The 72,089-nt window shown below is 35.3% G+C and overlaps 4 protein-coding genes and 1 pseudogene across 5 annotated transcripts in view; 1 reads left to right on the forward strand and 4 right to left on the reverse strand.

Annotated features, from left to right (window-relative positions):
- Positions 1-18,951: 18,951 nt before the first annotated feature.
- LOC112015720 (antimicrobial ginkbilobin-2-like protein) lies at positions 18,952-22,028 on the reverse strand (annotated as a pseudogene).
- Positions 22,029-22,813: 785 nt separating this feature from the next.
- Positions 22,814-23,846, reverse strand: LOC112015742 (antimicrobial ginkbilobin-2-like protein). The gene has a single exon (XM_024048178.2). It carries the CDS (start codon positions 23,764-23,766, stop codon positions 22,909-22,911), a length of 858 nt encoding a protein of 285 aa, XP_023903946.2. The 5' UTR covers positions 23,767-23,846; the 3' UTR covers positions 22,814-22,908.
- Positions 23,847-29,465: 5,619 nt separating this feature from the next.
- On the reverse strand, positions 29,466-37,202 carry LOC111991884 (anthranilate synthase alpha subunit 2, chloroplastic). Of its 2 annotated transcripts, XM_065774936.1 has the most exons (11): positions 36,956-37,201; positions 36,288-36,472; positions 35,993-36,182; positions 35,370-35,521; positions 34,659-34,774; positions 34,311-34,557; positions 34,165-34,221; positions 33,813-33,965; positions 32,319-32,399; positions 31,377-31,463; positions 29,466-30,531 (listed from the first exon to the last, which is right to left on the reverse strand). In XM_065774936.1, the coding sequence occupies exons 1-11, from the start codon at positions 37,119-37,121 to the stop codon at positions 30,208-30,210; spliced, it is 1,758 nt and encodes a 585-aa protein (XP_065631008.1). In that variant the 5' UTR covers positions 37,122-37,201; the 3' UTR covers positions 29,466-30,207. The 2 variants fall into 2 exon arrangements, with proteins under 2 accessions (XP_065631008.1, XP_065631009.1); XM_065774937.1 differs by lacking the exon at positions 34,165-34,221 and having other exon boundaries at positions 36,956-37,202.
- A 23,239-nt stretch (positions 37,203-60,441) lies between these two features.
- LOC111991901 (large ribosomal subunit protein uL10) lies at positions 60,442-64,380 on the forward strand. The gene is made up of 5 exons (XM_024023716.2): positions 60,442-60,805; positions 61,916-61,984; positions 63,398-63,496; positions 63,562-63,954; positions 64,031-64,380. The coding sequence occupies exons 1-5, from the start codon at positions 60,548-60,550 to the stop codon at positions 64,172-64,174; spliced, it is 963 nt and encodes a 320-aa protein (XP_023879484.1). The 5' UTR covers positions 60,442-60,547; the 3' UTR covers positions 64,175-64,380.
- A 3,706-nt stretch (positions 64,381-68,086) lies between these two features.
- Positions 68,087-72,089, reverse strand: part of LOC111991906 (cell division control protein 6 homolog B) — a 5,593-nt gene continuing 1,590 nt past the window's right edge. The window contains exons 8-17 of the mRNA XM_024023720.2: positions 71,490-71,563; positions 71,303-71,353; positions 71,025-71,074; positions 70,240-70,375; positions 70,046-70,135; positions 69,105-69,167; positions 68,913-69,008; positions 68,688-68,777; positions 68,461-68,581; positions 68,087-68,361 (exon numbers count right to left, since the gene is read on the reverse strand). Of these exons, the coding sequence (XP_023879488.2) occupies positions 68,549-68,581; positions 68,688-68,777; positions 68,913-69,008; positions 69,105-69,167; positions 70,046-70,135; positions 70,240-70,375; positions 71,025-71,074; positions 71,303-71,353; positions 71,490-71,563 (683 nt within the window). The 3' untranslated portion in view covers positions 68,087-68,361; positions 68,461-68,548. The remainder of the gene's footprint in view (positions 68,362-68,460; positions 68,582-68,687; positions 68,778-68,912; positions 69,009-69,104; positions 69,168-70,045; positions 70,136-70,239; positions 70,376-71,024; positions 71,075-71,302; positions 71,354-71,489; positions 71,564-72,089) is intronic.

Here is a 72,089-nt window from a genome sequence, read left to right on the forward strand (position 1 = left end):
ACTTAGAAAGAAAACCCTAGATAGATTTCTACAACACAACACACCCACCTTTTAGAGAGAGAACTACTCATCCTTTAGTGAGAAATCATTATAGTCTCTTCTCCTTTCCCTTTCCCATTATTATACCTTGAGAGGAGATTTGTACCCAAACACAAGCCACACCTATTCAGAGCATAGAGAGTGTTTTGGAACTTGGGAAGCTTTGAGGATTTGCCAAAAGAAGCTGGTGAGGTTTGGCGGATGCAATCGGGTGGTATTGCGGGATCCGGAAAGCTATTGAAGACAAGACTCCGAGAAGTTCCTTGGTAGTAGGAACTTGGAGGCTCAAGTACATTGAGTATATTAGGCTTGGAGGGTCTTTTATAATTCGTGTACTCTAACTTATTCACTAGTGGATCGATTTCGACTTGGAGGGTCACGGAGAGGTTTTTTGCCGAGTTCTTAGGTTTCCTCTTCGATAACACATCTTGGTGCTATCTTGTGTTTGTATCTCTCTTTTCTTACTCTTTAAACTTTATATTTATTGTTGTTTGCTTGCTTATAACTTAGAGAGTAGATTCGATGATTGCGCTTCATTTACTCTTATTCCGCACTTACATAAGTTAGAATAAAAACAATTAAGCTGTAATTTTAATATTGGGGGTCTAACAAGCTCATGTGTTTCACACAAATATGAGCTTTCAACCACTGAGCTATAGGCAAGTATTTTTTACATGCACTTGATTCGTCTTTCAAATATACATACTATTAGTTTGGTTGTCTATACTATAGTCATTTGCCTTTATTTTTTATTTTTGGGTTAAATAGTTGAACAATGCTAAAATGACAAGTGTTGCAAGATTAAAACGAAGATCAATTATGAATTTACGACAATCAAAATCTGTAGATTCAACCAAGAAAAGATAGAATCATTATTCAAGAATCAACTATTCTTGCAACAGACCATATAAGCATGAATATTTGAAGGAACCTATATGTTCATGCATTATTTTACATAATGAATTGGTAGCAAATTCCAACTCATTTGCTTGAAACGTGTACATTTATTTCATAATAAATTGGTTTTCAAGTGTTTTGAGTCCAATAATTAATATTTTTTTGGCCAAAAATTTTCGTTTTTCTTAAAATAGTTGAACAACGTTGAAATAGCAAGAGCTGCAAGATTAAGACGATGATCCATTATGAATGAATAATGACAATGAGCTACAAATTCAATCTCCAAAAGGCAAAAAAACACTATTCAAGAATCAAATATTTGTGCAAGAGACCATTCATCCTAAAAAGAAGACTGTTTCCTTTAAAAATCTGTTATGCTGTGACAATTAAAAAAAAAAAAGTCAAGGATGTTCAGCCATGGCCAATTGTACGTTGCTTTGTCTCAAGTAACAAGCCCTGAAGAACTAAAGATTTTAATAAAGAACAATGACAAACAAGAACAATGATACACAAAAAATATAGTTTACAAAAAGTCAAGGATGTTCAGCCATGGCCAATTGTACGTTGCTTTGTCTCAAGTAACAAGCCCTGAAGAACTAAAGATTTTAATAAAGAACAATGACAAACAAGAACAATGATACACAAAAAATATAGTTTACAAAGAGGAATTTAACAATATCCCAAAGGTAAAAACAACTTCTAACATTTTCTTTTCATTAATATTATTGTTAACAAACTTGCCAATTACTTTCAAAACTCAATACTTATATTGTAGATCCAATAAATACAAAACTTTAGTGTAAAAAATTTGATACATGTAACTACAAGTCTCATTATAGCACAATTGGTGTGTTAGAAGATAATTTTTCATTGAAGTATTATCATTTTATATTTAATGGTTGTTACACCAATACAATTTATTCTTTTTGTTATGATATTATATAAATTTATAATAAAACTGTGCAACGCACATACCTTTAACTAGTAATAAATAAATAAAAGGCAAACAAACTTGATACAGACGCTCACAAGTGGGGGAACTCTTGCAAAAGGGGATTGGGTGCTAGTTTTTACATACTATAGTGCAATTTTTTAAATTAAAAAAAAAAATTGGGGGCCAACACTTAACGTAAGTCCACCCCTAGACTTTTCTCAAACAAACAAACAAGCAAACAAACAAAAACAAAAGTCCTCCCCTGGACCATTTGTCCTTATGCAGGTCCGAATTGGAACATGTTTTCTTCTTGGAGGAAATAATAATCATGTGACTAAGGAGACTTGTTCTCTTGAAGACGTGATAATTCCTTGGGATTGTATCCTAAAGGATAGATGTCCAAGACTCTTAGAGCATCAATTGTGAGAGGTGTAGTCTGGCTTAAGGATATTATGTCAACACAAGCCTTGATCAGAATTGCATTATTCATTTTTTATGTATTTGTTCTGTGAGTAATTTATTTTCTTTATTTCTATTTGGTGATAAGCATGTTTGATGGTATTAAGGAGGCTGGAGGTGAAGCTGAGGAAGACGATGAAGTACTACTACTACTACTACTACTTATTTTCACGAAGTGGAGATAGGATCGGGGATTACTACTATTAGAACATATGTAAGACTTGTTAGAAACATATGTTATGTAAATTGGCTAATCTTTTGACAAAACATGCTTTACTTATAATTTGGTAGATCTAGGATGGGTTTAGTACTTCAAGTAACAAGAGTTCAAGTTTAGTATTGAAGCCATGCAAATCTGTCTAAGAAACAAGTGAAGAAGTGTTATGCATTAAAGCTCAACAAATACCTCAATAGATCATATCTATCAAGGTTTAATGCTGATGCTCGACAACAACTCGATAGAAGCTATATCTATCGAGAATTATAAAATTCAAATTTTCAAATTTGATTTCATGTATATCCATGTGTATTTGTGTAGGGTTTCTTTTTTCACAACCCTAAACATATATAAGGATTATTTTTAAGGGCTGTAAAAGGTGATGCAAGGTGATGTAAAATTATTATACATGCATATTGTGACCTGAGACTATTAGCCCTACTTCATCTTCCTCTCTGTAGAAGCTACTGCGTCTTTACACCAAGGGTTTTGTAACCAAGAAGCTTCTTGATCTTCATTGTTGGATGAACTGAAGAACTTTGTAGCTAACATCTTCCTCAAGTTGGTGTGTTAGTCACGTACTGGGATCCGTGCATTATTGGTTAGTCACGTATTGAGAGCCATGCATTAAAAGGAGAGATTGCTGCTACATTACAAGTCCAATTGGGTATTGGGGTAAGGGTTGAAATGTAGGTTGATATTAGGTATTGTGATTTATTTTACTTAGAACCACTTGTTTTGATAATAGTAGATTTTCGAGAGTGGTGATCTTAAATTCACCCGGTTAGGTTTTGTCTCGGTGGTTTTCCCCATTCGTAAACAAAGCACCTATGTCAAATTTATTTTTTGCTGCATTTAACTTAGTTGATGATTTGTTTGTACTACCACGCTTATTGCATGTAATTGAATTTAATTAATTAACTTGACTAATTAATTGATTAATTTACCAAAGAGGTCAATACATTCTTGGCCTATCAAGTGGTATCAGAGTGGGCACACTCTGATTAGGATTAATCTTTACTGTGTGATCCATTGACCTCTGTTTGTCATGGATAGTGGACAATCACTTATTATACCACCTTTATTTAATGGCACTAACTATGCATACTGAAAAGTACGCATGAGAGCTTTCTAGCAGTCTTTTGATGAGAAGGTGTGGTAAGCTATGGAGATTAACTGAACTAAGCCAAAGGAAGCGCCGGCTGATTGGGATGATGCCAAGATTAAAGCAGCAAACTTCAACAGCAAAGAATTAAATGCTCTATTCAGTGCGGTCATCAATGAGGAGTTAAAGAAGATGTTCTCTACTGAAACTGCTAAGGAAGCATAGACTATCCTCCAGTCAACCTATGAAGGGACTAAGGCTATCAAGGATTCAAAACTCTAAAGGCTCACTACTAGCTTTGAGGAGATAAAGATGGAGAAGAATGAGTCTTTTAATGAGTTTAATGCCAAGCTGAAGGACATAGTTAACTCAGCCTTTAATCTTGGGGAAACCATTCCTGAACCCAAGGTTATAAGAAAGGTGCTAAGGTCTCTGCCTGTGAGATTTCATACAAAGATCACTGTCATTGAAGAATCAAAGGATATTGACTCTATTCCTTTTACGGAGTTGGTTGGCAACTTGTAAACCTATAAATTGGGTTTGACTAGAATCGGGAAAGGAAGCAAAAGTAAGAGCATGGCACTGAAGGCCAAAAGCAATGAAACCGATGAGTTGTCCGATGATGAAGATTCCAAAATGAAATCCTACATCACTAGGCAATTCAAGAAGTTCATGAAGAATGCCAATGCGAAAGGATTTGATAAGGACTGTAAGCAATCCAGTTCTTCTCATTATAAGAGCCAAGACAGAGGAAAGAAGGATGCTAAGGATGGCAATCATTACACTATTCCCTTCAGACCAAAGTGCTACGAATGTCAAGGTTTTGGACACATGAAACAAGAATGTCCAACATATCTCAAGTTAGTTAGGAAAAACAAGGCTCTTGCTCCTACCTTAGGTGACATTGAGCCTGAGATTGAGTCAGATGATAGTGATAATGAGGGAATTTTAAATGCCTTTACTACTACAGTTGATCCTACTGAAAGGGTTACAAAAATAAAAGATGAAGAAAAGGACTTAGTGGTATCTAAGTTTGGGAAAACGGATGAACATGATGACATCCATACGCAAAATTATACAATGTTTTTGAAAAGCATGAGAAACTGTATAGGCTGGCCACCAAGAAGCTAAGTGATTTAGAGCTAAACCGAGAGGAGCCCTCTACAAAGGTTGATGAAGCAAATCAAACTATTGGAGCTTTGCGGTTCAAGAATAACTTTCTTTCTGAAAATATAAAGAAGCTTAAAGCAGAATTGTTCCTAGTTCGAGTACAATTGGAGAGGACTTCCAGTGCAAAGCTCGATGAGATGTTTAGCTTTCAGAAAACTACTTCTGACAAAACCGATTTGGGGTATGATTTCTCTTCTCCTAATATTGCCTCATCTAGTACAACTATGTTTGTCTCACCTACTAACAATGTTAATTCTGAAAACAATGAATGTAAAACTGAAATAGATAGTGAGAACGTAGACAAGGGAAAATCTATTCTAGGAGAACCCATAAGGTTTAAAAGAAAGAGACTAGAAACCCTAGGACTAAGAAGATTAACAACAAAAAGTCTAAACCGAAGAAGCTGCATCTCTATCATCACTGTGGAGCTTCAGGACATACTTATCCAAATTGCTACAAGTGGTTAGCCACTCAATAAAGCAATAATATGCTCTCGTTTGGAAACCAAAATTAGTTTCCATCTTCTCTTGCTCCTCTTGGAGATCTTCTTAAGGCCATCATGTTCCTTTTGAACTTAAACGATTTCAATTCTTCCCCCTTACCACCGGATCAAAGGTTTGCTCAAAGAAAAGGTTCTTCCAAGGTGTGGAAGGAAAAAGGCTCAAACTGATTTAGTCACTTTTTCTCTCTCTCCCTTTATGTTTATGCATTACTTGTATGTTTTGCTCTCTTATCTTAAGTCAGTCTAGTTTTATGCTTTGTTTTATTTAACATGTTTTTGTTTGTTTGTTTTCACTTTTACATTATTTTGTTTTTCATAAAAATAAGAAAATTAAAAAAAATTTGAAAAATCAGGAAAATACAAAAACAGTGTGTGTTTGTATTCATTGGTACTTGTGTACTTTGGATAGCCATTGAAACAAAGTTTTCTAAACCTTGTATCTTTTGCTTAGATGAGCATCTCAATGCACAACTAAGCAAATGAGTTTTGTGGCTCATGTTTATGATGAGTACGATTAAGTAATCTCTTATACTTAACACTCATGTCACTCATTTTGATAAGAATGACTAAAAAATCCTAAAAGAAATGTATAAATAACCATCTCACCACTAAAGCCCGCCAATCATGTGTAACATCCATGTGCTTTGGCATTGTAAAATTGTGATGTTTGTGGCTTAACATAATCGGGTATTTCTTTTCTCTCTCTTATATGCTCATGCATGATATGCTCAAAAAGAAAAAGAATATGCAAAGAAATCAAAAGTAAAAACAATCAAAATGCTTTTAAATATGGTTGCAAGCGTGTTTCTAGAAGATGTGGGAGTTATAGGATGTACCTCGAAGGTGATATTCCCTATCAAGCAGTTATGATTATATGTGAATGTATGTGATTTTCTCATATCTCAAATCATCATAATATGAGACACTTATGCACTCTTACTATGTTTTCACACACAATACACAAATTCTTTACTACTTTTGATACATGTGCAGGTACAATGTGATTTGGTCATCACAATGAATACATATATTAATGTATGCTGCCTAAACTGCCATAACTTGTTTTTGAAATATAAAATTGGTTAGACTTTGTGTGTGTGTGTGTGTGTGTGTTTGTGTGTTTTGGATCATGAATACTTTGTATTTTTTTACTGAGAAATGTTTTTGAAAGCTTAACATGTTGATTAGATCTATGTTTGAGTAGCTTGTTTGTTGCATTCATCTCTATGTGTTTTTCCACTCTTTGAAAAACTCTTTTTCTTCAAGCTCCACAGCGTCTCAACAGATTCTTATCTATCAAGCCCCTTGGACTTCCTTTCTCGACAGAAGTTAGCGCAATTTTGATCCATCGAGCTTTCTGAAATTTGTCTCGACAACTTCTTGATCTATCGAGAAACTTTCTGTCTGGCCGATAGATTCTCAACAGCTACACGATCCATCAAGGTACTTTTGCCGTCGAAAGATCCTAGACAGCACCTCAATAGATTCATTTCTATCTAGATTTAGTACTAGACAGATCTCGATAACTCCTCGATCCATCAAGCTGCATTTTCTATATATAGCTGAGGCGCGATTCGGTTTTCATTTTCTCACTTCTCTTTCGACAGAAAATCCTTCTCTCTCACTCCAAGCACTTTCCTTTCACTTCTATCTCTCTACCCACGTGATTTTCAGCCTACATCAAGCCTTAATCCTCTAGTAAGTGTTCTTAAACCCTCATTTTCATGCATTCATGCATTTTAGAGCTAGGTTTTTGGGCTTTTGAAAATTTTTGGAGTTTTTAGTGTTTTAGAAAGACAAGTTGTGAAAATCTACCATGCCATGAACTCTCTTCTTGCAAATTTTTTCAAGAGTTTGTGTTAGGGTTAGATTTTATTGTATTCAACAAGTGATTATAAGTTTAGTAATTTAAGACTTCTCTCATAATTCATTTGTTTATTGTGGTTTTTTCATTGATTGCTAACGGGAGAGACTGTTAGGACATATGTGAGACTTGTTAGAAACATATGTTATGTAAATTGGCTAATCTTTTGACAAAACGCACTTTACTTGTAATTGGGTAGATCTAGGATGGGTTTAGTACTTCAAGGAACAAGAGTTCAAGTTTAGTATTGAAGCCATGCAAATATCTCCAAAAAACAAGTGAAGAAGTGTTGTTCATTAAAACTCAACAGATAGATCAACAGATCATATCTATCGAGATTTAATGATAATACTCGACAGAAGCTATATCTATAGAGAATTACAAAATTCAGATTTCTAGATCTAATTTCACGCATATCCATGTGTATTTGTGTAGGGTTTCTTTTTTCACAACCCTAAACATATATAAGGATTATTTTAAGGGCCGTAAAAGGTGATGCAAGGTGATGCTAAGTGATTATACATGCATATTGTGACCGAAGACAATTAGTCCTAGTTCATCTTCCTCTCTGTAAAAGCTACAGTGTCTTTGCGCCAAGGGTTTTATAACCAAGGAGCTTCTTGATCTTCATTGTTGGATGAACTGAAGAACTTTATAGCCAACATTTTCCTCAAGTTGGTGTGTTAGTCACGTACTGGGATCCAAGAATCATTAGTTAGTCACATATTGAGAGCCGTGCATTGAAAAGAGAGATTACCGCTACATTACAAGTCCAATTGGGTATTGGGGTAAGGGTTCAACTATAGATTGGTATTAGGTACTAGATTCCTTTTACTTGTAACCGCTTGTTTTGATAATAATGGATTCTCGGAAGTGGTGACCTTAAATTCATCCGGTGGAGTCTTGCCTTAGTGGTTTTTTCCATTCGTAAAAAAATCACATGTGTCAAATTTTTTTTCTGCTGCATTTAACTTAGTTGGTGATTTGTTTGTGCTACCACACTTATTGCATGTAATTGAATCTAATTAATTAACTTGGCTAATTAATTGATTAATTTACCAAAGGGATCAATACATTCTTGGCCTATCAACTGCTTTGGTGATCAGCTAGATTTCTGAAAGCATTCTCGGGAAGATTAAGCATCAGTCAATCAATACAGTAGACATGATAGCTCACTTTTGGTGCACTCGTGACAGTATTCATTATATCGAATGGTCGAGATGAACTGACACTTCGATTGCCAAGACACGCATGAAAAGAAACAACGGTCTATATTAATTAACTTATGGTAGTTGCATTAAATGACATTTACTCCTATAAATACTAACACAGTTTACGTTATTCTTTTCTTTAGTTCTTTTCAAGTTCAGCTTATTTCTTCCTTCTTCCCGAGCCCTTAAATTCCTTCCAAGACAATTCTTATCATTAAAAAGCTACTCAGTAAATCCTCTTCCCTCTATCTATTTCTTAGTAAACTTGATAGGAAAAAATGGGTTTTTCATATCTTTTAAGAATTGACGCAGATGTAGAATCCTTCAAAGCTAGGTTTGATATCCCTTATAATATGAACATATTGTACCGTCACGAGAGAGACATAGAAGACCAAAGGTTACCCCATGTAGTCTTTTTTCCTTTAATGTCTGTATCAGAGGGTGGGATTAGATTTCCAGTAGATCCTTTATAACTTAGGACCCTTAGTTTTTACGAGCTTAGCCCCGACCAATGTTTACCCAACTTTTATAGGGTAGTCAGCTGTGTGGGACGTCTTAACCGACTATATGGCCTCAGCCTTACCCATTATGATATTAACTTCTTAAATGCTATTCGAGGGAGCCTAAAGTACGAGTATTACCTTCAAAACCCGAAACACTATGGTTAGGTTGATATCCTATCTTCCCAACTCCAATAGGAACTCTGCGGGGGAGTTTACAAAAGTGAGTGGGAATTGGATGAATGGTGAACTTATTTGCCTAACGTCTCCTCATCTGATATGTCGGTACTTTCTTTTCCAACTCCTTAACATAACACTACCATGCATACTTTTTCACTTTAAGTTTCTTGTTTTTGTTTTTAAATGTTCAGTATGTTCTTAATGTTGTTCTCATGTACATTTTTCATTGACTTGTTCATTATTCCTCACTACAGTTTCCAAAAAAATTCAACCGGATCTAAGTGTGGTGAACTTACTTGCCTGACCTCTCCTCATCAGATATGTCGGTACTTTCTTTTCCAACTCCTTAACATAACACTACCATGCATACTTTTTCACTTTAGGTTTCTTGTTTTTGTTTTTAAATGTTCAGTATGTTCTTAATGTTGTTCTCATGTACATTTTTCATTGACTTGTTCATTATTCCTCACTACAGTTTCCAAAAAATTTCAACCGGATCTAAGTGCGGTACAAACTCAAAAGCTCAAATTCATCCTACTTCAGAAATATTCGTACATTATGACAGGCAATTGAGAGCATCCCATCTAATCCTTGGCTGCGTGCCCTTTTACATCAGCTACCAAGATTCCTTAGGCACTTTGACGGTCAGCAACCCATTTTTGCCTTACCTTGACACTCGGTTGCCTAGATTTTTGCCAAACGGACTTATCAGTGATGAGGCGAGACACCGAAGACCTAGAAGAGTTAGACAAGGTTTGCTTGAACTTGTACGTGACGGTTCAGCAGACATCGTTTTTCAAGGGTAGGCTGTGCATATTCCAGTAGAAGCCCCCGATTTAGAAGCCTCTGTTGCAAAAGCCCCTGCTTCCATCAATCCAACTGCAGGGATGGTTCAAAGGCATACAATGGCTTTGGATCACTGGTTTCCGGCTGCAGAGCCAATTAGGAGCTAGGCTGCTCCTTAACCAACCCCTCAACAGACAACTCCCTCCACCCCTCATTAATGAAGGAAGAGACAAAGGGGTACCGACGATGCCTTAACTAAGTCTAGTACCCCTCTTGCTGACTAGCACTCTACTCCATTTTTGGGTGGGGTAGTGACTCAACTGCCCTACAAGACCTCCCAAGAGACGAGGCCTGCGACTCAGCCGACCATCATTGGTTCTCAAATGGCCTCTACCTCCTCAAATCCCTCTACAAGATGGGAATGCACCTTCTATTTGGGGGACAAAGTCTTGCCACTCAACCCCTACGTTCAGACTTGGAGAAGTAGCCTTATGGGACAAGTATCTGACAGCCTTGAGCAGACTCTATTACTACCTACCTATCTGGAGCACTACTCGAGCTGTCGGGATGAGGATCTCATCCTTAAAATAAAATGGTATACCATAGCAGTGAGTATTTTTTTCTATAAAATTTTATTGTTTTTATTTGTTATCCATTTCTATGTATGTATATTTTTTATCTCTCATTTTCTATAAGTGTTGGTGCTCGGATTATACTAACCCCCAATCATTTCTACCATCGTTTCAGGCCGCCTAAATGACCCATGTTGTAAAGGGTCGACTAAAAGGCGTGATGGAAGAGGCTGACAAGGAGAAAGCCTTAAAACAAGTAGCCAAAGCGAGCTTGAATAAAAAGACCTTGGAGCTGAATGTAGTAGAGCAGCGAGCAGCTACTACTAAAAGGGCACTAGAATTGGCTGAGCAAAAAGCAAAGGATCTTCAAGGTAAGCTCAGCGAGGCTGAAGTTAAACTTGCTGAGGCTGTGAGCCTTGTCTCAGCTCGTGACAAAGAATTCGCCGACTTAAAGGAGACACTGAAGACTTGTGAACAAGTCTACTACAATATGGGATTTAAAGATGCGGAGAACTCGGCTGGACCAATGATCTTTCAGGCTCGGAAGTTCGGGTTTGCAGAAGGTTGAATGGTCATAGTGAATGCTATCGGTCTCCCTGGCACCTCCCTATTCAAGAGTACCATCCAAATTCCACTACCTGAGGGCCCACAGATTGAAGGATGGCAGTGAAGAGGAGGAGGGCACAAAAAGCCCTGGAATGTGGGCGTTGTCTCAATAGATTGACTCTTCATGGTGGTACTTGATAAGGATAACCCAACAACCACCACTCCTACTGAGACGCAGGGCACTACCTAACCAATTCTTGGCTCGGCCCTTCCTATTGCCAGTGAAGTTCTTTTGACAAGCCCCGCCGCGCCCCATAATTCGAACACTTGATTTTGTTAAGTCATTTAACTATGTATTTCCCCCCTTTATATTTTTATTTTTATTTTTATTTTAACTTCGCCAAAAATTTTTGTATCTAACTTATTGGAATAGTATTTGTGTATTAAACTCTATTAAGTTTACTTAATATTAATGGTTTAAGTTCCTTTGGCCAAATTCTTTATTTTATTTCCTTATAATGCGATTGCATGACCAAGCCCCTTGCACACACGCGTTTTTACTACTTTTAAGGAAAATTTCACCATTATACCCCAAAAAATTCCAAGTGTAAACATTCGGTAACACATGCAATGTATTCATGTTCCCTAACCAAGCGATTGATTTATTACGCACTCTTGGACCAAAGGATTCGATATTTAATTAACACAACTAAGGCCCTTCTATCAAGATAGCCCCCATTTCCTAAGAAAGAACCATTACAGTCTATTTAATAGACTAATCAGTGAATAGGTTTATGTTAAGAACAAGTTCTTCTCCTTGGGGGAGTTTATTAAAGTTTCCACCTTGTCGGTGACTAGAGACAAGCCATGACCAAGTTTCTGTCCTTGGAGAAATTTGTTAAGGTTTCCACCTTGTTGGTGACCAGAGTTAGGCCGAGGCCAGGTTTTTTTCCCTAGGGAAATTTGCTAAGGTTTCCACCTAGTCAATGACCAAAGTCAGGCTGAGGCCAGGTTTCTGTCCTTAGGGAAATTTGTTAAAGTTTCCACCTAGTTGGTTGCCGGAGTAAGGTCGAGGCCAAGTTTCTACCCTTAAAAAAGTCTATTAAGGTTTCCACCTGATCAGTGACTGGAGTCAGGTCAAGGCCAGGTTTTTGTCCTTAGAAAAGCCTGTTAAGGTTTCCACCTAGTAGGAGACCAGAGTCAGGCTGAGGCCAAGTTTTTGTTCTTAGAAAAATTTATTAATGCTTATAAATAACTCAACGCAAAATAACTGAATTCCTTCGCAATTCTCTATTCAAGTTTATCTACAACCTTAGACATATCTTTCACATTTCACACTACACCCATGGGTAATACTTTTTTAGATTAAAAATGTTCCATGGTCAGGGTAAAGGTCTTTCTTCTATATCTTCCTAGTAATAAGCTCCTGCTCTGGCCATTGCTATCACTCGATAGGGTCTCAACCAATTTGGAGCCAACTTACCTGCATTCTGATCCTTCATACCTTCTACTACTTTTCACAAAACAAGGTCTCCTACCACAAACTCTCAAGGCCTCACCTTCATGTTATACCCCTGGGCCAACTCCTGCTAATAATCTACAAGCCGAACGAATACCATGTCTCGTCTTCTTTCTAAGGCATCTAAATTCCCAACCATTTGCGCGTCATTATTACTTCGTGCAAAATCAACTACCCTCATGCTTGACAAGCCAACCCATATTGGTATGACTGCCTCTACTGTGTACGTCATGGAGAAAGGGGTTTCACCCATTAATCTTTTAGGTGTTGTCCGATAGGCCCACAAGATGTTTGGCAGCTCCTCAACCCAATTTTCTTTCACCCTTTCCAATCTCTTCTTCAAACCATTAACTATTATCTTGTTCATTGCCTTTGCCTGCCTATTGTTCTAGGTTACGCCAGTGATGAGTACCTATTAGTTATCCCGAGATAACTACAATACTCCCGAAAGGCCTTACTGTCAAACTAAAACCCATTATCAGATATTAGTACCCTAGGAACCCCGAACCTCATAATGATATTTTTCCATACAAATTTCTTCACATCCACATCCCTAATGTTTGCCAAGGCTTCGGCTTATACCCATTTGATAAAGTAATCTGTCGCAACCAATACAAATCTCCTGTTCCCCAGCGTACAAGGGAATGGTCTAATTATACCTAGCCCCCATTGAGTGAAGGGCCAAGGGCTGATGATCGGATTCAAATTTCACCTAGTTGATGTAAGATTGGAGCATGCCTTTGGCATTGATCACACTTTTTTACATAGTTAGCCGCTTCTCGTTGCATATTCGGCCACCAAAATCCTTAAGTCATGGCTCGCTAGGCTAATGATCTTCCCCCCAAGTGCCCTCCATATATCCATTCATGCAACTCAACAATCTTGGTCGGGTGGAGACATAACAAATATGGACCTCCAAATGAACGCCAATACAACTTTTTATCCTCAAATAACCAAAAATGAGTCGACATTCTCCACACCTTCTTTACCTTTTTTACATCAATTGGCAAAGACCTATCAGATAAAAAAGCAATATCAGGATCCAACCAACTAGGCTCTACCACCGAAGTAGTCGCTACAATCACTCGTTACTCTATGCTCAGTTGCTCTAACAGCTCCACAAAGATCATTTGGTGAATGCATTCAATTGAAGACGAAGCCAAAGTGGCCAATGAATTGCCATGACTATTCTAACTTCTCGGCACTCTAACCACATTGACTTTTTGGAAGTTCGCTCGTAAGGATCCGAACAACTTTAAATATTGTGACATGCGATAGTCCTTTGCCTTAAAGCTCCCCTCTATTTGACTCACCTCTAATCTTGAATCTGAGAACACCTCCACTTCCTTAGCACCAAGCCTCTGCAGTGCTCAGAGTCCAGCAATGAGGGCTCCATATTCGGCTTCATTGTTCAAAGCGCAAAAACCTAATTTGAGTGACTTTTCCAATCTCAATCCCTTGGGAGACACCATTACAATCCTGACCCTTGACCCCCTTGTGTGAAACGCACCATCCACATATACTTGCCACCATTTAACCGTGACTTGGCATATTCCAACAAAGGTTCCTAGTGTAGGAGTAAATTCGGCCACAAAGTCTGCCAACACTTGACCCTTAATAGAATTCCTTGGCTTGTACCGTATATCAAATGCTCCTAGTATTGTTCCCTATTTAGTTATCCTCCCAGTGAAATCTAACCTCCTCAAAAGCAATTGCAAGGGGTACTCGATCAATACCCATACCGTATGTGCTTGGAAATAATGCGGCAATTTCCTTGTAGCATGCACTAGTGCCAATGCCATTTTCTCTAACGGCAAATACTGATTCTCTGCATTCGCTAAAGTTTTACTAAGATAATATACCAATCTCTGGATCCCCTCATGTTGTCTAAGTAACACTGAACTAATAGCAGTTGGATACTGCCAAGTACATATATAAATCTTCTTCAAGCTTGGGTCGGGATAAAATAGGTGGACTTGCTAAATAGGACTTTAAGTCTCTAAATGCCATGTCACATTCCTCCGTCCATTGGAAACCCTTCCATTTCTTCAACAATTGATAGAACGGTCTACACCTATTTGCTGATCTTGAAACAAACTATTCAAGGCGACAATCATCCCAATAAGTCTTTGCACTTCTCTAGGATTGTCGGGCAAGTGTAGCTGTTGAATCGCTATAATTTGGTCAGGGTTAACCTCTATGCCCCGTGTGGTTATCATGTAACCCAAGAACTTGCCTAATCCCACTCCAAAGACGCATTTGTCTACATTAAGGAGTAACTTGTGCCGCCTTAGTATCTCAAAGACCTCAACCAAGTCACGCACATGCCCTGCACTCTTCCTGCTCTTCACTACCATGTCATCAATGTAAATTTCTATAGTTTCCCCAATCTGATCCTTGAACATCCGAGTAAACATACGGTGATACATCGCCCCAGCATTCTTTAGCCCAAAAGGCATCACTGTGTAATGGTAATTTCCCTCAAGTGTAATAAAAGAAGTTTTCATCTAATCCTTAAGTTCCAAAGCGATCTGATGATAACCTTGAAAGGCATCTAAAAAGCTCATTCTCTGTTATCCAACCATAGCATCCACCAACTAATCTATCTTCGCTACAGGGAACAGGTCCTTCGAACACACGCAGTTTAGGTCAGTAAAGTCAACATAAACTCTCCATTTTCCATTCTTCTTCTTCACCACCACCACCATATTAATTTCTCCACTTCCTCCTTTACTACCTCCACATGAGGCTTCACTGACCTTCTCGGTCTCTGCTTCTTTGGTGGGACCAGAGGGTCTACATTTAACTTATGCATAATAAAAGCCAGGTCAACTCTAGGAACCTCATACGAGTTCCTTGCAAACACGTTCAAATTTTGTACTAATGACAGAAGAATCTCCACCCAATCTTCTATTGGCAAGCTCTTTCCCACCCGAAAACACCTGTTGGCATATGGCATAATCCGTGCTTGAACCAATTCTTCTACACTATCTACCCTTATGAAATCCTCGGTAACCTGTAATTGCTATAACTGAGCTCAGTCAACTTCTTCCTTCTGCTTAATCTCATGGTTTATTGCTACTACCAAGCATTGCCTTTCTGCTTTTTGATTGGCCCGTACCACCGCGACCCCATCTTCAGTAGAGAATTTGATCTTTTAATGCAACGTAGATGGTACAGCCCCCATAGCATGGATCCAAGGTTGTCCCAAAATCACTATGTACAACAAAAAGGCATTAACCACAATGAAATTTACTTCAACTTCTTTTCCTTTAGTCACCATCGAGAGCTTTATCTGCTTCTCGAGCGTTACAACCTTCCCATCAAACCCTACAAGCGATGTGTCATATTTACTCAAATCCTCAGGCTTCAACCCTAGCCCCTTATATAGATTGGGGTACATGATCTCAGCCCCACTCCCTTGATCTACGATGACTCTCTTTACCAAGAATCCACCAATCCGAGAAGTCACCATCAAGACGTCATCATGTGGCTAGGACGTTCATTCCAAATCTGCTTCACTAAAAGTGATTGGGACCGAAATCCTCTTGAGCCTCTTCTCAGGTCGATCTATAGCATCTACTTCAGGCGAGGTCACTACACTCAAAATGCCCCTCTGACGGCTCAAACTTACTCCCATGGAAGTTGCATGAATGACCTCAATAACTCCTAAGGGAGGGGGAAGTGCATTATTACTTCGGTTTCTCGATCCCTAGCCTATACTTACCCCTTCTTGGCTGACCAGAAATTCCTTTAAATGCCCCTCTTTTACAAGTTACTCCATATGGTCCTTCAACACACGGCATCGCTCGATAGTATGACCTTTTTCTCTGTGGTAAGTACAATACAAGCTTTGATTCCTTCTAGATAGGTCCACACCCAACTTCCCCGGCCATTAAAAGTAAGGTTCATTCTTAATGCGCTCAAGGATCTTATAAACAGGCTGCTTAAATGTCACATGAACTCTCTCGACCCGCTGCACCAAGCCCATACTTAGAGCTCTTGACTCCCTCCTAATTCTCGACTAAAACCTCTTAGGACGATAATCTTTGTTGTATTGCGAAAAGGCCAAGGCTTCGCCTTTGCCCTATAGCCGGTCATCTTCCAATCTCTTATACTCTTCAATCCTTCTCATAAGTTAATGCATGTCCTCAGGGAGATGCATAGTTAAAGAGTCCCTCAGTTCCAACTCTTGGGGGAGCCCAAGCCGGAAGGTACTGGTGGCTACCCACTCATTCCCTCCTCCTATCTCATTATATAACTCCCAGACTTCTGGCAAATTGTCTTCTTCCATTTCTCTGACCTAAAAAATCTGTGTTTTTTATATGGTTTCTTAATTTTTCCCAACGTGTGAACTTAACTTTTTATCACCAAAACTCACTATAATCATACATCTAGAATGGTACATAGTTTAGATTTATTATTAGTTAATTTGATCTTTAGTATTCTTTAGCCTTTATTATTCAGTACAAAACGATTGTTGCTATGTTGTTTTTATTAAGGAAAAACTACTATTTTGGTCCTTATATTTTGAGATCATGGTCAATTTGGCTCATACATTTTGGTATCAATCAATTTAGTCTCCATTATTTTCAAGTTGCAGTCAATTTCCTTTAGTGAGTTGACGGCAATGACCAAATTACTGTAAGTTAAAAATAACAATGACCAAATTTACTGCAATTAAAATGTAGAAACCTAATTGACAGTAACCTCAAAATGTAAGTACTAAAATGGTATTTTCACCTTTTATTAATGATGTGTTATTTTCGATGACCATTGTCTATCTATATGTCCGCTAGCTGATTGGTTTTTTTTTTTGCAGAGGTCGGTTAAGCTTTTTGTTGTGTTTCCAAGCATCTCTAGTTACACGAGATGCAACTAGTGAAAGAGGGTTAGAGGGACTCACTGTTGTGACTGAAATTCAGCTGCACTAGCATATAGCTACTCAACTTAATCTAATTAAGCCTTAATCCCCATTAAATTGAGGGTCTTATTCGCTCAAACTAACATTAACATGTCATGAATGATAGTAACTATAAAGCAAGCAAATACACTACAATGATTATAGGTTAGTAACGGTATAGCAAATTAGGCCATAGGACTAATTGTATTAACTTTCTATTTGCGTGAAATTGTTGATAAAACAAGAAAGTAGGAGCATGTACTAGCCTACTTACCGATAAAATCTATTATAGTTGGCCATTACCAAACATTCTTTGAAGGTTGTCCAAAAAAGGTTTCACTGTTGGGTTTATGAACCTCTCCCAAAGTTATTGAAATGCCTCCCGTGTCTAAGTTTTAGTATACCCAATGTTGTACATTGTTGGAAAATCACATCTTTGTAGACCACCACCACCCACACCAATGCTGGCAGTCCCATCAAGCCCATAACCAAGGGCACCAACACACAACATAGACTCACTGAGTCCATGCTTGTCCTAGCAACATCCTTTGGATGAAAAAGTGTGCACTCCCATCATTAGCAGAGAAAATCAAATTGAAACTATAAAATTGAAATTGCTACCTTCCCCTTATTTATTGCAGTGCTATTTCTCTGCCATTCTTTTTTTATAGGTAAAATTCTATTATAGACGTAAATCAAAGTCAACTGAGTCCATGCTTGTCCTAGCAACATCCTTTGGATGAAAAAGTGTGCACTCCCATCATTAGCAGAGAAAATCAAATTGAAACTATAAAATTGAAATTGCTACCTTCCCCTTATTTATTGCAGTGCTATTTCTCTGCCATTCTTTTTTTATAGGTAAAATTCTATTATAGACGTAAATCAAAGTCCATCTGTTGTCCATATTTCATTTCTTAGACTTTGAGTTTTATTTCCTGTGTAGTCCTAAAAGTGCATTAGTCTTCTTTAGACCGATTTTGAGATTCAAGCTTTACTCTCAAAAACAAACCCGAGTCTAGAAAGGCCATCTCTTTAGCTTGACACATGACTTTGCACAAAAATAACTCAAAAAAGGATTTTTGCCAAGTATTTTTAAAACAGTAACAATTTGCCCATTTGTTATTTTTTAAACCACTGCCCCATGCAAAATTTCATCATCAAAGTACCAAAATCTAACCAAATGATTACTATTGGCCAAAATTATACAAGTGATGAAGCAAACAGTTGTCGCATTAGAAAATTTTATTTAGTTTGTAACATATTATATTACACATTTTGATACATAAACATCAGAAACCATAATAGTCTAGACATCAACAAATGGGTAAAGTTCATATCTACCGTTAGATAAATTATAAGATCCACATGGTGGACAAGTGATGTGGTCCACTATTCCACTAAAAAACTGTCACTTGTTTAACATTGTTAGTTAAAAAAAAATTTTAAACAGAAATTAATTACTAACTCAGCAATTTTAAACAAATGAAAGTTTTTTAGTGGAATGGTGGACAAATGACGTGATATACCAAAGGACTATAATTTCTCCGTTACGTTACAACTGCCACTAACAGGCACATCTTACAATCAAGACCAGAGAGGTCCCTGGTGCCTTGAGCCAAACCAAATACACTACTCGATGAATCAAGCTCTATGTCCCCAGTAGCATAGAATTTTGGATCGGCATAAGCTTTATTAGATATGCTGTTTAACGACTCCCCTAACTTTTAGACTGAATGAAACGGGATCATCTACATCTTGGGCGTTCGACGTGTAGAACTTGTTTTGGTCATCGATTTGTCCGAAGAAATTTATGTTCGAGTACTTTAAAAGGCAGTTATTGTATCAAATTATTGCTCCTTTTTTATTAGGGCAACGATTACCAAGCTCTTGGCCTGCATTAGGGGTGTGTATGGGTCAGGTTAAGGGGATTTTTTGACCCAACCCACTATGGTGGGTCAAAATAAATTCAACCCAATCTAACCCATCACATTAGTCCAACCCAACCCGAGTTGAACCCATGGGTTTGACAATTTTTTTTTTTAATACTATTATTATTAAATTGAGCAGAAAAAAATATATCACACTTGCCACCTGAGTTGATAAACAAAATATATAATATATATTTAAATATACATATATATATACACATATAATATATATGATAGTAGGAACCGAAGTGCCCTATAGCTGATTTTTATAAATAAATAAAATATTAAATATATATTAAATATGGGTGGGTCAGGTCGGATTTGGCAGGTTTGTAATTTTATAACCCAAACCCAACCCGACCCACTATTAAAAAAAAAAAAAAAATTAACCCAACCCAACCCACCAAGCTCTAAAATCCGACCCAACCCGTTAGGACGAGTTTGGCGGGTTGGTGGGTTTTCTACACACCCCTAGCCTGCATCAACAACACAGGTCTAAAAGTTTGTGGTTGAAACATCGCCTCGGCACTGGGCTAAACCATTTGCTTGGTCTTGGCCTTGCCTAGTTGAGCCGAGCCCAAACCCTGTTAAGGAACTTTGATGGACAAAAGATTGAGAAAACCATTCAAGTTTGTACCATAAGGGCTATTGGCAGAGTAGTTTTCCCGGCTAAAACAAAGATAATTTAATGGGTCGGCACAATTAATTGGCTGCATGGAGGGAGAAGCTGAATAATAGAAAGCTGACAGCAATATATTTTGAGCACATGTTGATTGAAATTGAAGGTTGGTTTTGTGGGTGTGTAATTCTTTCCAAGAACTGATCTATAAATAGAAAAAACTTTTCAAGTTTTGACCAAGTATGGAATTGAAAATGCTGACTTTTTTCTTAGTGGCAACCTCATCAATCCTAATTCTTTTGATTAATAAAACTCAAAATTGCACTCAGACTTTGAGTGTAGTAGAGTGGAGTAAATCTCGCACAAAATGCTACTTTTACAATATTTTCACAATAAATTATAGTTGGTAAACTATTACTAGTGAGTAAAAAAATAATTTCAGTAGTAGACTTAGACTAAAATTAATGACAATTTTTCACCCAAGCTTTAATTGTGAAAATGTTATAGAAGTAGCATTTCTCTTTTATTAATTAGCTCATGAAAATGCTAAGGAAACACTATACATGATCCATAATTCTAAGCTCTAAACTAAAGACCAACTCAAATTAGTGAGGGACCAATGGAATTAAAGTCAAATGTTGAAAGATGTCACATGTGAAGGGGAATATTAAAAATATGTAGTTAAATGAATAAATTTACTATATCTCAATACCTTAAATTTTTGGCTCCATCGATAATTTATACTAGCTGATTGATTTTTTCTGCAGTGATTGGTTAAGCTTTTTGTTATGTTTCCAAGCATCTTTAGCACACGGGACGCAGTTGATGAGAGAGGGTTAGAGGGACTCTTGTTGCGGCTGAAATTCTAACCAAGTGAGTCCAAGAATGCACTCCGGTACTGTAACTTATGCTCTTCGGCTGTACTACATATAGCAACTCAACTTAATTCAATTAAGCCTTAATCCCAATTAAATTGAGGGTAGACTAGCCGTACCATTAACATCTCTTTCGCTCAAAAATAACATTAACATGCCATGAATGATCATAGCTATGAAGCAAGTAAATACACTACAATGATTATTGGTTAGTAACAGTATAGCACATTAGGCAACATGACCAATTGTGTGTACTTTCTATTTGCATGAAATTGTTGGTGCAACAAGAAAGTAGGAGCAGGTATTAGCCTACTTACCCATAAATTCTATTATAGTTGGCCATCACAAAACATTCGTGAAGGTTGTCCAAAAAAGATTTTACTTTTAGGTCTATGAACCTCTGCCAAAGCTGTTGAAGATGCATCTACAGTAACTAAACGACAGCAGAACAAGAAGAAAACGACGCCAAGCTGTCTTGGCGAAATAAATAAAGAAGCTAAGAAAACGGCAACGTTTTGTTTAATGAAGAAACAGAGCAAGCACGTGAGAAGTTGTAAACTAAAGAGAGACGCGCGCAAAGCCAGATGTCATGATCTGGTTGGTCAAACTCAGAAGCCGTTACACAGTGAAAGTTGTTAGAAGTTAGTTAGAGTTGGTTTTTACTTTTCCCGCCTTGTTATTTCTTCTCTTGTTGTATATAAACAGAGCAGTTACATTATTTGTACACTTACACAATCATTTTGTGATTCAATACAGAATACTCTCAGATTTAGAGAGATTTTCATTTTCCTTTCTAGAACTTTCATTTCTTACAAATGCCTTGTGCCCTTGTGTGTCCAAGTTTTAGTACCCAATGTTGTACATTGTTGGAAAATCAAATCTTTGTAGACCACCACCACCACCACCACCACCAACACAAATGCCTCCAGTCCCATCAAGCCCGAAACCTAGAGCACCAGTACACAACATAGTCTCATTGAGTCCATGCTTGTCCTAACAACATACTTTGAATGAAAAAGTGTACACTCCCATCATTAGCAGAGAAACTCATATTGAAGCTGTAAAATTGAACTTGCTACCTTCCTCTCTATTTATTGCAGTGGTATAAGTAAGAATTTTCTCTTCCATTCATTTCTTATAGGTAAAATTCTATTACTAATGTTACTCTTAGTTTGTATACCTTCATGTATGACTTCAGTCATGTGGCAAATGTTGATTTTTTTAACAAGTTGAAAAACTTATGGCTCATTTGATACGTGTGTTTAAATAACAGTTTTTAATTTTTTTAGAAATACGTGTGAGTGAAAAAGTGTGTAAAAATACGTGTAATGTTGTTTAAAAACTGAAAACATGTGATTAAACTTGCATACCAAACGGGGCCTTATTATGTTCTATGGGAATGATAATACCTTGAAGATATGAGAACCTAAACTATGACTGAAACTTATGTTATAATATAAGGCTTAAATTTTTTGAGTAGGCGCTGAATCATACTTTTAATTTAAAAAATAAAATAAAAAAACTCAAGTTTCTGAGTAGCGCATCTTGATTTTGTAAAAGAGAGAAGAAAAGACACTCTTCCATTAAAAAAAATAATAAGTTCTTTTATTGTCCATATTTCATTTCTTAGACTTTGGGTTATATTTCTTGAGTAGGCTTAAGAGTCAAGACTGCATCAATAGCCATCAGTCTTCTTTGGGCTAATGTCAAGTACTTCGAGCTTGACACACAAAAAGAAACCCGAGTCTAGGTCATCCCTCCGGTGGTTGACACGTGGCTTTACACAAAAAGAACTCAGCCAAGGATGAAGAAAAATTCTAAAAAAGATTTTGCCAAATATTTTTAAAACAGTAAAAGTTGCCCATTTTTTTATTTTTTAAAATAACAATATTTAGCAAAACCCCTGCCCCATGCAAAATTCATCATCTAAGTACCAAAAATCTAACCAAATGATTACTATCGGCAGGCCAAAATTATGCAAGTGACGAAGCAAAGAGAAGTTGTCCCATTGGACAATTTTATTACCTTTTAAACATATTACATTACACAGTTTGATACATAAACATCAGAAACCATAACAGTCTAGGCATCAACAAAGGGGTAAAGTTCATATCTAACGTTACAACTGCCACCAACAACTCGCCCACCTCGTTTTCCATCACAACAGTTGGGAAGTTCACTAATCGCAGTATCAAGACACTTCTTACAATCAAGACCTGAAAGGTCCCTGGTGCATTGAGCCAAACCATATAGTTTGCTTGATGAATCAAGCTCTAGGTCCCCGGTAGCATAGAATTTTGGATTGGCATAAGCTTTATTAGATAAGCTGCTTAACAAATCCTTAACTTTTGGATTGAATGAAGTGGGATTTTCTACATCTTTGACGTTCCACATGTAGAACTTGTTTTTGTTATCGATTTCTCCAAAGAAATCTATGTTCGAGTACTTTAAAAGGCAGTTATCGTACCAAATTATCGCTCCTTTTTTATAAGGACAACGATCAACAAGCTCTTTGCCTGCATCAACGACACAGGTCTTACAGTTTGTGGTTGAGACATCACCTCGGCATAGGGCCAAACCATTTGCTTGATCTTGGCCTTCCCCAGTCGAGCCGAGCCCAAACCCTGTTGAAGCAACTTTGGTGGACAAAAGATTGAGCAAGCCATTTAAGTTTGTACCATAAGGGCTATTGGCAGTGTAGTTTTCCTGGCTAAAACAAAAATGGTATAGTGGGCCAGCACAATTGACTGCATGGAGGGAGAGGCTGAATAATAGAAAGCTGACAGAAATATATCTTGAGCACAACATGTTGAATGAAATTGAAGGTTGGTTTTGTGGGTGTGTAATTCTCTCCAAGAACTCTATAAATAGACGAAACTTTTCAAGTTTTGGCCAAGTATGGAGTTCAAAATGCTGACTTGTTCTTAGTGGCAACCTCATCTCAGTCCTAATTCTTTTGATTAATAAACCTCTCAAAATCGCACTCAGACTTTGAACGTGCTGGAGAGTGGAGTCAATAATCTCGCACAAAATCTTTTGGAGTTGCTTTTATATTAATTCACTCATGAAAGTTCTAAGGAAACTAGAAACCAACTTAAATTCGTGAGGGATCAATGGGATTAAAGTCAAATGTTGAAAGATGTCACTATTTTAATGTGCGTGTTTTGCACTAATGATTTGTCGGTCACTAAAAATTTGTGGATGAACTTTCATGTTGAATGGATCTATGATATTCAAAGGCTACTGATGATATTCTATCTCTTCATTTAATTTTGACTGCGTTAAATTTCAATCCTCAAGTACTTGCTTTAGTTAAAGTCAACCTTTTCATTTAATTTTGAGCACATGCAAAGCCATGAGCAGTGGATAATTTAGTTAGTTAATAATCTTAAGATTGCATGATTACATTAAATTTTGTTTAGAGGAGAGAGAGAGAGAGAGAGAGATAAGAAGAAGGATTATGCTATATATGCTATGGTCTTCGCTATGAATGTCAAACAAGAAGGCTGTTCATATCTCCCTTGAGAACGAGGGAAAACACCTATTTTATTGTGGTAGTATAGTCATCTAGTGTAGTGTGTTTTAGATGGGTTGATTTTCTTTAGTTTCTTATATATGTTGTTCAACAAAACTATAGCTATACCTTAAACAGGATATGATAAAGTTTGAAAAAGTTGAACGAGTCCATCATCTTGTAGTTGCTTATTAGCTTTAATTAATGGGGCTATTATCTAGATGAAGTCCAACTCATTTATGCACTAATCTAGATATTTCGTTTGCTCAAACTATTAAGTATATTATTATATAAAAATAACTTGTATATGCTATGCTATTCACGTATCATTTTATACCTTATTATGCGCTATGATTAGTAGAAAGAAAATATATATATATATATATATTCTTGATAATAGGCCCTAGGATCTTTATTATAAAAGGTGTTGAAATAGTTCATTTCCTGCAATGGCCTCTTCGCAACAGAGAACAAAATTTAGAGGTCAACAATATTCTAGATGAAAGTAGGAAAAAGGTTGTCTCGTATCTCACTTCTCGGCGAGGTTTCGACTCATCACGATTCTTTTGACTGTGGCCATGTGCGTTTGACAAAATCATACACTTTATTTTTCAGTGTTTTGGAAACTGGTTTGTTAAAAAATATAAATTATTACCTAAAAAATGAAATTAGACAAGAAAGGGTCGAATAGAAGTGGAATATGGATATGGGTGTGGAAAGAATTCTAGAACCCTCTCTCTCTAAATAGAATTTCTGATCTTTATTGATTGAAGAAAAGTGAATACAATGAATGAATGAATCTCTACACTACTGCTATCTATATATACAATCTGAACAAGCAAAATAAATAACCAACTCCGCAATTGGAGGGAAAATCAATTACAAAATATCCTAACCATCAAGCCACGTGTACAACCTGTAACTGCTGCTTCTATCCATGTGGCAATGCACCTTCATACGTGTGAATGAAGTGTTCATGATAAGGAACTGATTCAATCACCTCTAGCAATTTTGGACTAATCCAATTACTCTGAATTTTAGTTGCTTGAATACTACCCTGTTCTCCATGTCTGCTCTTAGACTTGCTAGTGGCTTGGGTGCATTCTTCCTTGCTTTCAACACTCCCCCTCAAGAGCAAAGCTCTTACTACTTGATTCAATGATGAATACTCAGGATATTGAATGGTTTGAGCAAAAATATTAATGACACCCAACCTTTTTAGCAATCTTAGGAAATTATCCACACCTAGAACTTTAGTAAAGATATCTACCAATTGGTTCCTAGAATTTACATCAAAAGTCTTGATTGTTCCATCTAAGACTCTATTCCTCACAATATGGCAATCTGCTTTAATATGCTTGGATCTTTCATGAAAGACTGGGTATGCAACAATATGCAAAGCAGCCTAGTTGTCATAGTACATTGAGGCAAGTCTATCATGCGAAATATGGAGATCCTTCAACAAGTACAATAGCTATAGAACTTCACAACTAGTTGAAGCCATTGATCTATACTCTGCCTCTACTGAAGACCTTGATACCACAGCCTTTTTTTTTAATTTCCAGGAAACCAATGCATTGCTAAGAAAGACACAATAACTAGTGAGTGATTTTCTGGTATCAGGGCAGCCTACCCAATCTGCATCACAATAAGTCTTAAGCTGCAAATCTGAATCCACAAGAAAGAAAACCCCTTGCCCTAGTGTGCCCTCCCATCACCGACATCAGGTACATAAACTCACTTGGAAATATTTCTTGCTTTATTGCATCGCACTATTCTTTCCATAAGAGTTTTCTTATACTGACTTTAGCATCGAAGACGTTGTGGCAAACACCACACCAATGACCATTCGAAGGGAGCTATCCAACCATCTCTATAATCACAGAGACGAAGGCTTGGCTCCATCTGGATGCACTTACTTCGACTAACGAATTTGCACTTCATTAATACTAATATGGAAAGCATCTGATCAAATCCCTAAAAATTGTCTTTATTAATAACCAAATTCAAAATTCAAATTCAAGACTCTCATGGTATGGTTATTGCCTCTCTCTCTCTCTCTCAACTGCTCCCTTAGGAATTTCAGGCTGTAGATATAGAGGCCTTAGCTGCGATAAGAGCTTTGGAGTTTGCTACGGAGCTGGGTATTGCACAGGTGGTTCTAGAGGGTGATTCTAAGGTAGTTATAGATGCTATTACTAATTAGCTAGGTATGCTATTATTGTTTCTGATTTTATTATGTGGATGGAGTCTATTTCTTCACAGGTTGCTTCTGTTTATCAGGCTGATGTATCTAACCTTTCTTAGTCTTAATAAATATCTTTTTCTTTCTTAGGAAAAAATTCAAAAACAAAATTAATTACAAATTAAAACATAAAATCTTGGTTCCATGCATCATATCCATATTAGTATAATCCTTAAAACTTTTTAACTAGCACTCCTGTAATGGTGAAGACAGATAAATTTGAATAAGATTGATTCTTATGAGTTGAGAAATGTTTCCTCTTTGTTTACTCTATTTGGTGGGGATGCTAAACGCCCTTAGGTGGTGATGCCTAGGGTTTGCAAGCAACTCTAGGTGGTGAAGCTTAGAATTTGTTTTGTTGTCACTTTTATTTCTCTTTTATCTCCTATTTCCTACTTGTGCTACATCATAAGGTTTGGTATAACAGCAAAAGGGAACTTTACGAATATAATTAAGGGTCCGTTTGGATAGCACTTATTGTTGCTGAAAGTTGCTGAAAACTGATTGTTGCTGAAAACACTGTAGCAAAATAATTTTTAAATGTGTAAATAGTGTTGTGGGACCCATTTTTAATATTAAATATTGCGTGAACAGTGCGTGAACAGTACGTAAACAGTACATGAACAGTGAATTTGTCCCCTCAAAGTCAAAAATGCCGGCCAAAAAAAAAAAAAAAAAAAAAAAAAGAGAAAACGTGAAGATCAAAACGTGCCGCAACAAACCCTCCTATCCAAACACTCACTAAGAATAGTTTAATCTTGCAGATAAGTATTCCTCTATCAACTGGTAAAGCTCAAGTAAAATGATTTTTATATATGTGGTCTGGCTAATGATAATAATTGATTTGTTTCCTCTTGATAGGCTTAAATAGTGATAATATTGATTTGTTTCCTCTTGATAGGTTTTGGTGCTTTTTTGTTGTTTAATTTGATTTTCTGTGTGGTTAGTAGTGTTGGACTGTTATGCATTTGTAAACTTTTCAGTTTGTTAAAAAAATTCTGATTCATAAAATATATATATATATATCATTCATCACAACATTGTGAATTTACATTCAATTTTAGGGAAAAATCCTGACACCCACTAAATTTTAACTGGTGGCCATTACACCTTCTAAACTTTTATTTTAGCCAATTTACTCCATGAACTTCACAAATGTGCCAAATTAGTACTTCAGTTAGTTTGCTATTAATAAACTAACAGAAACTCACGTGACATGCACGTGAGATTCAATCGCCTGGCCTGAGACCCATGGAGAGATGAGAGAAAAAACAATTTTGAGAGAGAGAACGCATCCAAGTATCTACTAGAAGCCACAAATTTTTTGCATCTTAGGAGAGAGAGACGTTCATGGTCCTGCCAACAACAATCTCACAATTTAGTTTTGTAAGATGGAAACCTAGATTTGAGATATGGAGGTTAGATTTGGGTTTAAATCTAAAAAGCAAAAGCTTGTCAGTTTTGGATATGGAGGCTATGGTTATTTCAGAGAGAGAAAACGGCTAAAGACAAGTTAGAGAAGAGACCTATAGTGGCAATGGAGGTCTTAAGTCAACCACGGTGGTTGATGTGTGGGTTTAGAGAGAGAAGTTGTAAAACTGAGATGAGGTGATATGAGAGAGAAGTTAGGTTTTGGAAACCACCCTCAAATCATTGTCTGAATAACTGAGATGAGATGTAAAGACTGAAAATAAGTGTGGCTTCCTGTAAATGTATTTTGGGAGCTTGTCGGTGTATTTTTAATTTTTGTACAAATTACAATTTATTTGAATATACAAATAACAATTGATTTAAATTTGATATAGCAGATGTTTTGAAAAAAATAAATTGATATAGCAAATAATCATTTAGCTTAGCTTGCCATCTTTTCTAATAGAGTTTGATCTGATCTGCATTTTCTTCTAATAGAGTTTGATATGATCTAGTGTGTTCTTGTGCTTATGCTTTATCTGCAATGGGGGATAAGGATGAGGCTGTCTTGATTCTGTCCATGGCTTTGCTGCTGGTATCTTTTTTTTTTAAGTTTTTTTTTTTTCTCACCCCCTCCCAATTGGTCTAGAATCTAGACATTTTTTTTTTGTTGTGTTTTTTAAAAATGAGGTGCACTTGCGTGACAATTCCGTTAGTCACTTAATGGTTAGGCTAACAAATGGTACTATTTGCCACATATACAAACTTTAAGGAATAAATTGGCTAAAACAAATGTTTAAGGGGTGTAATGGCCACTACATCAAGGTTCAAAGGGGTCTCTAATCATTTTTCCCTCAATTTTACATACAAATACATATTTATTCATTCAATAATGCTAGAGTCAACAGATTTCACATCTCATTAAGGTGGCTGATTATGATTAATGCAATACGTTACTTTCACTAGGACCACAAACATCATTTTTATTGTTCACCAAATCCGATTTGTCACCTCAATCATTATGAAAAATTTTGTGACATTTGATTTGTTGTATTTTCTTCTACATTTCCTAAAGCACTTTTTTTCCCCTGGAGCAATATAGCAAGTACTAACTTAGAACCATCCAAAAACAGTAGTGAGAATATCAACAACAGAGATAAGGGGTACAAAAGATATGCTAGTATATATAATATAAGAAACCATTACATATTTTAGAAATGTATAGTTTAAAAAATGTGCAAACTAATACCATGTATAGTTTAAACCTCTTCTCAAAAAAATGTATGATTTGAACCATGTAATTTTGATTGTTTTTAATTATACACATGCATATACACATGATTACACAATAATATCTTCATAATGAACAAAACCTACATCTGTTTTCTTTTTGAAAAATTATTAGTTACTCTCGAACAGCCCACTAAGAAGAGAGAAATGATCCAAGTTAAGGGAATTAAAAGGTAGAGGAAAACCCAAAATTACATTAGTAGAAGTAATATAAATGGTCTTATAAATTAAGAAATAACAAAGAATATAACTTCAAATATAACAAAATGAAAGAAAATAATACATGTGGCCAACCCTAACTTATTTGTTGAGAATCCATAGTCAACCCCCAAACTTTGGGTTTCAATCTTCTTCTTCCTTCTTCTTCTTGTATTACATACTCCTAGATTACAATGATATGGTACTCCCTCTCATATTAATACAAAAAACATTCACAATTTTTTTCACAACTATTGACATGACAAGTAATTAGTATAGCACTTTCACATGATCATATCATTGACACTACTTTTGTTACTTTTTAATACCAATTACAACATACCATATCAACAATGGTGAAATTTTGCATCCTTACACTCATTGTTATCCAATAGCATTGGCATTATTATGCCTTCCTAGATTTCACATTCAATAATGACAAAATTCCAAAACAGAAGGTATTTTGCATACTTCAAGGCCAGCATTTCACGCACCTCTTAGAACTTGGAAGGAATATCTTGAAGATGTGTGAAATTTAGCTCTTATCCACGACCTCGCAATTAAACCTCATCATCTAACAAATACTAGTATTTCCTTTCCCCTTCACAAAAACTGGAATCATCCACTCAAGGAGCTCCACTCAACCCTTGTACTTAAAATTGCGCTATCAAGGAAAAATAATATAATAATATATAAAAGATTCTACTGGTGGATAAAATCTAAATCATTTCTCTACAAATGAAGACTCTGCAAGATCAATGGCCCGGGCAAGAGCAGCAGCTTTATTCTCACACTCTCTTTGCTCATCAGCAGGATCACTGTCAGCCACAATTCCAGCCCCAGCCTGGAGATGAGCAACCCATTCTCGGCGCTTGTTCACATCTTTGTATGAGAACAATGTGTCGAAACGTGTGTTAGTTGGGAACACAAAGGTTCTCAGACCAAGGGCAATGTCCATATCACCAGAAAATGAAATGCCTCCAAATCCACCACTATACGGCCCACGCCTTGTGACTTCCAGCTGATCTATTAACTCCATTGCTTTCACCTGCATTGCAACAGAGCAAATTGACAAAACTAAGAATGAACCTTACAAAAGGTAAGAAATAATTCGCTTAATCTCATTCATATTGTCAAGAAAACACGTTAACTTGGTCAGAATTCTGTATTAAGGGATGTGGTTCTTTCTTCGGGCTGGAACTCTTCTAGATAGTTTATTTGAAATGGATTGCAATGGCAAATAGTTCTTGGAAATGCAAGAACAAGAAGAAATGCAAAAAGGATCCACACCTCCACAGGTTTGCATCCAAGTACAAGTTATGTGCACAATTCACATGAAACTATGAAGTTTGCATGAGTAAAGCAAGTTGAAACTTAAAAAACCCTATTATTTTTTATATACGAAATGAAGAAAAAATTGAGAAATGACAATAAAACCAAACTTTTAGGCTCCTAGCAAGGAAAAATCCCTAGAAAATGCTTATCTCAATTGGCTGAAGATAATTCTGAATCGTATTCTCTTCATATTTTATATATCCAAATACTGTTTCTTAACATACAAGACAATACTAAACTGAAGGCGAAGGATTATCCACAAGAGGGCAATTGAAGATAAATCAAGAAATAATGGAATGATAATCTATGTATATTCTAACCGCATGTACCATAAAAGAGTGTGATGAGCCCACCTCCTACCAATTTGATTTATCCCAATGAAATAGGACAGCTTGAATTTATTTAAATAGTTCTGGATTTTAAAGATTTGAATATCCAAAAAATCTTTAGAACCATTATTACACACACGCACAGAGAAACACCTAGCAAAGACAAATTTGTGTAAAAGCATTGGTTTAAGTGGAAGATAGATGGTGATTTAAAAAAATAAAATAAAACCTTTGGTGCTCCACTGACAGTCCCAACAGGTAATGCAGCACGCAGAACATCCCAACTGGTTAAATGGTCAAGTAACTCTCCAGTGACCTGAAAAGACAAATCTTGTCATCAAATGAGATAAACAAGAAATTTTTTACTAAATGCATTTAGTCAATAAGAATGCACCAAGTGCTTGGAGGTCTGGAGGGAGAGAAAGGAAGGATTCGAGTTGCGGGATTAGCAGCATGTTGCAATTATCTCTCAAAAAAAAGTCAATAAGAATGCAATAAATGTTTTGAAGAATCTGTTCTCAAAGTGGTGCAGATACCAGAAAGTCACATGGTTTACTGATAGAGGCCTCTACCCATTGAGCCCAAGCCCGATTAATTTATCAGACCTTTGAGTTTTTCATATTTGATGCAATTGATTAGAAGATTAATTATTTCCAGTAATTGATTATGGATTATTTTCTTTCTTTATGTGATGTAACGCTTGAAGGATGCTCTACTTCAAAGCTCCAGAATACATTGTTAAGTACCTTTGAAATTGAAGAATAAAATTAATTGAAGATTTTTCCATAACTTGGTGGTGATTCCAGGAAAACTCTGGAGTGAAGCCTGGTGTTCAGACCATTCTAGGTGGTGAGCCTAGGGTTTGTTATATTCTTCTTCCTATATCCCTAGTTTCTACACATATTCCTTTTGCAAACCATGAAAACTGCATCACAAAGCCTACTATAAGAATTCAACCAGAAAGAAAATTAAAGGAAAAAAAGCGGGGAAGAAACGAGACATCTACAATTTTAGATATCATTTTCATGACCAACATTCAAAGTTTACTTTTGCACCTGCACAAGGATCATTGGTTAAGATATTATCATAACACAAATAAAAAATAACAGATTATGTAAACCTTCTTTGTCATAAACTGCATTTATGGACTGACCAAGAAAAAAAAACTTACAGTTGAGCTAATGTGCATAACATGGGAATACCGCTCAACATTCATGAGCTTTTCAACCTTAACAGAACCAGGTTTAGAGACCTGCATTAGCAGCCAGTATTAATACATGATTGTGACCATAAAGTGAAGGTTTATGGAAAACTTACGCAGTTTCTGAAAAATACATAGACGATGATACATTGTATTAACTGTTACCACACAGAAACTAACAGAAAAAGCTACCAGAGAGTCATGTGTTCAACCGTGTAATCTAGCAAACACATGATAAATTGCTGTCTCCCATAATGGAATCAGAGAACATGTACAAGACTGGAATTGCTTTCCAGATACATCAAAAGCATTTGATACTTTGTAACCCTTTTTTGAGTTCTGAGACATACAGATCCACCAAATCTCATGACAAAGTATCAAATTCCCACTCAGGTATTCAGCAAGAAATTCTATGGTAGATTCTTATGGAAAGTTGAAAACTTATGTACCAGCTTCAATTTGGCTTGAGGAAATGACCAAACAATTTTCTGCAAGTCAATAAGGCACAACCAAATCTACAGAAGATAAAGATTTACAGTATAGGAGTGGAACTGACAGTAGGGTAACCACATTAATCTTTTAAAATTGAACCCAATTGTTCAAGGTATTAGGGAAATGTAATAATGTTGAACATGTGACAGTTACCACCAAGATAAAGCTGTACATGAAAATGCTTAACAAGATTGCTATTTGACCACTTTTGACAAATACAAAGAAAGTGAATTTTATAATGAAAATAAATAAATATATTATAATAATAATAGGGTAAAATATCATTTTCGTCCCTAAACTATCACAAAAGTTCGTTTTTCATCCCTAAACTTTCAAAAGTTCGTTTTTCGTCCCTAAACTATCACAAAAGTTCGTTTTTTGTCCCTAAACTTTCAAAAGTTCGTTTTTCGTCCCTAAACTTTTCCAAATGCATTGATTTTCGTCCCTCTGTGGCTTGATGAGTGCTGATGTGGGAGGGACGAAAATCAATACATTTGGAAAAGTTTAGGGACGAAAAACGAACTTTTGAAAATTAGGAATGAAAAACAAACTTTTATGATAGTTTAGGGACGAAAAACGAACTTTTGCAAGTTTAGGGACGAAAAACGAACTTTTGCAAGTTTAGGGACGAAAAACAAACTTTTGTGATAGTTTAGGAACGAAAATGATATTTTACCCATAATAATATATAATAAGCAACCTAAACTATGACAAATAAAATGAGGAAGCAAGCTTAATGAAAGCTAGGCAGCAAGAAACAAATGAATTAGCCAATATGATTGACTTTATTTGTTCATCCCAGAAGGGTACATGATGAATGTCAAATTAGCAAAGACTAGAAAATACTGCAAATTCAGAGATCTATCTTGAGGCACACCCACATTACAGGTTCATATACAATCACCATGTTAAACCATTGACCTGAGAATAAAAGGACAAAGAGAAACTTGATATAAGTGAACCATATCAAACCTTTCCAACATCATTCCTCCCCAAGTCAACTAGCATAATGTGCTCTGCACGTTGCTTTTCATCATTTAAAAGCTCTTTTTCCAGCATTAAATCTTCTTTGGGTGTTTTCCCTCTTCTGGCAGTACCAGCAAGGGGTCGATTAGTGATCTTTCTCTGACAACAAAAATAAGAATACACATTCAGGTTATTAAAGCCAATAATTACGATACATCAACATATATGTATAAAATACACTAGGTTGAGAAATGAAATTCCAATAAAATAATAGTATAATATGTATGCTAGTAAGACCAGAATAAGAAGTAAATGAAGCAACCCATGCAACAATTCCTTTGATTATGGTAATAGTTACCTTCTTCACATGGGTAAGAATTTCTGGGCTTGAAGCAACAATAATACACCCCCTAGCCTGATCATGAGACATATAAATGAAAAGGCCAGGTTTTCAACATCAACTAAACTCTCCAAACGAACAGTGATAGGAGAATGCAGGCATACCTGTAAGTAAGTCATGTATGGACTAGGATTAACAATCCTTAGAGCTCTATAGACTTCAAATGGGTCAGCAAATGTTCTTCGTTCAAAACGTTGACTCAATACAATCTGGAAAATATCACCAGCCAGAATATGTTCTTTAGCCTGCAAAACTGCCTCCTTGTATTCCTTGCTTGTCATGCTTGACATTTTCAATTCAGGACCAAAGAGATGAGTGTGTAACTTGATTGATCCTGCAGGAAGCCTCGGGCTGAAAATGATGAATCAAATTATGTGTTTTTAAATTGTACTTAAAAGAAATAGCAAAATAAACAGTCGAATGGAAATATAAACAAAAAATTGATTACTCACGGGACTATATCATGTACTCTAGATACCAAAGTTTCCAATTTCTGTATTCCATCATTGAAGGCCTCCTCAGCAGAAGAATATTGATCTAGTCGTACCCAGTGAATCACATATGCTTTCTGATGTCAGAAAATTACCAATTTATAAAAAATTAAAAATTATAGATACCCACACACGCATATATACACTCACCTAAAAATTACACTCACACACACACAGTTATTCGCATAAAAAAGCATCCCACTATGGCAATAAAAATTTAAAGTAAAAAATTGTCCTATATTTCTCGTGATATATAATTATGCATGCACCCCAGTGAATCTTGAATCCACCAGCTAGCTCTTGCTAGGGTTGGAGGTGCCATTTGAGCTTGAATATATACATATTGCTTGGTGCTGAACTTTAATGGAAAATAGTTGGAATGGAAAAGAAAAGAGAAAAGTAGTCTAGAAACAAGACCATATATAGGAGCCTTCAAATTACAGGACATAAAAGCTTATATATTACAGCATGTGTTTAAAAAATTGAAACTTAACAAGAGCATGGAGTTGTCTCTTTTGCTTATTTGACTGAAATTGAGTCCCCTTGCTTATTTGAATTTGCTACAGCTAAAGAGCTAAAACCACATCAGCCATTGTGAAATTTAGCATACATGTTGCTTACAGGCTAAATCCATAAATTACTTGTTTATCTCATAGGTCAAAGTAAAACTACCTTCGCCACATGATCAAACACAATAACATCATCATAGAGACCAAGATGTACATCAGGAAGGTTCCTGTCATCAGGTGGGGCACTAGAGAATGGCAGCTTTTTCCTCTCCGCATAGCGCATCGTATCATATGAGAAATAACCAACCCATCCACCTGTTCAACAAGAGAGTAATACAAAGTAAAGATTGGAAATTTCATTATAAAACTTCCTTTTTTTACAACTGCATCATGCAAATATGAGGAAAATAATTGTATACATAATGAATCTTTGCAGGAATCTACAAAACTAAACAAATCTAACCATTTTCCTGACATGCAACACTACAAATACAACCATGTGTACAAAAATTTGAGTCATGAGTTTAGCTAAGAGCTCTCTCTCTTTGGCTTGGGGGACTAGACCATGTGTACAAAAATTTGAGAGTCATGAGTTTAAGTAAGAGCTCTCTCTCTTGGGCTTGGGGGACTAGTTTATGCAATTTTGTTATAAGTGGACTATCTTTTTCCCTCTATGACAATAATAACCCTCCTACCACAAGAGACAGAGCACCTATCTCACTCAAACCATGGGGTTAGAGAAATCCTGAAAATATAGCAAAGTAAGTTACCATCCCCTTCTCTTACCACAAAATGCTTCTGGGAGCTCGTCAATAAGTTGGGGTCTCCATCCCTCCATGATTCTTTGAGGAATCACCATTGGATCATCCACAATCGACTCTTCCCTTTTCCCTTCATCGTGGTTCATAATTGTAACCATATTCTCTTTTGCCACAATTTCTATTGCCGGCTGAGCTCCAACCATGCTATACCGCCCCTACATAATTTACCCAACTGAAATATAAATGACTCACATCTCATGAGTGTACATAACAACACATCTAGAAAAAAATAATAGCAAGATGAGAACTAAAGCTCTTACGATATTGGAACCCATCACACCAGGCTCAACTGACTCAAAAAGAAAGCTTGGTGCTTCCCTATCATCTTCCTTTACCAAACAACGGTACGCAAGCACCGGAGTTAGGTGATCGGATAATATGCATCGGTATAGAGGAATTAAATTCCCCTTCTTTGAAGCTTCAAAAAACCCTTCGGAATTTTCGACTGCATCAATTGCATCATAACAATAAATACTCTCACAAAACAAAATATCTCATAATTCACATTTTTTCAGCTTTATGAAAAATGGAGAGAAGAAAAAAAAAAAAATCAGCCTCATCTAAGTAAAGCATCGTTTTGGGCTTAGTAAAATTGAGTGCTTTTCTTTACTTGGGTCCCAATCTATCAGATTCTCTATTTGGTAACAATTAAGAAAACAAAAGTACAACAAAATAACTGAAACTGCCGTTTTGTAAAATGTAATGCATTGACTTAAATGCGTTTATTTTCCTTCACAATTTTCTCGGCAACCATACAGAGGAAAATAGTCCAAATGTGATTTCAATTTTGATTCTGTTCATGGTTATTGTTTGTTTTTGTTTTTCTTTTTTTTCTAAGCAACCAAACAGAACCTTAGAAAATGAACATAAAATTGACTTCAATGACTCAAAGTATCAGCATTTGGAGAAGACAATGAGAAATAGTTACCTAATGAAGGAGACCTCTGGGCCGAGCATTTGAGTGTGAAGGAACGCGAGTTCGAGCCCAATAGTGTGACGGAGCTTGAGGTTCTTCGGTTAAAGTTGACGGAGAATGGCGGCGTTAATCGTAGAGTTGACGGAAGCTGGAGGGGAGTCAAGGCTAGGGATTTCATGGTTACAGAGAATTGCTGGGGTTTGGAATCGTACACGACTCGGCTCTATAACCTAGACTACTATTTAAAGTTTCCCTCTGTTTGGATGCTCATTTTTAATAATCAAAATACTCGCAAATTTATCAAGATTAAATAATAAGGTTAAATATATAAACTTATTAATTTAAAAATTCTTAAATTTTAAATAAATTTTAATTTTTTCCCGCCTTCATAATTTTCTTTTACTTTAATTAGTAGTCCATTTGAATTCTATTTTTTATGTTTTACTCTTAAAAAATTGCTTTTAATGTACCAACAACGTTTTCCACGTTTTTATTACCAAAATCATTTTTCCCCCTTTTTTCAACTGGTTAGATTTACCATGTTTCACTTTTAAAAAATTGTTTTTCATTTGCCAACCATGTTTTACACATATTCAATTACTAAACTCAATTTTTTTACAACTTCGTAAAGTATATTTTCCATCCGTTCCTTTTCAGTTTCTTCACAGTTCACATTTTCTTCACTAGCCACTATTGATCAGTTATTATGCAGCGGGTTTGGCTTACCTCCAGAATTTTTTTAACTAGACATATCATTTTGTTTTAAATATACAATGATAAGTAATAGTAAGTTTTAATTTCCACATTTTATTTAGTTAGTGGATGATGTAGCAGTTTCTAATTAAAACAAAATGAGATTTCAGTAAAAAAAGTAATGAAGGTAAGCCAAACTCTTACATAGCTATATCTCAAAATAATTGCACTTTCTTCTCTGGTAAATAAATAAATAAAAACTTCTCTGATAAATAAATAATAATAAAAAATAAAAAAAACTACATTTTCTTCTCATCTCTTTTTACCCTATATCTATTCTATTTTTTCATGGAGAGAAGAAGAGGCTGCCAAAATAAGATTTGGTCAGTGGGGAGAGGAAACAGATCTAGAGCCATTCCGAATCCACTCATCTACTTGAGTTTGGTAATGTCATCCCACCGAACAACCTCTCCTTATTTTTTTAGTCTCTTTAATATCTATTTCTTTTAATTTTATAGTATTGGTTCTTTTTTTATATAAATTTTTCTCTAATTGTTTCACTTTGATGCAAATTCTTTTTCAAATGGTGAGAATGATATATATTTTTGTCTTTTTTTTGGATATCAGGTTTGAAATTTTTGACTAATTATTCGATATTGTCTATTATAGATGACGAGGGCATTTCCTAATTGTCAGGAATCACCAATTTTAAATTAAAATCTCACACCCAAAACCACTAGCAAGTGGTTAGACAATCTCAAATTCCTAGAAATAAACCATTAATACAACCTCATTTTATGTATATTTTGGTTTCAGTATCCTCTGTATTTGGATTGTGTTTATGAGTTGTACAATCTTTGAATGTGTTCTAAGTGGTGCTCTCTCTTCCTCCTATTCTTTTTCTTCTTGATTTTTGATTGTTCTTCAATTTTTTCTTTTATATTTCTGCATTTCAGAATTTGAGGAATGTGGTGAGTTGAGTCCGTTGCTTTTGTGGTTAAATATGTGTTCTAAATATTTGTAAAAATTATAATTTGTGATAAGTGTCCCAAGCCTCCTTCCCTACAACATATTTGGTTTGCAAACGCATATAATTTTTCTTATTATAATTTGTGATAAGTGTCCCAAGCCTCCAAAAATTTTGAGCCCGGGTAGTGTTGTAGCTGATCATCAATGACATAATTGTTAGCATTGATAGCAATGATGGGGATGGAAGGGAGTTAGTGATGAGCTATAGTCATTGGAGCAGATAGTTCTTAGTTTTTAAAATTGTTGTCAATTCTTCAATTTAAATTTGTACTACTATGAGCATTTTGGTTTACTTCTCAGTGTTATTGTTACCCCATTCGTAGTTTGGAAGTTTGATTAATTCAAGGCATATGTTTATTTTTTTTCGTTGCACCTACAGTTTAGCAATGGTTGTTGATCTATTTGTTGCATGAAGAGAAGATGATTTTTTTCAAATACAGAGATAGAGATTAGGATTTGAAATCAAGATGTGTCGCACAAATTCATAAACTTTTTTAGAATATTAAAACAATAAAAAAAAAATCAAAAGTTAAGAGATTAATACTACTTTTTAAATATTAATAAAATGATAGAAATTAAGTTAATCGCCCAAATTTTTACCCTAAATTAACAACAACAACAAAAAAAACTATATTATTGGACAAATGCATAAACCTCAAATTGGGATGAATGGAAAATAATGACAATAAGCTTTAAAAAGAAGATATATGAGTAATATACTAATTTCATCACATACGCTTCGCACTTACAATGAGACTCTTCTTTTATTGGTTTGGTATCATATATTTTTCACTTATTTCAATTTGAGATTTACATTTTTTTTCTCACAAAAATTGCACATTTAGAACTACTAATACGCGAACTCTAAAAAATGAACAAATCCATACACGAATATATGATTTCAATACTATTTTAGTATTCATTTTTTTGAGCTAGCCTTATGACATTTCTGACCGTATTAGTAGCTCTAAATGTGTAATTTTTGTGAGAAAAAGTGTAAACCTCAAATTGAAATAAGTGAAAAACATACTTTACCAAACCAAAAAAAATAAGAGCCTCGTCGCGAAACGTATGTGATGAGGCTAGAATCTATTTATATCAGTGGTCTCTCTTTATAGTTTCTAGTATTTGGTCAGGTTGGAGATTTTGACTTTTGGGGTCACGTTTGATTTTGGACAAAACGTGTGCATTGATTGCAAAGTAGTTTCCTAAAATGAAATTTCATTGTGATTGATATTACTATTTACTACACACCTCACTTGGATTTGGATACCATGAATGATTGTTGGCTCCTTGCTCCCTGATTGCCTTAAAATTAGACGGATTCATTTATGATATGCCGCTTTTCGTTGTGATATTTACACTACACAACATGAGGCGGGGCCCTTTGAAGCAAAAAAAAAAAAAAAAGAAAACAACGTGAGGCGGAGCCCAGCCACGTTGCCACGTATCATTTAACCCCAAAATGTCATCTTTCTTGTATGCTTGTCAGTGTTGTCACACTAATGGTTAATTTCTTTTCCAAAATAGACAATATTGTGGTGTCACTTCGGGAACACCTGTCAAAATATTATAGATAATTAATTTATTTTTGTAATTTTGTAAATATATCCGAAAATCCGATCATTAAATACAACATACATGCTATAAGCAAGAACAATGATCAAATTTATTTGTTGCATACATTATAACAAATAGAAATTCATAAAATAAATAGAATTATTCACAAATTGAATGCCTTTGATATAAAATCTGATCAGGATTTGTGTTTAACACAATTTCTTTAAGACAGATTTTGTCTCTTACAATCGGTGTTTTAAGACATTTGGACGTCTATTGCCCAATAATCACACCAAATAGAAGAAGTGCAGCAATCTAAATGTTATAGTCAACAAAATTGAATCTCTTTCTCTCTCTTTGACTATGAACATGAAATGTAAAAACTAAAAACTATGATGTATGATTACTGAGAAACTCTCTATTTATAATGGTGCAACATGAACAAACACATTATTCAATGTATAAAAAAATACTACACAATAGATACTAGATGACTCAAAAACTATAGTAATAATAATAATAATAATAAATTATTTAATACAAGATGCCATATAGACACGTGTCATAAGTATATAAATTAATAAAATGCCTAGATTCTTTCCTATGCGGGATTAATAGATTTTACCGTTTTCCATATTCAAGCGGCACTTTAGGAGTTAATTTCTAATGGTTTTGAGCAAGTGACTACGAGCCCGTTTGGTATGTGATTTTAAACAATAGTTTTAAGTATTTAAACACTAAAAATTGTGGGCCCGAAAAATATATATATTGGGTTAAGGTGTTTGAGTCATAGTTCCCAATTAAGAATGTTTAAACATTGTATTTTGAGAACACATTTGAATCAGTTTTTAGAGCCGCTTGGTAGAGGAGTTTGAGTAATATTGTTTGTATTTTTTTTTGAAATATGTGTAAGTAAAAAAGTATATAGAAATGCGTGTAATATTATTTAAAAACTGAAAATGTGTGTTTAAGATGCTCTACCAAAGAGACCTTAAAACATCTCCAACAAAGAAGCTAAACCCAAAATTCTCTCTATAATAGAGAATGAAACCCAAAAAAAGCTCTCCAGTGGATTCTCTAAATCCCAATTTTTTTTGGCTTATGAACAGTAGCTCATCAAATTTGATGGGTTACTGTACATTAGCAATTGAATTTTTTTAATTAAAAAACCATACAAGCTACTATTATATCAATTCTTTCTCTCTCCTCTGGATTTCTTTTTTTCTCTCACACTCTCTCTCTGTTGCTTCTCAGTGCTCTCACTCTTTCTTCCTCACTCTCTTTCTCTCTTCTTTATCTCAACGGCTACAAAATGCAAAATTCAATCCAAACACGAAAATAATTTTTCTCATAAACCAAATGAAATCAGAAAAATTAAGATAAAAATTAAAAATTAAAAAAAAAAAAAAAAAAAAAAGAAAAAAAAAAAAGGCTAATATGACCCAGCCTAGTGGTGGGGAGGACGACGAGCAACGGTGGGGCAACGGAAATGGTAGTGCTGCATGGTAAACGTTGATCTCCACCAACTTTGTCCTTTCGGCAACCTCGATCTCCACTGGCGGTGGGGCGGCAGACGAACTCTCTCTCTCTCTCTCTAATGTGAAGCAAAGAGATGTTGGAATGTTCTTGAGGTGAAAAAGAAAATAAAAGAAGGGGGGGCTAGACACTTGTATGGAGAAGAAAAACAAGAAAAATAAAAAAGAAAAAAAGAAATGAAACGGGGATGAAAATGAAATGAAAGAAAGAAAAATAATAAAAAAAATCCTAATTGAAAAATACTACCACAATATTTTTACAATATTTTCACAATAAATTTTAAGTAACAGATTGTTATTAGTTAATATTAGCGAGTAAAAAAATAATTTAAGTGGTAGGTTTAAATTAGAACTAGTAACAACTTTTCACATAAATTTTTTTGTGAAAGTATTGCGTAAAATGTTGTAAACATAACACTTCTTATTGAAAAATATAGTTGTTAAAAAAAGAATAAATGATGATTAAAAAAAGAATAAACAATGAATGAAGAAATACTATTTAAATGAGATAGAGAATATGTTAGAAGTGTATTTAAAAAAGTAGATAAGTAAAAAATAAATATCATTGTTCATTCTCCAAACAGTACAAAAATTTGGAGAAACTGCTGGAGATGCTCTTCGTTTTTGAATAACAATATTGAGTGGTATTATTGTAAATATGTTGAAAATTGTGAGAACCACATGATTTGACCAAACACTCCGTGAATGGGTGCAGCTTATGTCTAGTGCTCCAATGCACTGGACGCGTTGCGATTGTGACATGTGTCCAAAAATGGACACGTGTCACAATCGGTGCGGCTCCAGTGCACTGGAGCACTGAACATAAGCCGCACCCTCCATGAATAACAGCTGGTGGGACCTATTTCTTTTCCTTCCACATTCACCTCTTTCTTTATTTTTTTGTCTCTCTTTTTAAAAACTCACGCCTATTAATAATTTTACTATTAATGTCAAATGAGTCATCACATTTTAAAAGAAAAAAAAGACATACAAATACAAAATGCACCATTATATTTTTTCACTCTTGAAAATATATTATTAGAAATATGGTACTAAACATATTTTTTACATTATAAATATTTTAAACACATGTTTTTCCGACACTTTTAACTATAATTTTCACATCATTTCAAGACTTGTTGTTTACAATCATATATCAAACAGGTCTACATCACGTTAATCTCCTCACAATGGATAACACATTCAAATTTGGACCTTTCTCAAAAGACATGTGGGTCCTACTTTAATTTTGGCTAAAAAAGAAACAACCAAACACTCGCTAAAACTTATTTTTCCAACAATATATTATTGTCAATTTTGTATTTTGTTTGACCTCGATTTGCATAAAAATGTTCTATTTTAGCTTTAATATTTATGTTTTTACCTTAAAAAGTAGGGAAATACATGAAATTAATTAATTTGCCCCAATTGGAAGTTCGATAAATTAATTTGATGGTTTAGAAGTCTAAAATTACCTCACTTTGACCAAATTTGACTAAGCTAGTCAATAGTAAAACCAACCGGAAAAATCAACTGACCACAAAATTCCATTTCATTTTAACCAAACGGTCCAAACCATCTTTTAAACCCATTTGACCAACCTTGACTGAGGTTTGACCTAGATTTGACAAAAAATCTGATTGTCCGATCCAATAAATTTGTGCTTATGTGAAATATCATGAAATCTAGATATATAATAATAAGTAAAACTGAGAAAAAATCCAATTAGATTTCAAATTTGAATTTAATTATAATCAAATTTTGCGCCACGTGTCTCATCTAATTTAAGTTTTTAAAATTTTGTGCCAAGTGAATTAATTCAATGTAAAAATTAGATGTCAATTAGAGTTTAATTTTGCGATATGAGTCCCATCTAATTTAATTTTTTTAATTTTTGCACCAAATGAGTTAATTTAATGTAAAAAAAAGAGGAGTCCAATATAAGTAATCCATTTAAAAAAAAAAAAAAAACATAATTTTGAATGATTTTATATTTATGAGCATTTTTTTTTGTAGAACTAAAAACAATTCAAGTTTATAAGTCATCTATATATATATACACACACACACACACATATATATATATATATATATATTAATAAGTAAAACTGAGAGAAAATCTAATTAGATTTCAAATTGAAATTCAATTAAAGTCTAATTTTGTGTCACGTGTCCCATCTAATCAAAATTTTAAAATTTTTGTACTAAGTTAGTTAGTTCAGTGTAAAAATTGGATTTCAATTAGAGTTTAATTTTACGGCACGTGTCCCATCTAATCGAAGTTTTTTTAATTTTTGTGCCAAATGAGTTAATTTAGAGTAAAAAACGAAGAGTCCAATATAAATAAATCATTAAAAAAAAACATTATCATATATCTAACACTATATATAAAATTAAAGGAAGAGAGAGTTTGAATGCGCCATGTGTCCCATCTAATCAAAATTTTAAAATTTTTGTACTAAGTTAGTTAGTTCAGTATAAAAATTGGATTTCAATTTCAATTAGAGTTTAATTTTATGCACGTGTCCCATCTAATCGAAGTTTTTTAACTTTTGTGCCAAATGAGTTAATTTAGAGTAGAAAAAGGAGTCTAAAATAAATAAATCATAAAAAAAAAAAAAAAACATTATCATATATCTAACACTATATATAAAATTAAAGGAAGAGAGAGTTTGAATGATTTTATATTTATGAGCCTTTTTTTTATAACTAAAAACAATTCAAATTTATAAGTCCTCTCTCTCTCTCTCTCTCTCTCTCTTATATATATATATATATAAAGTTAGAGAAAATCTAATTAGATTCTACAATTGAAGTCAATTTTGCCCATGTGTCCTAAATTATTTATTTTTAGAGCGGTTTTATTTCTTAATTTTGGAATCAAATATGGTACTACATCATAAATATTCATTCAAGTGAGTTATTGTGTACAAAAACCAAAGAGTCTAGAATTAATAAACATAAAAATATTTTTAAAAAATGGACAATTTATATTTTCTACCTAATAACATTCTTACAAGACTTTTTAAAGAGTTAAAAAAAAATATAAGAATGACTATCAATAATATTTAAATTATATATGTAAGAATTATACTATGAATCTGAATGTTATCTTTTAAGTATATCCATCATATGCATGAAGTTACAAGCTAGTTTTATTTAAAATGATAGTTTGTGGGCCCAAAATAGAGTAAAAAATTGAAATAGACAAGATATCACAAAAATATTGAAACCTAGCCAAAAGACTTAAGCCATTTTTACCAAAGTGTCATATAACATAATTATGGTTTATTCTTAATTGAATCATCTTCAAACGATGTCGGATTAGTAGTATGGTATTGTTCAAAAGATATAATGACAAACTTTAAAATGATAGTTTGTGGGCCCAAAATAGAGTAAAAAATTGAAATAGACAAGATATCACAAAATTATTGAAACCTAGCCAAAAGACTTAAGCCATTTTTACCAAAGTGTCATATAACATAATTATGGTTTATTCTTAATTGAATCATATTCAAACGATGTCGGATAGTAGTATGGTATTGTTCAAAAGATATAATGACAAACTTTAATTTAGCATACTTGGAGCACATCATTTTTACGCAATAAGAAGAAATTACAAGAAATACCAAAATTGAGGTTTTTAAACCAAAAACTTGTGCTCAGGACCGTCTTCCAAAGAGTATAGATTGCCAAATATGAAAAATAGAGTCTTAAACTTAGGGTATGTTTAGTAGACTATAATAGGTTCTGTAATGTAATAGTTATTCCTATGGTTTAATTATTCAGTAGTTTGGTTATGTTTTTATTACAGGAAATAGTCATTCTTTATGAATAGTTATTCTTTAAAATGAGGAATAACTATTCATCTCGAAAAGAGATGTAATAACTATTCCTTAGTAGGTGTATTAATTTCTACAATTAATAAATTTCTAAATAATCATATGCACATAACAATTATGAAAATTTAAAAAAAATCATAAAAAATAACTAATCTCTCTTTCAAATTTTATTATTATTATTTTTTTTTAGAAATATAATTATATGAGTAAGATATTTCCTAAAATATATCTTAAGTTTGATTTTAAATATTTGTATTCTATTGTCTTCAGGGTTCTATTATTGTGTTGTCACCAAATAAATGAATAGTAATAAGCATTACATTATAGCATTTTGTATTCATTGTAATATCTATTCCTATTCCTATGTAATTACTATTACAATTTACTAAATGTGTCCTTAAAGAGGATTTATTTAGAAAACAGACGTCACAAACTTTCCAACAATTGCAATAACGCAAAAATCGAAGTACCAAAAAGCCTCCACGCAAGTGTTCAAAGTTAGGACATAAAAGAATATTAAACAGGATTTGGAAAATGTGCAAGAAATTGAAAAAATAAAAAATAAATAGAAAAAAGGGTGGGGATGGAAAATAGGCTTATTCCCACGATGGGGCCAGGATAAGCCTATCTCATCCCCCTTTAATTATATTTAGAGTTATGCTAGTGTCACATAAAGTGACACAACTTGTGCCATAACTCGTCCACATGGCGAGTTGTGAATTGTAGAGGGATGTTCCTACATGGACCCACTATTACCTCTTACTACTTACAACTCGCTAGTTGTGCCACTTTACGTGGCACAACTTGTGCCACTAGCATAATTCCTATATTTAAGTGACCCTTCACCTCCCCATTAGCACCAAGCCTATCTTAACCCAATAATGTGATTACAATTCTCTCTCTCTCATACTCCTAAAATAATAATCTACCATTAATTCTTTAATTTTCTCTTAAGTAAGTTTGTTAATCTTGTACTTATTTTGTTAGTTCTACCACCTTCTTCGCATAAATAATAGCATGCTCGTTTGGATGGTATGATTAACATGTTTCTGTGATTGTAATTAGATGATAAGCATGTTCTTATATCAATGTTTTGATTCATTGGTTAACATGTTAATTATGTAATCTACTTGATTATTGCCATACATGTTTGATTATATCATTTCACATGAGACCAATGTGCTTTCCATGTAAACCCATGCAAACCCATTTCTTATCTTTTTTTTTTAAATTTTTTTTTTGTTGATAATCTGCAATTCATTACTAAAAGAAAGATGAATACGATGAATAATCATCCTTACAAGCTGCTGAAAGAGCAGGGGGAAGATTATCCTTATTGAAAACAAAAGACATATTGGAATTAATAGCAAATCTGGCAGCTTTATGAGCTACTTCATTGCTAGATCTCCAAATCCAAGCAAAAGAAATAGAATAATAAAAAAAAAAACTGCGTAAAGCCAAGATGTTGTCAATGGTAGTGTGGATGGACTAAGAAGGTAGAGACTTTGGGTCGACAAGAGCATCGAAGCAATCCTTTGCATCCCCTTCGATGATCACATGGCTCCACCTCTCATAATTTGCAAGCTGCATTGCCCAGAAAATAGCTTCAGATTCAGCTTGGATAGGGGATGTCAACTTGATAACTCTAGCCCAAATTTTGATAGGGATGCTGAGGCGATCTCTGGCAACTGCTACTATGGAAGCGTGGGATTTGGTTACAGCTGCATCTACATTGATTTTGAGCCATCCCCCCGGGGGGGGATACCATTTTTGTAGAGTCATAGGAGCTTGGGAGTGTATGGGGGTGGAGAGAAACAAGGAGAGCTCCTTGAACTTGCTTTGGATGCAATGTATAGAGGCTGTCAAATCAATGGCACAGTTTTGGTGCAGGACCATGTTTCTCGTCCTCCATATTTCTTCCAAAGTTAAAGTCATATTAAGAGTGAAAGCTCGGATTTGTACTAAAACACAAAAATTTGTTCAGATCCCCAATTAAAAATTACTGGTAGATTGTTTTTATTCTAACTTAGACTAAGTGCAGAATAAGAGTAAATAAGTGCAATGAACTGAAAAAGCTATACTAATCCATATCCATTCATCATCAACAATAAAATGAAAGCTTAAAGAGTAGGAAAGAGAGATGCAAATACAAGATAATATCGAGATGTGTTATCAAAGAGTAAACCGAAGAACTTGGCGAAAAACATCTTCACAACCCTCCAAGTCGAAATTGATCCACTAGAGAATAAAGTTGGAGTACACGAATAATAAAAGACCATCCAAGCCTAGTTTACCCTATGTACTTGAGCCCTTTAAGCTCTTGCTACCAACTGACTTCTCGGAACTTTGACTTCTCTAACTTTCCGGATCTCGCAATTCAGTCTGATTGAATAGCTTTCTCTAATGCTTTCCAACAGCACCAAAATCTCACTTTACACTCAGAATGGGTGTGGTAAGTGTTTAGGCTATCAACCTCTCAAAGATCTAGAGATGGAGAGGTAGGAGTTGAGGAAAACCACAAGAAAATATGTAGATGATTGTGGGTATAACAATCTCTAACTCTCAAGTATATTTTCTAAGGTTTTCTCTCTAAAAAGCACTCCTTACACTTTGTGGGTAATGAGAGTATATATAGTGTGGGTAAAAACTTGGTAAAGCAAAACATAACTTTTCGCCAAATAGAGAGTTTCGCGGATCCTTCGCAGGTTGGGCTTACCCGCAAGACAGTCGCAAAAAATTCGGTCTGACACAACTCTTCATCTTTTAGTCATGTGCTCTACACGTGGCTCTTTTCGCGAGTTGCTTCTTGCGAGACAGTCGTGAGCCAGTCGCGAAATCTACTTGTTCAACTTTCAAAACTTGATTTTTCACCAATCTCTCACACTCATCCCTTACAATTAAACAGACATACATACAAGGAAAATGATTGAAAAAATTACAAACAAATTTGGCACGAAATTAAAGCCAACATAATATAGTTAGAAATCACAACTTTATAAAGAGAGACTAGCCATTGCTCTCTAGCCTGACACAGAGAGCTTAGGGGATTAATAACCATCTTAGTGATGTACTCCAGGCTAGTTATGTTGGCTTCATCCACTTTAAAACCCCAACAAGCAGTGAACCAAATAGCCTTTGCAGCAGGGCATTTAAAGAACAGATGGCTAGGATCTTCAGCTTCTTCTTTGCAGATTACACATCAAGGGTCACTTATATCCAAGCGCTTGAAGAGGTTATCCCTGGTGGGCAAAAAATTTACTCCAATCCTCCAAATGAGCATTTTAGTCCTTTCAAGCATGTTAAGCTTCCATAGCTTTCGCCAATTATTCCCTTTAGGTGATGGGGTGGATGTTGGGGCATGTGATGTTTGATAAGCCGACTTGACAAAGAAATGACCATTTGAATTAGGCATTCAGATTAATCTGTCAGGGTATGGTCTGATGGGTATCAGCGAAACTCAGGGTCCAACAGTTGGGACACAAAAGTGGGAGTTTGTGTGTCTATCCATTCTTTAGGACTGGGAATGAAGCTTTGTATCCACCGGACCCAAGGATCTTTCCACATATTTATGGAAGTGCCATCACCGATGATATAACATGCACCCTTTACAATGACTTTTTTAGCTTGTTTAATTGCTTTCCAGATGGGAGAAGCATTTCTAAAGGGGTCTGTTTGAAGACAATCTTGCTTGACTTTGTATTTTGCTCTGAGGATGTCCATACATAAGTCATCCCTCTTCGAAACAATCATCCATGCCAACTTTGCAATGAGCGCATTGTTGATTTCTTTAGCTTTTTTAAGGCCGAGCCCACTGAGACTTTTTGGATGGCAAAGCTTATCCCATGCTCTCCAAGCGGGGAAATGTCCTTGATTTTTTGGTTTCCACCCAAACCTTCTAGTAAGGGAGTCTAGTCTGTCACACACTTTGTTTGGGATACTAATGCTATGTTTGGATGTTGGGGGAAGGAGGGGGAGTAAAGTTGAGGGAGGAAGAGTAATTTAATACCTTGTTTGGATACTTTTTAAGGAATGGGGGGGAAGGATTTTGAGGGGTTTGAACTACTTCTAAGCCCTCATTTTTAATTCTCCTAAATTGGAGAGATTTAGAGGGAGAATGGAGCATAAAAATACTTGACCAAATGAATTATCAAATTTACCCTTACATATTAACAAAATTACAAATGAAAAGACTAATTATTCCCCTCCTCCTTACTTAATTTTAAAAATATCCAAACAAGGTGGAGGATAACCATTCTCATCTACTCTCCTCTCTACTACCTTCTACTCTCCTCTCTCTCAAAACTTCCAAACATAGCATAAAGGTTGAATAAATATCTCCATGCTCCTTTGGATGTTTTTAGATACATACATGTTGGTTTGAATATGTAATTAGTCTCTCTAATCATAGATATCTACATGTAAAACTGAAATTTGATGAGTGTGCTCAAAGAAACTAGGTATATATGCTTAGAAATTAATGGGTGTGAGATTATTTAATACTTGAATGCTTATGGTTATGGTTGTAATTACGTTTATCCATGTTATTCCATGCATATGATTAGTTTCTTTACCCACAAATCTATACATGTATGTGAGAATTCATTTGAATATGTTTTGATACATACATCTGACTAGATTGGTCATTATGATATGTACATAGACTCAGTATGGTTCGGTTTGGGTTTGGGCTATATAACCTGCACCTTGCAGTTTGGTTTTCCTAAAGCACTCACAGCACCTCACCTTAATAGATATGTCATTATGTGGTGCAATATGATTTGGTTAGTGCTAGATTGGGCCAAATTTTAAAAAAGTTTTGGACTAATTTGGGCCAGCCCAAATGTTTTTTTTTCTTTATTCTGAGCTTATATAAAGTAGCCCAACGGGTTTTTAGAGCATCCACAACAGTGGAGATATTTTTTTAGCTATTTGGCACCACAAAAAGTTACTTTATATATTTTATCTACTCATTTTACAAAACATCCAGTAGCAGTGAATTTATTTTAGTTTTCAACACAATAAAATAATATATCTACTACAATAAAATAATACATCCCACCACCGCCACCACCACTTCATACAGCCCACCACCACTACCATTACCCACAGCCAACTCCTCCACCACCACAACCACCAAAATCAACCCATAACTACCCAAGAAAATCAACCCACAACCACAAAAATAAAACCCACAGCAACATCATGGCACAACCAAACCACAACCACCATCACAGTAACCTCAAGCTTAACCAAAAAACTAGCAACCAATTGAGAGAGAGAGAGAGAGAGAGAGAGAGAGAGAAACCTAGATATACAATCCAAAGAGACCCACACAACAAACATACACCACCACCCCCAGCAACCCTCCTTCGAACCCAGCGGCAAAGTGGAGGTGAGGGAAGAAGAGCTTGGTGGGTTAGACAGAAAGAGAAGATAGGCGAGTCAGGTTGGCGTGGGTCTGAGGCGTGGATCGGTTGCTTGAGGTTTGGGTCAGTTTGGGAGTTCGATGAAGTGGGTCAACCTATGGGTCAGTGATGTTGAGCTTCGATGGGCCAGTGACGTTGAGGTCCGAGTCAGGCTAGTGGCAGTGAGACAGAGAGGTGAGAGTTTGAGAAAGTTAAGAGTTCATGAGTTTGAGAGTTGATCTGAGGAGAGAGGGAGAGAATGAGAGCAACAGGCAGAAAGAGAAAAGAAAAAGAATAAAAAAAGAATAGAAAGAAGTATTATTTTAATATGTGCAGGAATTAAAAAAATATTTTAAAGTTTTAGCTTCACGTTTCATATGAAGCCAAAAGTAGCTTTGTACGGAAGCTTGAAGCTAAAAATTTTTAGCTTTACATACATTGATGTAGTGCATTTTTTGTGTTTTGGTGAAGCTAAATAGCTATATAGCTATTTATCTTCACTGCTGTGAGTGCTCTTAATTGTAAAATAACTCATTTATTTATTTTTTAAATAGAACAACTACTTGTTAATTGTTAGGCTGGTTTGGACCGGCCTAAACCCTAAAGTTTTTTATTTATTTAAAATAGTGCTCAACACTTGCAGAGTCATAACTCATATGGGCAGTAAGAGGATTTCATTGTTCCGAAGTACCACGTTATTTCTAAAACAAGTATTACAAACACCAATTACTACTAATAACCATGATAGTAGTTGTAGGGATGATAGGCCCAGTTGTCAAAATGATTAATTTGACTTAAACTTGACGTTCCATCCGTACCTAAGCCGATCACAAAATGTGGTCACCGCACTTCGGCTATGGTGGAGGTGCAAAAATCGCACCAGCGCAGTTTGTGGTTCCATTTAAAAATAAGGCAAAAAATTGCACTACACTACACCTCTCCTCTTTATATACATAAAATATGTGAGAATGTCCTAAAAAAAAAAAAGGTGTGCATGTGTTTATTTTTTATTTTTTATATGTTGTGTTACATGCTTACATGTTAGATCTGTTTTCTTTTTTGCTAAAACATGTTATATTTGTTTTAATCTATTATATTTACTTACAAGTTATATCTGTGTAGTTTACGGGTTACATTTGTATTAAATGTTATATATATATATATATATTGAAAGTTACTGTCAGTTTTTTTTTTTTTTTTTTTTATAAAGCTACTGTAAGGATACAAATTGAGTCCTAAGTCCAAAAGGCAAAAGGATCAAGGCCCAAAGAGCCTAATACAATGAATTTGTAGAGAGTGGTTAGAAAATTAGGTTTTAATGAGTAAATTAGGTTTTAATGAGTTGGGTAACAATTATAATGAATCCGGATCACAAAAAATTAAAGATAGATTGGTTTTATCTAAAGAAAATCGTCCTCGGCACAATCCGAGGAGATTAGTTCTTGTATATATCTCTTGAATTTGATTATAAGTTCATTCTTAGTACTACAGTATTCTTCTTTCAATTCTCGATCCCCTTTCCTTAGGATCTTCTTTCTATTTTATACTATCTTCCTCTTTCATCTCTACCCTCCACATGTAGATTAGATTGTTCGTCTTGATCCTTGTTCCATCAGCACCTTTTGAAATTTTGGGGAATAGCTGTAAGCTAAAAATTACTGTTCAGGTATCACTTCCTCATTAATGAGCCAGAAGTTAGCTACAGAGCTTTCAATTGGTGGTAGCAGCTTTTTCTTAGATATTTCATAGCCCCCATGCCTCCATGACGTTCATCCTTATCAATAGAAACTCCTAAATGTTGCTCTGGATGATAGGCCGCACTTTTTAACCTTGCTTTACTTATCCGAGGAAGCATCCCTCCTCGGACCACCTTCTTAACCATTATGTCCAGATCCCTTCCTTTATTCATTAATGCCGACCTCTATAACAACGTTTACCTGTCCTCGGACTACTAAGTGTCCTCAGACCGAGCCCCCGGCCCAATATATGGAATTTATACTATATGTAATTGAAATCTATGAAAATAGATATTGTGGATTGATCTATATTAAACCTCTATCTTTATACAGTACTTNTGAGTAAATTAGGTTTTAATGAGTTGGGTAACAATTATAATGAATCCGGATCACAAAAAATAAAGATAGATTGGTTTTATCTAAAGAAAATCGTCCTCGGCACAATCCGAGGAGATTAGTTCTTGTATATATCTCTTGAATTTGATTATAAGTTCAGTTCTTAGTACTACAGTATTCTTCTTTCAATTCTCCGATCCCCTTTCCTTAGGATCTTCTTTCTATTTTATACTATCTTCCTCTTTCATCTCTACCCTCCACATGTAGATTAGATTGTTCGTCTTGATCCTTGTCCATCAGCACCTTTTGAAATCTTTGGGGAATAGCTGTAAGACTAAAAATTACTGTTCAGGTATCACTTCCTCATTAATGTAGCCAGAAAGTTAGCTACAGAGCTTTCAATTGGTGGTAGCAGCTTTTTCTTAGATATTTCATAGCCCCCATGCCTCTATGACGTTCATCCTTATCAATAGAAACTCCTAAATGTTGCTCTGGATGATAGGCCGCACTTTTTAACCTTTGCTTTACTTATCCGAGGAAGCATCCCTCCTCGGACCACCTTCTTAAACCATTATGTCCAGATCCCTTCCTTTATTCATTAATGCCGACCTCTATAACAACGTTTACCTGTCCTCGGACTACTAAGTGTCCTCAGACCGAGCCCCCGGCCCAATATATGGAATTTATACTATATGTAATTGAAATCTATGAAAATAGATATTGTGGATTGATCTATATTAAACCTCTATCTTTATACAGTAAAACTTTATATACTATAATAATATAATAAGTATGGTAGAAAGATTCCTTTCTACCATATTGATAATTCTAGTCCGCTTGTTTCATTTAAGACATGAAATTGGAATACTTTTAATTTTTATTTTTTCTTTTCAATCATTGATAAGAACGAAACAGTTTTTTTTTTTTTTTTTTTGGATGGGAGGACGGAACGCTTTTTGTACACCCCTAAGCCAGATGCAAATAGTCAAACTCTCAGTTTGATAACTTAAATTTGACTATAGAATAAGCTAGTCGCTAACCTATGCACGAGAAAGTTCAGAAAATTTATTTTAATATATTATATGTTTTTTTTTCTTTATTAAGCATTAATAAATAAAATTTGTATATTTGAACAAATAAATCAAGGTTTATAGTAACAATTTCCATATTAAAATTGCAATAATATAACATCAAAAACTTATATACAAATAAATACAAAAATAATTTGTCTATGCTTATATGCTTCCACTTCTCCTAGTTGAAAATCTTCATTACTATTAGATGATGTAACCTCATTTTTAACCTCAAGGCAAAGTTAAATTATGGTCCCAAAGGGCAACATAAAGTTGTTTTCAGGCCCCTGGCAATGTTCTTTCTTTTCCATGGTACCCTAGATCTCCCAAAAGTGTAGCTTATATGTCTTGAAAAGGAAAATAACTTATTAACTTCCTTGACAATAACAAAGACCCACCACAAGAAAGTGTCCACTTAACAGAATAAGAATCATATTATTTAGTTTCACTATTCCACAATTGAATTTAGTAACTCACATTAAAGTTAACACCAAAGACTTTAAATTACATACAGTCCATCATTTCCATCATGAAAATCAAAAGATATGAGCATGTGGATTGAAAATCAACCTACAAAATTATCAACCTGCCAAAACATTGTATTTTTCAGACAGCAACGCTTAAATTACCCAACAGCATCATAAAGAAACATGTGCATCTGCAACTTTAGGGCCATCAAATATCAAAGGCACCACACATAAGGACTTCCCAACTGCCATTCCTAAATTCCTATTGAACATTAGAATAATCAACACTATAGTCATTATCACTGTATTTTAACACCCATAACAAATCTTTTTATCAGACTGTAACCTGTATACATGTCACGCACAGATGCCCTTATTTGAGAAAAGATTACAACCATTAATTGAAGACATTTATGCTTGTGTTAACTTTTCTCAGGAAGAAGATCATGGAATCCTATTGTCTTCTTAAAGTGTCCAAAGATTATGTTCAAATACAAGAAGACTAGTGTATTACTCAACTAAAGGACTATAGTCATCAGTTATCACAAAAAGTGTGCTCCTCTGATTGAAAGTTAGAAATCCTTAATCCTGAAAATGGAAAAAAGTTAAAGACAGTGACAAAGGAGCAATGCTAACTTCATGCTTCTTCAAGATCAAGATAACTACACAGCAATTACAAGAAAAGCAATATTCCCATCAGAGAGGCCCTAATTGCGTGAAGGTAGGAAGCATGTCTAGTACAAAAAAATTATTGTTTGACTTCATACGTTTTTCATTGGTATCAATGCCCTCTTAGTGTTTTTCGTCCAAAACAGAATTTATCATTCTCAAAACAGATAAAGGTTATCAATTTACTTTGATTTTGTTTAACAACCTATACAGTCAATAGTTCTTTCTATATTGTACTTTAGGCTCGTTGCCCCTTTCTACCAACATCCTTCCATGATAAATTTTAATTACGATTGATTAATAGCTAAATCCAAAGAAAGCTAAAAGAAAGTACACGACAAAAAGTTGTCAATACCAGAAGATTTTCACACAAACCAATATATGTGTGAAATCGTAAACACAAAATGCAGAACAGTCCATAGAAGATCATCCTTAAAATAATAAAATAAAATAAAAGGGTATTTACAACCCTTCTTTGATTGAACAAATATGATACTCTCCTAATCAAAATAAAAACATCAAACTCTAAGTTACCTATGCATTGAGGCAATTAGTTTGACACTAATATAAGATTGCCTTCATCAACATGCTTGTGCATGACATCAAAGTATGTTGATGGATACAAAAATACGTCGGTAAACAACAATGCTGGAGAATTCCACACACACACACGTGCGTGCGCACACACACACACACACACACACACACACACACACACACACACACATATATCAAAGTAACAGCTGAAACCCCGTTAGCCAATGTTTAGTGACAACTACATTACAATGTGTTGAGGTACAAATTTTCGAGCCTTGATTTTTCTTAGCCCACTCACAAAATACTCACATGAGCCCACACATTATTTTAAGCCCACATAAATATTCCCATATATATTACCCAAATATTCCCTATGCTATTGGGCCTTCACAAATACTCCATACACAAGCTCATAAATTGCCTTGGCCCTCTCACAAATATTACCCATTGTATCCCACATATTATCCAACTTGGGTTTTCACACAAAATATTCAACATATCACTACCAAAATTGGGCCACAAAATTACATCATCTTCGCTCAAAGTCCCACTATGATGTGGCTAATTCAAAGCCCGCTACGATGCGGCACCATTTACAAAGCCCGTTACGATACGGCACTTCTACTAAGACCGTTGCTACATGGTAATATTTTACAAAATCTTAAATCATTTTACGAAACCCAAATATTCATTTGGCATTATCTTACAAAGCTCAAATATTCATTTGGCACTATTTTTATGAAGCCCAAATATTCATTTGGCATTATCTTACAATGCCCAAATATTCATTTGACACTATTTTTACAAAGCCCAGATATTTATTTCGCACTATTTTACAAAGCCCAAATATTCATTTGGCACTATCTTACAAAGCCCAAATAATTGTTTGGCACTATTTCATAAAATCCAAATATTATTTTGGCAACTATCTCATAAAGCCCAAATGTTATTTTGGCACACATTTACAAAATCAAATACTATTTTGACATTTGTTACTCATCTCTCAAAAATATTGCTACCACAAGATTAATGGAAGTTATGTCTATTATTTCCGTAATCAACTAAACTACAAAGCCCATGAATATTACCCATGGCAAAATCACTCATTTTGTAAGGTTAACCAAGCCCAAACCAGCTTATCTAGAAAACCCAGTTGGGTCAGGTCAGTCCACACACAAATCTCAGCAAATGGAAAACATGTGAACTGGTCAGCCAAATCCCAATAGCAATTGAACAGTTGAAGCTCCTTCCCATGAGGTCTCAACTTGTCCAATTATATCAGAAAAGGGACACGTGTCCACCAGGGGATGAATGCTTTCTCTACAAGCTGAAATCCCATCATTCCTTAAGTGACATAAAGCTAAAGGTGATGTGACAGAAAGCTAAAAAAGCTTCAGTTAGCTATCACTTCTTTCTCCTTCAACTCATTTCAGTCAAAGAACCCAAAGCTGCCGTGACAAGGCCTTCAAAGCTCCTAAAACAAGATGAAACTAGCTCATTTTCATACCAAAAATATGTATTCTCTGGTTCATGAACCAAGCACATGAACCCCAAATGGGGAAACTTAGGAAAATGTGGTTTATAGGGCACTAAGAGGGATCCAGCAGAGTTCCCAGCAAGAGCTCCAAGGTTGACACCTGGCTTAGGGTGGTCCAATCTGCCCTAAGGAACTCTGATTCTAGTTACAGCATAACCAAGATCATTAGCCTCAAGCATGTTTTAATCCTATCAGCCAAGACTAATCAGCATTCAATGCTAAGCCAGAAACCCAGCTGTTACTACCCAAAATAGCAACAACCTTCTAAAGTTGAGCTTACTACTCTTAGCTAAAAATCCTAAGAACGATTTCCTAAGGATTTTCTGAAAGATTGGGAAAGATTTAGCAAAGATTATTTTGTTAATCACCCCCTAAAAAAACTCAGGTATAAATGGAACTCTCCATTAATGCTACAACCAACACACAACCAACTCACTAAGCTACAGACCAAGATTTTTCCTTAACCCCTCTCTGCAAAAAGCCTTCTCTAAGCTCTGAGGAATCCCTAAGTTCTTAGTTTCAAACTGAGAAACTAAGTTCCCCAACTCTTAGCTCTCAAACACTCACTATACTTCTACTAAAAAACGTTCAGCTTTCCCCAACAGAAAGCTCCAGCAGACTCACTATACTCTTTCACTCATTATTCATACTACTCACAAATGATTATCTCTACTCACTACATATACTACATTCATGAACATGTCATGGCACCATAATGATCTTGCTGCGCTAGCTGGGATCTCTCTCTCTCTCCCTTCATCTCACACTAAGTTTTCTCCATTATTTGTTATTATGGAACCCATGATATTTACTTATTCATTTACTATTAATGGTTATGATGTAACTGTCACTATAGAATTTTCCCCTCATATTATTGTATTAGAAGACTCTTCTCCAGAGCTAACGGATGATAAGTCTGAAAATATGGACATTTCCCTTAATCTGTGAAATACCTAACAACTGAGAGTTGATTCTGTTTTGTATTATTTTACTGCTGGGCTGCTTTCTACAGAAATGTTTCATTGCTAGGTCGTTTTCTGCAGAATCATTTTACTGATAGGCTATTTCATACAGAATGCTTTTAAACTGTGCTAACGTGTCCACTGCAGGGATTGTTCATGGGCCACTCTTGTCAGTTCCAATCTAAGCCTGAGGCATAAAATATAGTGGATTTCTTGGATTTTCATCGATAGCCTTTAGGTCGCGCATCAAGTTCATCGTTGAGTTTCGGTTTAGACCCCCAACCTGTTATAAATCTTTTCTGTCGGAAGGAAAACTTTTTTGCCCCGAGCACAATGTCACAGGATTTAAAGTATAAATCTCATTATTTTCTTAAGGCATTGTGAATGACAATTAACAAAGACAGCAGCATAAAAATGACTACAGATAGGGCATGAATATGAACAATGTACAAATACAAATATGAAACAGGCTACAAAAGGCCAAATGAGCATAGATATCAATCACACAGGCACAAAATTTACTGACCTTCCATGGAGCAAACAAATCCCATCTAGGCTTAATCCCAGTAGCACATATCACAGCTTCAGAATCATCACTCATAGCTTCTGCTAGTCTCTCAGAACCCTCTGTTACATTAGTTCCATCAAACCCCCTCTGTTCTATAGATCATCATGCACAATTTAAAATCCCATTCAACCCTAAAATCCTTTTTTTATGAAACCAAGATGAATAAGTTTCAAATAATAAAGCTCTAACATAAATTTTCTAATTCCTATTGATCAACGGCGAGTCAGCCATATCAATAAAAGAAATTTAAAATTTGAAAAAGATTAGATTATAACATGTTTTAGCAAAAAAGAAAACAGATCTAACATGTAAGCATGTAACACAAAATATATAATAATAATAATAATAAAATAAAAAATAAAAACACATCCACACCTTTTTTATTTTTAGGACATATTTTATGTATAGAAAGAGAGTAGTGCAATTTTTTCCCTTATTTTTAAATGGAACCACAAACTACGCTGGTGCGATTTTTGCACCTCCACCATAGCCGAAGTGTGGTGACCACATTTTGTGATCGGTTTAGGTACGCACGGAGCGCTTTTTGTACGGCCCTAAGCCAGATGCAAATGGTCAAAGTCTCAGTTTGATAACTTAAATTCGACTATAGAATAAATTTCAAATTAAAAAGTGGGTGTGCGCAAAAAGACAAATTACTTGGTGCCTTGGGATCCCAATATGGACCACACCACAGAGATCTTGTGGGCCCGAAGCAAGCCCAACCCGTACCCAAAGTCTAAACTATATAACCATGCAAAACCCTAGTTACACCTACGACCTAACCATCCCCATACTTTCTTCTAGCCTCTAGGGTTTCTTCTCTCTCTCTCTTCCTCTGACTGCTTTGTTATTTGTCAGCAATGGCCGTGAAGCCCTCTATGGCGATCGAATCGGAGTGACGATGGCGAGCCGGTGAGTGAGAGAGAAGGGAAGAGCTGGGTCTGATGTGAGAGAGGGAGCCGGTGTGTGAGAGAGAAGAGAAAAGAAAAAAATGAAGAGAGAGGAGAGAGAAAAGAGAATATAAAAAGATTAAAAATTTTGCCACATCTGTCCGTACCGTTACAAATTTGCAACGGTACTATAGCAATGTGGTATAAGTTTTAAGATTTGCCTCATCTGATAAAGCTTCTTTTTTTTGTTTGGTGTGGTAAATGTGCCAAATATTTGGCATTTGGCACATTTAGCACACCTGATACAGATGCTCTAAAGAGAGTAGTGCAATTTTTTGCCTTATTTTTAAATGGAACCACAAACTACGCTGGTGCGATTTTTGCACCTCCACTAGCCGAAGTGTGGTGACCACATTTTGTGATCGGTTTAGGTACGCACGGAGCGCTTTTTGTACGGCCCTAAGCCAGATGCAAATGGTCAAAGTCTCAGTTTGATAACTTAAATTCGACTATAGAATAAATTTCAAATTAAAAAGTGGGTGTGCGCAAAAAGACAAATTACTTGGTGCCTTGGGATCCCAATATGGACCACACCACAGAGATCTTGTGGGCCCGAAGCAAGCCCAACCCGTACCCAAAGTCTAAACTATATAACCATGCAAAACCCTAGTTACACCTACGACCTAACCATCCCCATACTTTCTTCTAGCCTCTAGGGTTTCTTCTCTCTCTCTCTTCCTCTGACTGCTTTGTTATTTGTCAGCAATGGCCGTGAAGCCCTCTAGGTCCGAGAAGAAGATCTTGTACGACAAGAAACTATGCACTTTGCTCAGCCAGTACTCCCAGGTTCTGATTGTCCACGCTGACAACGTCGGTTCCAACCAGCTCCAGAAGATAAGGACGGGTCTCCGAGGTGACTCAGTCATTTTGATGGGAAAGAACACCATGATGAAGCGCTCTGTTAGGCTTCATGCCGAGGCCACTGGCAACGAGGCCATTATGAACCTCGTTCCTCTTTTGGTGGTATCAATCTTCCCCTTTTCCTTTTTCTTTTTAATATATATTTTGTGGATCTGTTTGGTTGGTGAGAAAGTGCGTGGGAAAAGAAGATGATAAATGGGTTTTTATTTATATGGTTTTTCGTCATATGGGTCAGGCGAAAATGGGTTTAAGAAAAAGAAAAATGGTCACTTTATTGAGCTTGTGGAATTCATTTCTGTTTATGTGATGATTGGTTGCTGAGAAAAATGTGGGAAATGTTAGATTTTTCCGAATATATATTATAAAGTGTATATTTATTTCATTTTTGTTTTTGGTTTTGGTTTGGGAGAGAAATTTTGATCAAGGGTTTTTGAGACTAGAACTAGACAAACGATAATGTTGGATCTTAGATTTTGTTTTTATGAAATTTTTATTTGGGACTCGGTAATGTTTGGCTGAGCTTCAGATTTTGAAAATCTAAAGAATGTGACTCGTTAGATTTAAAAATTTTAGGAAATTTCTTTTTCCCCAGTATTATTATCAGCCTAAAAGAATCAAGAATGGTATACCAGTGCACGTCGCCGCCTCAATCCAAAAAAAAAAAAAAATTTTTTGAGGGGGCTAAATTTTGGTACTAATATATTAGTTTCGAGTTAAGATAAACCATCACATATATGCGTAAATGCACCTACATAAATATAGACATTAATATTTTGATACCAGAGTAGGTCATTTATAAATATATTGTATATAAAATTAACAACTTTCACATATGTATTTTGCAAGATAATTTTTTAGGGAATTTATGTTTTAAACTCCAAGGAGTATACAAAAGCTGTAAACTACCTTGTCTTTATAACTACTAGACCAATTGACAAATTCTATTTGTTTTTATGAGCATCATTGGACTAACTCAAACATTTGGAGGGGGCAACTTCTACTTTTGTAGGTAAATATTTAAAGTTCTTAATGCTTACACATAATATAAAATAGTTTTTTAAAATTTTTGTTTGGGGGGCGGGGGGGATGGCCCCCCCAAGCCTTGCTATAGCTCCGCCTCTGTTTTTAAAGGTGATTATGGTTCCCTATTTCTGTTTTATGTCTGATATATTTATCTGTATTGATTTAATGTGCTGATTCCTTTTGAAATAGGGTAATGTGGGGTTGGTCTTCACCAAGGGTGATTTGAAGGAAGTGAGCGAAGAGATTAGCAAGTATAAGGTATGGCTATTCATGCTATAACATTGTATGCATTATCTATTTCTCTGTAATTCAAGCTTGTTGCGGTAATTATTGTCCCATTTTGAGTTGATAACCTATTGGAATCCAATTTATTGATTAACATATTGTTGGTATTAAATATTTTTGAATTTGTGGCGAGTTATAATTGGTGAAGAAAAATTAATGGATCTATGGATCCACTTCTCTATTTTTCACCACTTGCCACGTGCCAGTTGTAACAAAAATTGTGATAATTAATTCCTTATTGGTATTGCATTTCTCTTCAATTTTCAACCTTATTTCCTTTTTCTGAATAATTAATTCATTTTTATCACAAGCACCAATAATTAATGTCTTTTTTCTTTTTTGAGATCCCAATAAATAATGTGTTAATTGGCTTAAGCTTGGAATAAACCACCTACTTTTAATAAGACTATTTTAACTGATACCATCTTTTTGTTAGAGGTACTAATTAGGACTATGAATGCAACCCACCAACCCAACCCAACCTGATGGCTTGGGTTGGCTTTTGTAGCTTCGGGTTGGCAAAATTTTCAATCCAAATAACTGACCCAAGTCGAGCCATGCTATTAATACTTTAAAAATATATATATTCTTTTGAATTTATTAGTTTGATTTATTTTGGATTTTGATTCTTAGTTTAAATTAGTTGCTTGCAGACTTGCAAAAGAAATTTTAAGTTTGGTAGAGAATATATATGTGGTTAATATATACTAATAAAATAAAAGGTCAAATTAGAGATTTTTTAAATAAATAACTTACCTAATTTATTTAGAATTTGTTTAAAGAAGATAAAATGTCATTTAATAAGATTCTGTTTTGCATTTGGTTGCTTTATTAAAAAAATGTTGAGTTCTAATTATTTTAAACTAATATAGTTTGTCATTATTTTAAACCCTAAAAACCAAGTCAAAAAATAAATGTTAGTATAATGATGAGGAAAAATGTGAACTTTCAAAAGTGAGGAAGAAGTTTTGAATAGGGGCCAAAAGGCATGAGTACAATAGACGTTTGAAAGACTATATGGAATTTAAATCTTTCATCCCTTCATCTTGTGTTAGCATTAGAAGTCAACAAAAAGTAAAAAAACTTTGATTGTATTATTATATATTATTTGATTTATTTATGTATTTTTATACCTAGTTTTGATTGAGTTGGAATCTTAGGCCTACTCAACCTCAGAGAGCTATAAGAGAACTTAGGGGTCGAATTATTATGTTTCAATTATGGCCTGTAATCCTCATTTTTCTATATGTGAGTGAGTTAAAGGGATGCAATTGGTTGTGTACTTTAGTGAAGTTCTTACTTGAAATCTTGGTAATATCTATTTCTCTTTCTTTATTAGCAGGAATTGAGATCTCTCTTAAGTCTTAACTTATTCAACCTGAACAGGTGGGAGCTCCAGCTCGTGTTGGCCTTGTTGCACCAATTGATGTTGTTGTACCCCCAGGAAACACGGGACTTGATCCCTCTCAAACGTCCTTCTTTCAGGTTTGGTTTCAAATTTCCAACCACAAAGTTCCATTTCCACTTTATTTTTACATGTATATTTTCAGGTGTTGAATATTCCAACAAAGATCAACAAGGGAACTGTCGAGATCATTACCCCAGTGGAGCTCATTAAAAAGGGTGACAAGGTGGGCTCCTCTGAGTCTGCACTTCTTGCAAAGCTTGGGATACGCCCATTCTCCTACGGTCTTGTTGTTCTATCCGTGTATGATAATGGATCTGTGTTTGATCCTGAAGTGCTTAATCTCACGGAAGATGATCTCATTGAAAAATTTGCTACTGGAATTTCCATGGTCACCTCTTTGTCACTGGCTGTATCTTACCCAACTCTTGCTGCTGCACCCCACATGTTTACAAATGCATACAAAAATGTTCTGAGTGTTGCAGTAGCTTCAGAGTATTCCTTCCCACAGGCAGAGAAAGTGAAGGAATACTTGAAGGTTGGTTTTTGTAAAATTTCATCTTGTATTTCTGGTTGTTTGTGAATTGGACTGATTTATTGATCAAAATTTGCAGGATCCAAGTAAGTTTGCTGTTGCAGCGGCTCCTGCTGTAGCTGCTGATTCTGGTGCTGCTCCAGATGCCAGTTCCAAGGTGGATGAGAAGGTTGAAGAGGAAGAAGATTCTGACGAGGACATGGCTCTCAATTTATTTGAATGAGTTGTTTGGTGGTTCAGTATGCTGTAGGGTTGGAGATTCTAAATATTAGCCTATTTGGTATTAAATCTTGTTTAATCCATGCACTATATAGACGTGTAGTTGATTAACTCCGTTAATTAATCTTTGGCCTGGTTTGGTTCCTCTAAAAATAGGGTCTTTCATTTCCTGTTTTCTGTGGGTCCTATTAATGAAAGTTTTGTTTGGGTTTGTTTTTGGTCTCATCTTCATTTTGAATACCCAAAAAAAATGTGAGAATGGAAATAGAATATGAAAACAGTCTTTTGGCATTTTCATTTTAAGCCAAATAAATACAGTGGCATTTTCATTATTAAAAAAAAAATGACAAAAAAAAGAAGAAGATTGTACAAAAAGATGTAAGCCTATTAGCGAAAAAAATAGTTTTTTTTTTTTTTTTTTTACTTGAGAAATCAAGTGCAAAATAGGTAGGGTATCTAATGTTTTTTGTTCTAAGATTCAAAAAATCGATATAAAAGATAGATATAGAAAATGGAAGTGAAAACAAAAATGAGTTCTTGGATGATCCAAATAGGGTTGAACTTTGTTGCTTTGCAAGTATTTGCTGAAAATGGATTCAATTCTTGATGCTATATTCTAACATTTACAGGATCGTAGTACCATATTCTTACGTATTGGTCGCCAAAGTGTTGGCCAAGTGGAGATTCTTATGTCATGCAAAATGTTTTAGACGGTGAGTTAAAGCATCCCGAGGGGGGGAAAAATTTTCAAGAACCTCAAGGATGACCTCTCTTTTTTCTCGTGTGTTGGTTTGGATTTAATATTCTCTATAATGGCTTTTATTTTTTTCTTTTTTTGAGAAATATATTCTGTATAAAGTTGGTTAAAGTATAGTTGTACATATGCAAATGAGCTAAAATGCTAGGCAAAAAAGCCTTATACTAAACGAACACTGAACCATTTAAGAACACCACTGTCCTTTGTCCAAAATCCATTTTAACTTTTAGTCCTAACCCAGGTCCTTAATCCTATGAGAAAGACAAGTAGATGTGTTTATAAGTAACTGCAACGCTGATGCACTAAATGGTCAGACCTCCTTTTGATTAACATATTGATGCAACACGTCTAAATGGTCTAATCCTTACATCTCTTAATGTTAGACCCTTGATCCTTTAGCATTGGCTGCATCTGATTATGGTGGCAGCTTGCACCCATTCTACCCACACAAACTACATGAGGGAAAATGCCATAGACTGAGAAAGGTTCCTTGAGGCAGCAGTAGGCTATGTTAGTGCATGACTACACAAATGGTCTGCTATGTGGACATGTTGGTGCTCTTGTGCTTGGCAGGCTACAAGCATGCATGTGTTGTGGGTAACATGAGTTGTGTCATGACATCTTACATGGGCTTAGCCATGGGCTAGATGTTGGACCGTAGGCAGGTTGCATGTGAAGAATGAGGCAGGATTGAACAGTCTAACCGTGTGGTATGCTGGATTGTGTTAGAAACATGTTTTAGGTTGCACCTTGCATGGCCAAGTAGGACTTGTTGAAGATGGCGATAATGTGCTGTCCTGTGTGGGTTGCGCGACCAGATTTGGAGGTGGCGTCAACACAGGCCAAGCCCTCCACATGGTGGTGCATGGATAAAGTCTTAGTGTTGAGCAATGTGCATGGGCTGCTAGGTTTAATAGGCAAGGCCTGTGATGAGCTGGTGCCTAGTAGGTGGCAACAACTTGGTGTGGCAATTACCAAGATTACTAGGAAGTTCATGCAATGGCAAACTATGTGGATGGGCTAGTAGCAAGGAAAATGTTCCAAGACAGCAAGCAGCTGTCCTAGAGGCAATTAGGATGATATGGCAAAAGATATAGGAGCTGTTACTTAACAAGTAATTGCCAGGGCGATCATGTCCTGTTCATTATAACCTTAGAATGTTGGGCGTGTCAAGTCTGAGGCAAAATGAGAAAGTACATTGTTAGGAAACACAATAAACTCTGTGGTTTGTATGCCTTGGTGGTAGACTAGGCTAAGGCAAGTTTTAGGGCGAGAGACTATCCTTTAATTAACTTATGCTGTGTGACAAAGTATTAAAGGTTGGAAGTAAACATCACCATTCACCACCGTCTAAACCAATTGGTAGTAACATTTATGTTGAAGAATGTAATACAATTGCTGAAAGACGCAGTCATGTTACAAGTGATGTATAACTTATAAATCATGTATTGAAAAAAAAAAAAAAAAAAAAAAAAAAATTCATACTTGAGAAATCAAGTGCAAAATAGTTAGGATATCTAATGTTTTTTGTTCTAAGATTCAAAAAATCGATACAAAAGATGGATATAGAAAATGGAAGTGAAAACAAAAATGAGTTCTTGGATGATCCAAATAGGGTTGAACTTTGTTGCTTTGCAAGTTTTTGCTGAAAATGGATTCAATTCTTGATGCTATATTCTAACATTTACAGGATCATAGTACCATATTCTTACGTATTGGTCGCCAAAGTGTTGGCCAAGTGGAGATTCTTATGTCATGCAAAATGTTTTAAACGGTGAGTTAAAGCATCCCGAGGGGGGGAAAAATTTCAAGAACCTCAAGGATGACCTCTCTTTTTTCTCGTGTGTTGGTTTGGATTTAATATTCTCTATAATGGCTTTTCTTTTTTTCTTTTTTTGAGAAATATATTCTGTATAAAGTTGGTTAAAGTATAGTTGTACATATGCAAATGAGCTAAAATGCTAGGCAAAAAAGCCTTATACTAAACGAACACTGAACCATTTAAGAACACCACTGTCCTTTGTCCAAAATCCATTTTAACTTTTAGTCTTAACCCAGGTCCTTAATCCTATGAGAAAGACAAGTAGATGTGTTTATAAGTAACTGCAACGCTGATGCACTAAATGGTCAGACCTCCTTTTGATTAACATATTGACGCAACACGTCTAAATGGTCTAATCCTTACATCTCTTAATGTTAGACCCTTGATCCTTTAGCATTGGTTGCATCTGATTATGGTGGCAGCTTGCACCCATTCTACCCACACAAACTACATGAGGGGAAATGCCATAGACTGAGAAAGGTTCCTTGAGGCAGCAGTAGGCTATGTTAGTGCATGACTACACAAATGGTCTGCTATGTGGACAACATGTTGGTGCTCTTGTGCTTGGCAGGCTACAAGCATGCATGTGTTGTGGGTAACATGAGTTGTGTCATGACATCTTACATGGGCTTAGCCATGGGCTAGATGTTGGACTGTAGGCAGGTTGCATGTGAAGAATGAGGCAGGATTGAACAGTCTAACCGTGTGGTATGCTGGATTGTGTTAGAAACATGTTTTAGGTTGCACCTTGCATGGCCAAGTAGGACTGGTTGAAGATGGCGATAATGTGCTGTCTTGTGTAGGTTGCGCGACCAGATTTGGAGGTGGCGTCAACACAGGCCAAGCCCTCCACATGGTGGTGCATGGATAAAGTCTTAGTGTTGAGCAATGTGCATGGGCTGCTAGGTTTAATAGGCAAGGCCTGTGATGAGCTGGTGCCTAGTAGGTGGCAACAACTTGGTGTGGCAATTACCAAGATTACTAGGAAGTTCATGCAATGGCAAACTATGTGGATGGGCTAGTAGCAAGGAAAATGTTCCAAGACAGCAAGCAGCTGTCCTAGAGGGAATTAGGATGATATGGCAAAAGATATAGGAGCTGTTACTTAACAAGTAATTGCCAGGGCGATCATGTCCTGTTCATTATAACCTTAGAATGTTGGGCGTGTCAAGTCTGAGGCAAAATGAGAAAGTACATTGTTAGGAAACACAATAAACTCTATGGTTTGTACGCCTTGGTGGTAGACTAGGCTAAGAAAAGTTTTAGGGCGAGAGACTATCCTTTAATTAACTTATGCTGTATGACAAAGTATTAAAGGTTGGAAGTCAACATCACCATTCACCACCGTCTAACCCAATTGGTAGTAACATTTATGTTGAAGAATGTAATACAATTGCTGAAAGACACAGTCATGTTACAAGTGATGTATAACTTATAAATCATGTATTGATTTTTTTTTTTTTTTTTTTTGCTTTTTTTCTTTATTATTAATTTTTTCTAAAACAATGCTCAACTTTAGGCTGGAAAATTATATATGCGCAGTTCTTAGTTTCTCTATGTTTTAATCAACTAGCCCGCAACTTTTTTCATCATGATCGCCAAGCTCTGATATCTGCATCAACACGATGGAATAAAAGCCTTTAGACTGCAGCAAAGTAAAATCTTTAAAGTTATATTTGATCTTATAAAATACTCCTTTTTCGGTTCCCACCTTTTTGTTTGGAATGGTGATCTGGGAAAGGGAAGCGACCATTAGCAAGCTTAAGAAGAATCACAAATACATATGCTTTGGAGCACAATTACTGAAGACAGTTGCGAAAGAATCGGATCCCCTGATTCATATCAATAAAGATATAAATTAAGATCCCAAATAGTGAAGAGTAGATATAAAACAGATATTGGTGGATCATATAAGAAACACAAAATTTGTCTCCAAACCTGCAGCGCAAAACTGATGTCTGCTTCATCTACACACAATGTCACTCTTTTTGATTTATCTTCTCGAGATTGACCTAGTTTGAGAAGCCCCTGCACTTTAATTTATGCTTTAGAATTTTAGTTACATCCCTTTCTTTTCCAAGATAGTAAAATGTCATAAAAACTCTTGTAATATGGTTCATGCAGTACTAGAGAACTATATAATAAAGAAGGTAAACATCTTACCTGGTCACTTAGCACTCTGCATATACTTGAAAGTTCCAAAATCCCAACAGGTGGGATAAGTGCTGATTTGCAGATCTCCATATAAAATTTATTTAGCTGCATCCAGGTTGCAAGTTTAAGAAAACAGGTACTTCAGCTGCTTTATACAAATCAAGTCTAAATTAAAATAATAATAATGGTAAGAAAGCACACCTCCCCCACGGTTGTATCTTTCTTTCCCCCACGGAAAAGTTTCACAGCAGAGCAAAGTAAAATCTGCAATCAAATTGGGTGTAGAGAAATATATGAACACTTGGGTTATTAATGTTTTTTGTAATTATAACACTTATCATGTGACTATACATTATGCATCAACAACATTATATCAATTATCAAGTATTTTGTATTAGCACTTAGAACACACTAATTGAATGCACCCAACATGCTTTATAGCATTGCAGATCAATTGAGATCTCATACTGCTTCAGAGTCAGCCAAAGAAAGAAAACTTTCCATTAGTTGTAGCTTGTAACTCACCAGTCACTTGAAAATGTAGTTTTTGAAAAAGTAAAATGTATCCCAAATATAGCCTGTTGAATTATTAATTTCTATCAAACCTCAAACTTATGGTGGATGCCATATTCTATTATTTGGCCATCCACCTAATATCAAATTTGCTTTTCATTGTTCCTGGAACAAGTTCATTAGGGGTATAGGGCACATGAAAATCTGGAGTTTGCATTTCAAAATTCCAAGTCCTTGTGGTCTTTATCAATCATTTTACTTGAGAAGCATAGAAAAAACTCATTTTCTTCTCTTGAGACAAGCAGACGGCTTTTCTCATTTTCTTAAAAAAAGAAAAATTATAATGCTCACTGCTGGGAATCTCTTTTTTAATAAACCCAAGTGAACTAGGATGCTTCTTTTCTTCTAGTCAGGGTAATAACCATCTATCGAGCAGTTAACATCTTATAATTAGTTATAAAAAAAATTCCCCATAGTGGCCACGTTCTCAGTTGTCTTCTTATTCTTGAAGTAAACGGATGGATATGTAAGGAATATTCAATGCTAAGCATCATAGTCTAGATAAAACAAATATTAATCTGTAATATATCATACACCATGTTAACATCATGCTCCTGGCACAAAGTTACCTGTTGATGTTGTGGAAGAGATTGTATAGTATCCACTATTGGTGATTTATACGTCTTTGACAAAGCAACAACCATATGATCAAGCCTCACCTGAAACCAGTTTCAAAACCTCTAAGATAATATGAGGAAAAAATTAGATAAGTATTTTAAAATTTCAGAATGGATATCTAAGATGTCAAAAATTAAGAACTTACAACATCTATTTCTTGTTTTTCTAAAACATCAGGAGCTGTAGCTCTCTGTTGTTCAAGGAATGCTTTCTCTACTATTGACGAACTGAAGTTACTACTAGATTCTCTAAGTTCTGCTTCTACCATCTCAATTGCACTCCTGCATTATAGTTAAACAGCTATAGCATTAGTTTTGTAATTTTTAGACTGCAAAGCAAGGCTAAAGATGATTTTATTATTTGTATCACATCAATTTAATTTGTTTTGAGTTAAACTTTAAATATCCATCATAGTGTGACAAACTGTGTGAAATGTAATAAGGTAGGCAAGTGAAAGACTGAAATTCCCCATTCACTTAAAAAACTAACATCCTGTTAAGCATTATCCAACTGCATAAAGACCATGAAAAATGCACCATGTGGCCATTTCAAGCCCTGTGGAGTTCAAGGCAAAATAGGTTTAAAATGAAAAGAGCAAGTGCTAGATGTGGCAGTGGCAACATGGCAGGACCAAGAAAACATAGGATCTGGCCACCTCTTATAAATGAGTGTGATGTCCAATACCAACTTTCAAATGATTATGCCACAAGTTTTAGGATTTTCTTTTCCTTAATTGAAGTAACACTGCTGATTTTCTCCCTCTTCCAACTATTTTATTTTTAGCAGTTAAAACTTTTTGAACTAGACTGCCAACCCCTATCCCAGTTAACCAATTTTGTCAAGTTGGAAAGCAACAAAGTCAGGATCTGATACTTGACTACCAATTCATTGTAGCAAAACTCAGGACACAACAATTGTCAGAGCACTGACCTGCAGACACAAAGAGCTTTTCGCATATCTCCAGATGCGGCAGCAACTTTCTGAGAATTTCATATAGTCAAGATCAGTTATGTGCTTTAACTAGTTTGATGGGAAAGCAATGCATCATTCTTAGCAAAAAGGGTGTGGGGGAAATCATGAATCAATTATCAGGTACTGTCCAGATGTGATGGTTAAAACAAAATGTATTAATAAATAAAGAGGTGAAGCAAAGAAGAGCAAAGATGATGCATCAGGACATAGCAGAAGGCAAATCATGGTGTACTCACCCTGACACAGAGTTCCAATGCTTGAGGTTGAAAGACAGTATAAGGAAGTTCCTGTTGGAGCAGAGTAACTATAATTACTAATTCATTTTTCACCACCCTAGAGAAGTCTGATTCTTTACAACAAAATTAAAATTATAAGTGAATACCACTTGCTTGCTGGGAGGTAAAACTGAAGCATAGAACTTACCATTAGCCTCTCATGAAGTATCTTGAGGATTTGATCTTTAGAGTAGGCCCGAAAAGTTACTACCATAGGTTTGCCTGGCACAAAAAAGAGTAGCTGGAGGAATTAAAAATAAGTTCTATTTCAAACTATAGGAAAGCTGATATCTCTTATTACGCAATTCATATTTGTAGCCAATATTTTGGTGGAGGATTGGAGACCTGGTACAGGCCACAGCTGGCCTATTATCAAGAACTATAAGCATTAACAGTGAACAACTGCATCCCCAGGAAAGACCGGGGCAAGACATGAAGATCAATAAAATGAAAATTAGAGTTTTTAAGACAACTGATCAGTGAGTTGCATTAAAATTAGTAAAAGATTTACGTCAACCCAGTTATAATGAAATGGTATAACCAAGGGGCAGCCAATGTTGTTAAAATATTCAGAAGTCTCTGAAGTTACATGAAGGAATAAAGGCTAGTTCTGGAAAAAAATAATAATAAAAGACCATCACAAAATTGCTCAAACCAGACAAAAGAAGTTTTCTGAGTCTTAGATAAAACTAAATTATCAGCCTATTAAAAGTGAACTAAATTATCAGCCTATTAATAGAGGCAAGTA

The sequence above is a fragment of the Quercus suber genome, unplaced genomic scaffold, assembly GCF_002906115.3.
Source record: "Quercus suber isolate HL8 unplaced genomic scaffold, Cork oak 2.0 scaffold_102, whole genome shotgun sequence".
NCBI lineage: Eukaryota > Viridiplantae > Streptophyta > Magnoliopsida > Fagales > Fagaceae > Quercus > Quercus suber.

Bases quoted from the DNA above. Each gene is read 5' to 3' on its own strand.
- LOC111991901 (XM_024023716.2), top strand. From the start codon at position 60,548: ATGGCCGTGAAGCCCTCTAGGTCCGAGAAGAAGATCTTGTACGACAAG. The intron at 61,985-63,397 runs GTATGGCTATTC...CAACCTGAACAG, and splicing joins AAGAGATTAGCAAGTATAAG to GTGGGAGCTCCAGCTCGTGT. The intron at 63,497-63,561 runs GTTTGGTTTCAA...GTATATTTTCAG, and splicing joins CTCAAACGTCCTTCTTTCAG to GTGTTGAATATTCCAACAAA.
- LOC111991884 (XM_065774936.1), bottom strand. From the start codon at position 37,121: ATGAAATCCCTAGCCTTGACTCCCCTCCAGCTTCCGTCAACTCTACGA. The intron at 36,183-36,287 runs GTAAGAGCTTTA...TAAATTATGTAG, and splicing joins GTGTGATGGGTTCCAATATC to GGGCGGTATAGCATGGTTGG. The intron at 30,532-31,376 runs GTTTTATTTTAT...GTTGCAATGCAG, and splicing joins CTGTCAGTGGAGCACCAAAG to GTGAAAGCAATGGAGTTAAT.
- LOC112015742 (XM_024048178.2), bottom strand. From the start codon at position 23,766: ATGAGGTTGCCACTAAGAACAAGTCAGCATTTTGAACTCCATACTTGG.